Source organism: Pristiophorus japonicus, unplaced genomic scaffold (genome assembly GCF_044704955.1).
Source record: "Pristiophorus japonicus isolate sPriJap1 unplaced genomic scaffold, sPriJap1.hap1 HAP1_SCAFFOLD_45, whole genome shotgun sequence".
In the NCBI taxonomy this organism is placed as follows: domain Eukaryota; kingdom Metazoa; phylum Chordata; class Chondrichthyes; family Pristiophoridae; genus Pristiophorus; species Pristiophorus japonicus.
In genome coordinates, this window is record NW_027254352.1 from 2,852,600 (window position 1) to 2,924,688 (window position 72,089).

Below are 72,089 nucleotides of genomic sequence, written 5' to 3' on the forward strand. Positions count from 1 at the left end.
GACACCCTCAGAGCCACTTTGATAAAATGCAACATCCCCAGCAACACCAGAGAATTCCTGGCCAAAGACATCGAAACAAAGAAGCAGAGAAAATAGGTGCAGGAGCAGGCCATTTGACCCTTTGAGTCTGCAACGCCATTCAATATTATAATGGTTCATCATGCATCCTCTGTACCCCAACCCTGCCTTCTCTCCATATCGCCTGACTCCTTTAGCCGGAAGGGCAACATCTAACTCGCTTTTGCAAATGTCCAACGAACTGGACTGAACATCTTTCTGTGGGCGAGAATTACACTGGTTTCCAACTCTCTGGGTGAAAATGTTTCTCCTCATCTCGTCTTTTATGGCTTCCCCCTTATCCTTAGTTGCTATTCCTTGTTCTGCACTTACCCAACATCAGGCTTGTTTTTTCAAAACTTTGTCCATTTAGAATCATGTTGCAATGTGGCCATTTTTGATTTCTGCCCTTGATTTCTCTGGCCTCCACTCTTGATTTTCTCCTTCCTACCTTTTGCTTCTGTCACCTTTTTACTTCCCTCTGCCTCCCTGCATAGATTCTCATCCCCCTGCCATTATATTTTAACCTTCCCCAACTGCCCTAGCAAAGTCTCTGCCGAGGACATCGTTTCCGGTCCTCCCCAGGCGCAGACTGTGCGGTTTGTACTGATCCCACCAACCCCTGATCCGGTTCCAATGTCCCAGGAATTTAAATCCCTCCGCTTGCAACATTCCTCAATAACATATTCATCTGAGTTATCCAGCAATTCATACTCTGACTAGCACGTAGCACTGGTCAAATACTGAGATTACTACCTTTGAGTCCGAATTTTTAATTTAACTCCTAGCTCCCTAAAATCAGCTTGTAGCACCTCATCCCGTTGTTTACCTATATTGTTGGGACCTATGTGCAGCACGACAGCTGGCTGTTCACCCTCCCGCTCCAGACAGTGCTGCAGCCGCTCTGAATCATCCTTGACCCTTGCACCATGGAGGCAACATACCATCCTGGAGTCTCGTTTGCTGCCGCTGAAAAGCCTATCTATTTCCCTTACAATCGATTCCCCTATCAGCATAGTTATCCCACTCGTTTTGCTGCTCCTGTGCAGCAAAGCCACCCCTGGTGCCATCGACTTGGTTTCTACTGCCTTCCATGATGAGCCATCTCCCCCAACAGTACCTAAGATGGTGTATCTGTTTTGGAGGGAGATGCCCGCAGGGCAACCATGTACTACCTTTCTTCCACTGCTCTGCCTGATGGTAACACATTCCCTATCCAGCTGTGTCAACATTATCTGCGGTGTGACCAACTCACTAAACGTGACATTCCCGACATCCTCAGCATCGCGGATGCTCCACTGTGAATCCATCTGAGCCTCCAGTGCCGCAATGCGTATTGTCTAGAGCTGCAGTTGGATACACTTCCGGCACATGTAGTTGGCAGGGACACCTCCAGTGTCCCTGATGTCCCACATAGCACAGGAGGAGCATGACACGGGTCTGGTCTCTCCGGCCATAATTGAGCCTTAAATTAGCCTAATTGGTAACACGCCAAACGTTTCTTACTGTTAATAAAAGAAAAAGATAAAGAAAAGAGAAAAAAATAATCACCAATCGACAATCAAATAACATAACTGCTTGGCTGTGATGTCACACTCGTTTTTTTTCTACATCTTTTTTGCCTTTTGAACCTGAACATTTTCTCCCCCTGTTGAGCTGCTCTCTCGACTGCCGCCCTTTTATGGGCCTCACTCTCCCAACATTGAGCTGCTCTCCCGACTGCCGCCCTAGAACCATAGAATCATGGAGTGGTTTCAGCACGGAAATAGGACTTTCGGCCCGTCGAGCCGGTGCTGATTTTCCCAATGCCCCGCCTTTTACCAGTTGCCCTGCAATTCTTTTTTCTTCACTTTTATGGAACTCACTTATGAAAGAGACGATTAATTCTCCCTCCACCGCCATTTCAATCTGTGCTTTTCAGAACCTAACCCCTCGCTGCTAAATGACCTTTTCCTTTTATATGTTCATATGTGAAAAGTCTGGGAAACAATAGAGGCATTCCTGTCACTCAACACAGCCTTCCAAAATATTCTATTCTCGTGAAACAAGCTCCTGAATTGTCGGCCAGCTGTACAGGTTAAATCACTGGTATATTCCAAGCGGAACTTTAACCTCAGCGTTACTGTAGTGTAGTGGTTATCACGTTCTCCTAACTCATAAAAAGTCCCAGGTCCCAAACGGGGTGGAAACATTTCGAAAATGTGTTCATTTAAATATTAGAAAAAATTGAATACACATTAGTGGTTCAATATTAACAAGCTGAAATGTCTCACAACCTTGCTCTTTTTGATGATTTCTCTGTACGTTTCTGTACACACGCATACTCGAAACAGTGTCTCTTGCCACTCTTATTTCCAGCCTTGACAGTGCAGAAAGCCCCTCTCAAAGCTTCACGTTCCGGCTGCTTTCAGTTGAGTTGTGAAAGATTAATTTATGAATTTGCAGCGTTACCTCGCTTCAAATCAGCAGATGAAAGCCAGAAACATCTCATGAACTAATCGCCCTACCCCAGCTCTAGTGTGAGTGAGGCGGGACAAGCAGCAACATTGTTGCCCACACACACTCCAATCAGCTGCCGGCAGAAAGTGGTGAATGCAGCTTTAATCCGCGGGTGACTGAATGAGAGGGGACCTCATAGAAACATATACAATTATTTCCAGATTGTACAGGTTAGATGTAGGAAGAATATTCCCAAGGTTGGGGAAGTCCAGAACCAGGGGTCACAGTTTCAGAATAAGTGGTAGTCCCTTGTCCAAACTAGTAGTTACATCCACAAAAAATTCCAGAAGATTTGTCAACCGTGATTTCCCTTTCACAAATCCATGCTGACTTGGACTGACCCTGTCACTGCTTTCCAAATGCACATCTATTTCATCCATAATAATTGATTCCAACCCTTTCCCCACTACTGATGTCAGGCTAACAGGTCTATAATTACCCGTTTTATCTCTCCCTCCTTTTTTAAAAAGTGATGTTACATTAGCTACCCTTCAGTCCATTGGAACTGATCCAGAGCCATTATTGCGAGCGACACCTCCTTAAGTACTGTGCGATTCAGCCAATCAGCCCCCGTTTTTCGGTTTTCAATCCTATCAATTTCCCCAAAACAATTTGCCACCTGTGGAAAGGAAAGCGTGGGGGCGGGCGTGGGGGCGGGCGGGAGGGGGACGGTACAAGAGCTAAGGCGGGTAGATGAATGTTAGGTTCTGTAGAAGAGAGCTTTAGGGGTACAGAAGAGTGCTTTGATGGGGTAGAAGAGCCTTGGGGACGGTAGAAGAGCGCTGGAGGGCTTATAAGAGATCTTGAGGGGGGTGAGTGCTTGGGGTGGAGCAGAGCTTGGTGGAATAGAAAAGCTTGGGGGGTGTCGGAGAGCTTGGTGGGGTAGGAGAGTTTGGCAGGGTTGCAGAGCTTGTCGAGGTTAGCAGATATTGGGGGAGAAGGAGAGCTTGCGGGGGCAGGAGTGCTTAGCGGTGTAGGAGAGCTTGGGAGGATTGAAGAACTTTCAGATGTAGCAGAGCTTTTGCGTGCAGGAATGTTTGGGGGCGGGGGTTGGTGGTGGGAGAGCTTGGAGAGGTTAGGAGTGTTTGGGCGGTGTAACAAAGCTTGGGGGGGAGGCTAGGAATGCTTTGTTGGGTAGGAGAGCTTGTCGCTATAGGAGAGCATTGGGGTAGGAGAGCATGGGGTGTTGGAGTGATTGGGGGGTGGGTAAATGATCTTGGTGGGATGGTAGGAGCCTGGGGTGTAGGAGAGAACTTCGGGGTGGGTTAGAGAGCTTCAGGGATTAGGAAAGATTGGTGCGAAGGAGTGCTTGCGGGAGAGGGGTCGGAAAACTTGGGGAATCGGAGAGCTTGCGGGCGAGGAGTGCCTTTGGGGGTTGGATAGCTTGATGGAGTAAGGGAGCTTGTGGGGTTAGGAGAGCTTGGCGGGATAGCAGAGGTTGGTGGGATAGGAGAACTTGGGGGGATAGTAGAGTTTGGGCGGGAGGGTTGAAGAGCTTGGGCGGGAGGCTTGAAGAGCTCGGGGGGTAGGGGATTACTGTGCGGTGTTGGATTATGAGAGCTGGTCGGTGGGTGGGGGCGGTGAATAGAGCTAAGGCGAAGGTGGAGAAGAGTGCTTGGGTGGGTTGAAGAGAACATGGGGCGTGGTCGAAGGGAGCTTGCTGGTGTTAGAAGGGAACTGGGGAGGGGAGAGCTTGGGGATAGCTGAACATGGAAGATAGCAGAGCTTGTGGGGGGAGAAGAGATTGGGTGGATGGGTTGGAAATCTTGGGGGTGTAGGAACGCTGGGGGGGGAGTAGGAAAGTTTGGGGGGAAGAGAACTTGGGGGGGTAGGAGAGCTTGGATGGGTGGGAGAGCTTTTGTCGGGTAGGAGAGCTTGTGGCGGGCTGGGGAGGAGAGCTTGTGGGGCAGGGGAGGAGTGCGTCGTTCGGTAGCAGAGCTTTGCGGGGGAGGATCGATTGGAGTGTAGGAGAGTTTGTGGGTGTAGAAGAGCGTGGAGGGCTAGCGGAGCTAGGTAGGATAGGAGAGCTTGGGGTGGTGGGAGAGCTTTGGATATAGGAGAGAATGGGGGGGAAGGAGAGAATGGGGTGTAGGAGATAATGGGTGGTGGAGAGTTTGGGGGTAGGAGAGCTTCTGGGGGGTTAGGAGAGCTTGCCAGCGAATGAGTGCTTGGGGAGGTAGGAGAGCTTGTGTTGGTGGGAGAGCTTCGGGGGTAACATAGAAACATAGAAAATAGGTGCAGGAGTAGGCCATTCGGCCCTTCTAGCCTGCACCGCCATTCAATGAGTTCATGGCTGAACATGCAACTTCAGTACCCGATTCCTGCTTTCTCGCCATACCCCTTGATCCCCCTAGTATTAAGGACTTCATCTGACTCCTTTTTGAATATATTTAGTGAATTGGCCTCAACATCTTTCTGTGGTAGAGAATTCCACAGGTTCGCCACTCTCTGGGTGAAGAAGTTGCTCCTCATCTCGGTCCTAAATGGCTTACTCATTATCCTTAGACTGTGTCCCCTGGTTCTGGACTTCCCCAAAATTGGGAACATTATTCCTGCATCTAACCTGTCTAACTCCGTCAGAATTTTAAAAGTTTCTATGAGGTCACCTCCCATTCTTCTGAACTCCAGTGAATACAAGCCCAGTTGATCCACTCTTTCTTGATAGGTCAGTCCCGCCATCCCGGGAATCAGTCTGGTGAACCTGCGCTGCACTCCCTCAATAGCAAGAAGGTCCTTCCTCAGGTTTGGAGACCAAATTGTACACAATACTCCAGGTGTGGCCTCACCAATGCGCTGTACAACTGTAGCAATACCTCCCAGCCCCTGTACTCAAATCTCCTCGCTATGAAGGCCAACATGCCATTTGCTTTCTTAACGGCCTGCTGTACCTGCAATGCATGATGTACCATGACACCCAGGTCTCGTTGCACCTCCCCTTTTACTAAACTATCACCATTCAGATAATAGTCTGTCTCTCTGTTTTTACCACAAAAGTGGATAACCTCAGATTTATCCAAATTATACTTCATCTGCCATGCATTTGCCCACTCACCTAACCTATCCAAGTCGCTCTGCAGCCTCATAGCATCCTCCTCGCAGCTCACACTGCCACCCAACTTAATGTCATCCGCAAATTTGGAGCTACTACATTTAATCCCCTCGTCTAAATCATTAATGTACAATGTAAACAGCTGGGGCCCCATCATTCCACTCATCACTCCACACATCATTCCACACATCATTCCACACATCATTCCAACCCTCATTCCACACATCATTCCACACCTCATTCCACACATCATTCCGCACCTCATTCCACACCTCATTTCACACCTCATTCCACACAACATTCCTCACCTAATTCCACACATCATTCCAGACTTCATTACACAATCATTCCACACATCATTCCACACCTCATTCCACATCTCATTCCACACCTCATTCCACACCTCATTCCACGCATCATTCCACGCATCATTCCACATATCAATCCACACATCATTACAAACATCATTCCAAAGCTCATTCCAAACATCATTCCACACGTCATTCCACACATCATACCACATTTCATTCCACATATCATTCCACACCTCATTCCACATATCATTCCACAAACCATTCCACACATCATTCAACACCTCATTTCACACCTCATTCACCGCCTCAATTCACACGTCATTTCACACATCATTCCACATATAATTCCACACATCATTTCACATATCATTCCACACATCATTGCACAGCTCATTCCACACATCATTCCACACATCATTCCACACATCGTTCCACACATCATTCCACACCTCATTTCACACCTCATCCACACCTCAATTCACACCTCATTCCACACCTCAATTCACACCTAATTCCTCAACTCATCCCACACGAAATTTCACACATCATTCCACACAACATTCCTCACCTAATTCCACACATCATTCCAGACTTCATTACACAATCATTCCACACATCATTCCACACCTCATTCCACATCTCATTCTACACCTCATTCCACACCTCATTCCACGCATCATTCCACGCATCATTCCACATATCAATCCACACATCATTACAAACATCATTCCAAAGCTCATTCCAAACATCATTCCACACGTCATTCCACACATCATACCACATTTCATTCCACATATCATTCCACACCTCATTCCACACATCATTCCACAAACCATTCCACACATCATTCAACACCTCATTTCACACCTCATTCCCCGCCTCAATTCACACGTCATTTCACACATCATTCCACATATAATTCCACACATCATTTCACATATCATTCCACACATCATTGCACAGCTCATTCCACACATCATTCCACACATCATTCCACACATCGTTCCACACATCATTCCACACCTCATTTCACACCTCATTCCACACCTCAATTCACACCTCATTCCACACCTCAATTCACACCTAATTCCTCAACTCATCCCACACGAAATTTCACACATCATTCCACCCATCATTCCACACATCAATCCACACATCATTCTAAACCTCATTCCATGCATCATTCTACACATTATTCTACACATCATTCCACACCTCATTCCACACATCTTTCCACACCTCATTCCACACATCATTCGACACATCATTCCACGCATCATTCCACACATCATTCCACCCATGATTCCACACACCATTCCACACATCATTCCACTAATCATTCCACACATCATTCCACACATCATTCCACACTTCATCCCACACGACATTCCACACTTCATTCTGCGTAACATTCCACACCTCATTCCAAACATCAATCCACACATCATTCGACACATCATTCCACACGTCATTTCACACATCCTCCCTCACATCATTCCACAAATCATTCCACACACCATTCGATAGATCATTCCACACATCATTCCACACCACTTTCCACACCGCATTGCACACATCATTCCACACGTCATTCCAAATTCATTCCATACATCATTCGAAACCTCATTCCACACATCATTCCACACATCATTTCAAACATCATTCCACATCATTCCACCCATCAGTCCACACCTCATTCTACTCAGCTTTCTACACATCATTCCAAGCCTCATTCCACACATTATTCCACACATCATTCCAAACAGCATTTCACACATTATTCCAAACATCATTTCACACATCATTCCACACATCATTCCACACATCATTCCACACATTAATCCAAACCTCATTCCACACATCATTCCATGTATCATTTAACATATCATTCATCATTCCGCACATCATTCCAAACATCATTCCACAAATCATTGCAAACCTCATTCCACACATCATTCCACACATCATTCCACGCATCATTCCACAAATAATTGCAAACCTGATTCCACACATCATTCAACACATCATTCCACGCATCATTCCACGCATCATTCCACGCATCATTCCACACATCATTCCACACATCATTCCACACATCATTCCACACATCATTCCGCACATCATTCCACACCTCATTCCACAATCATTCCACACATTATTCCTCACATCATTCCACACATCATTCCATACATCATTCCACAACTCATTCCAAACTTCTTTCCACACATCATTCCAGACATCATTCCAAACCTCATTCCACACATCATTCCACACATCATTCCACACGTCATTCCAGACATCATTCCAGACATCATTCCACATATCATTCCACATATCATTTAACACATCATTCCACAAATCATTCCACACATCATTCCACACATTATTCCACACCTCATTCCACACATCATTCCAAACATCATTCACATCATTCCACACATCATTCCACGCATCATTCCACAACTCATTCCTCCCGTCATTCCACACTTCATTCCACACATTATTCCACACATCATTTCACACATCATTCCAAACACCATTCCACACATCATTCCACACCTCATTCCACACATCATTCCACACATCATGCCACAAATCATTCCACATCTCATTCCACACATCATTCCACATATCATTCCACATCTCATTCCACGCATCATTCCACACCTCATGCCACATCTCATTCCTCACATTATTCCACATATCATTCCACACCTCATTCCACACTTCATTCCAGATATCATTCCACAGCTCATTCTAAACTTTATTCCAAACATCATTCCACACATCATTCCACACATCATTCCACGCATCATTCCACATCACAATCCACCCGTCATTCCACACATCATTCCACACCTCATTCCAATCATCATTCCACACATCATTCCAAACCTCATTCCACACTTTATTCCACACATCATTGCACACATCATTGCACACATCATTCCACACATCATCCCACACATCATTCCACACCTCATTCTACATATCATTACACACATTATTCCACACATCATTCCAAACCTCATTCCACACATCATACCACACATCATTCCACGCATCATTCCATGCATCATTCCACACATCATTCCACACATCATACCAGACATCATTCCACGCATCATTCCATGCATCATTCCACACGTCATTCCACACGTCATTCCACACATCATACCACACATCATTCCATGCATCATTCCATGCATCATTCCGCACATCATTCCACGCATCATTCCACAACACAATCCACCCGTCATTCCACACATCATTCCACACCTCATTCCAATCACAATTGCACACATCATTCCAAACCTCATTCCACACTTTATTCCACACATCATTGCACACATCATTCCACACATCATTCCACACATCATCCCACACATCATTCCACACCTCATTCTACATATCATTCCACACATCATTCCACACATCATTCCAAACATCATTCCACACGTCATTCCACACATCAATCCACACACCATTCCACACAGCATCCCACACTTCATTCCACACCTCATTCCACATATCATTCCACAACTCATTCCACACGTCATTCCACACGTCATTTCACACATTATTCCACACATCATTCCAAAACTCATTCCACACATCATACCACACATCATTCCACGCATCATTCCATGCATCATTCCACACATCATTCCACACATCATACCAGACATCATTCCACGCATCATTCCATGCATCATTCCACACATCATTCCACACATCATTCCACACATCATTCCACACACCATTCCACACATCATTCCGCACATCATTCCACACATAATTCCACACATCATTCACACATCATTCCACACCTCATTCCATACATTATTCCGCAACTCAGTCCAAACGTCATTCCACACAACATTCCAGACATCATTCCAAACCTCATTCCACACATCATTCCACACATCATTCCACAGCTCATTCCAAACATCATTCCAAACATCATTCACATCATTCCACACATCATTCCACGCATCATTCCACAACTCATTCCACAAATTATTCCAAAACTCATTCCACACATCATTCCACACCTCATTCCACACATCATTCCAAACCTCATTCCATACATCATTCCACACATCATTTCACACGTCATTCCAAGCATCATTCCACACATCATTCCACACGTCATTCCACGTATCATTTAACATATCATTCATCATTCCACACATCATTCCAAACATAATTTCACAAATCATTGCAAACTTCATTCCAGACATCATTCCAAACCTCATTTCAGACATCGTTCCACACATCATTCCACACATCATTCCACGCATCATTCCACAACACAATCCACCCGTCATTCCACACATCATTGCACACATCATTCCACACATCATTCTACACATCATCCCACACATCATTCCACACCTCATTCTACATATCATTCCACACATCATTCCACACATCATTCCACACCTCATTCCACAGGTCATTCCACACATCAATCCACATTCTCAGGGCAGGTGAAGCACGGGGTTAGATACAGAGTAAAGTTACCTCTCCATTATCCCATCAACACTCTCAGGGCAGGTGCAGCACGGGTTAGATACAGAGTAAATCTCCTCTGCACTGTTTCGTCAAACACTCCCAGGGCAGGTACTGCATTGGTTAGACACTAAGGAAAGATCCCACTGCACTGTCAAATAAACACACATAGGACAGCTACAGCACAATTTAGACACAGTATAATTCTCACTCTAATCTCTCTCTCAATTGTGCACAGTTTTGGTCGCCTTATCTAAGGAAGGACATATCTGCCTTGCTTAGATAAAGAGTAAAGCTCCCTCAACACTGTCCCACCAGACATTCCAAGGGCCTGTACAACACAGGTTCGATACGGAGTATATCTCCCTCTATCCTGTCCCAATATTCCAGGGTAGATAATGCATTGGTTAGATACAGAATAAAGCTTCCTATACACTGTTGCATCAAATCACAGGGCAGGTACAGCATGGGGCAGATACAGAGTAAAACTCACTCTACACTGTCCCATCAAACACTCCCAGGGCAGGTACAGCAGGCGTAGATACAGAATAAAGTTCCATCTACACTGTCCCAACAAACTCTCCCAGGACAGGTACAGCACGGGTTAGATACAGAGTAAATGTCCCTCTACACTGTCCCGAATAACACTCCTAGGACAGGTACAGCACGGATTAGATACAAAGTAAAGCTCCCTCTACACTGTACCAACAAACACTCCCAGGGCAGGTACAGCACAGGTTAGACACCGGGTACAGCTCCTTCTACCCTGTCCCAACCATTCCAGGGCAGGTACAGCATGGTTTAAATACAGGCTAAATCTCCCTCTATACTATTCCACTGGACATTCCCAGGGCAGGTTCTGCATTGGTAAGATACTAAATGAAACTCCCCCAACACTGTGCAAATATAAACTCCAAGGGCAAGCACAGCATAATTTAGATACAGTGTCATTCTCTCTATAATCTCTCTACAGGGCTTTGATGAGACCACACCTGGATTACTGTGCACAGTTTTGGTCGCCTAATCCAAGGAATGATATACTTGCCTTTCTTAGATACAGAGTAAAGCTTCCTCATCAATGTCCCACCAGACATTCCAAGGGCTTGTACAACACTGGTTAGATACGGAGTATATCTCCCTCTACCCTGTCCCAAGCATTCCAAAGTAGATACTGCATTGGTTAGATACAGAGTAAAGTTACCTCTGCACTGTCCTATGAAACACTCCCAGGGCAGGTACGGCACGGATTCAATACAGAGTAAAGCTCCCTCTACACTCTACCATTACACACTCCCAGGACAACGACAGCATGGGTTAGATACAGAATAAAGCTCTCTCTGCATTGTGCCATCAAACACTCCCAGGGCAGGTACAGCACAGGGTAGATTATAATATAAGAAATAGGAGCAGGAGTAGGCCACTTGCCCCTCGAGACTCCTTTGCCATTTAATAAGATCATGGCTGATTGATCTTGGGCTCAGTTCCACTTCCCTGCCCGCTCCCCATACACTTTATTCGCTTATCGCTCAAAAATCTGTCTATCTCCGCCTTTAATATATTCAATGACCCAGCCTCCACAGCTCTCTGGGGTAGAAATTCCATAGATTTACAACCCTTGAGAGAAGAAATTCCTCTTCATCTCAGTTTTAAATGTGCAGCCTCTTATTCTGAGACTATGTCCCCTAGTTTTAGTTTCCTCTGAGTGCAAATATCCTCTCTGCATTCAACTTGTCGAGCCCCCTCATTACCTTATATGTTTCAATAAGATCACCTCTCATTCTTTTGAACTCCAATGTGTATAGACCCAACAAACTGATCCTATCTTCATAAGTCAACCCTCTCAGCTCCCGAATCAATCTAGTGAACCTTCTCTGAACAGCGTCCAATGCAAGTAAATCCTTCCTTAAATACAGGGACCAAAACTGTATGCAGTACTCCAGGTGTGGCTTCACCAATAACCTGTACAGTTGTAGCAGAAATTCTCTGCTTTTATACTCTATCTCCCTGGCAATAAAGGCCAACATTCCATTTGCCTCCGTGATTATTGTTGTACCTGCATACTAACTTTGTGTGTTTCATGCACAAGGACCCCCAGGTCCCACTGTACTCCAGCACTTTGCAATTTTTCTCCATTTAAATTATAATTTGCTGTTCTATTTTTTTCTGCCAAAGTTGATAACCTCACATTTTCCCACATTATACACCATCTGCCAAATTTTTGCCCAGTCACTTAGCCTGCCTAGGTCCCTTTGCTGATTTTTTGTGTCCTCTCCACAATTTGCTTTCCTGACCATCTTTGTGTCATCAGCAAATTGGCTGCATTACACTCTGTCCCTTCATCCAAGTCATTTAGATTGCAAATAGTTGAGGACAAATACCGATCCTTACGGCTTCCCTCGAGTCACTGTTTGCCAAACGGAAAATGACCCATTTATCCCGATTCAGATACAGAGTAAAGCTCGGTCTACACTGTCCCATGAAACACTCCCAGGGCAGGTACAGCAGGGCTTAGATACAGAGTAAAGTTCCCCCGAGACTGTCCCATCAAATGTTATTGAATGGGGAGCAGGCTCGGGGGTCCGGGTGGCCCACTCCTGCTCCGATTTCCCATGGACTTTTGTAACCAGCATGCCCCGCGGGGGAGAAAGTGTCGCACCCAGAATACTGGAGCTCAGTGCGCAGGCGCGGTGCGTGTAATGGCGGAGGAGACATGTTTTGGACAGGATCCTCGGAAGTGTCGTTTTAAGCGGGACGGAGCGGAGTAAGGGACCAGTGGGGAGCCGGGGAGGCTTCTTAAACAACCCGTGCCCGCCGCAAGCCCGGAATAATTAGCGGAATATCGGCGGTTGCAGCTTCGGAGCTTTCTTCCGGTCACAGGCCCAGGCTAACGGCGGCCACCTTGGTACAGGAAGGAATGATCAGCGCTCCGCCATCTTGATTCAGTGAGTAGCACGGAGCATGCGCGGCCATCTTAGTGCAGGAACAAAGTGAATAATGTCAGTGTCTGGAACTGAACCCAGCCAGAGTCAGTACCTTCAGGGGAGGGGAACCAGTGAGTGCAGAACTGAACCCAGACAGAGTCAGTACCTTCAGGGGAGGGGATCCAGTGAGTGTAGAACTGAACAATGCCAGAGTCAGCACCTTCAGGGGAGGGGAACCAGTGAGTGCAGAACTTAACCCAGACAGAGTCAGTACCTACAGGGGAGGGGAACCAGTGAATGTAGAACTGAACCCAGACAGAGTCAGCACCTTCAGGGGAGGGGAACCAGTGAGTGTAGAACTGAACCGAGCCAGAGTCAGTACCTTCAGGGGAGGGGAACCAGTGAGTGTAGAACTGAACCCAGCCAGAGTCAGTAACTTCAGGGGAGGGGAACCTGTGAATGTAGAACTGAACCCAGTCAGAGTCAGCACCTTCAGGGGAGGGGAACTCGTGAGTGTAGAACTGAACCCAGCCAGAGTCAGGACCTTCAGGGGAGGGGAACCAGTGAATGTAGAACTGAACCCAGACCGAGTCAGTACCTTCAGGGGAGGGGAACCAGTGAATGTCGAACTGAACCCAGCCAGAGTCAGTACATTCAGGGGAGGGGAACCAGTGAGTGTAGAACTGAACCCAGCCAGAGTCAGTACCTCCAGGGGAGGGGAAACAGTGAATGTAGAACTGAACCCAGACAGAGTCAGCACCTTCAGGGGAGGGGAACCAGTGATGGTGGGACTGAACCCAGCCAGAGTCAGTACCTTCATGGGAGGGGAACCAGTGAGTGTAGAACTGAACCCAGCCAGAGTCAGTAACTTCAGGGGAGGGGTACCAGTGAGTGTAGAACTGAACCCAGCCAGAGTCATTACCTTCGGGGGAGGGGAACCAGTGAGTGTAGAACTGAACCCAGCCAGAGTCAGTAACTTCAGGGGAGGGGTACCAGTGAGTGTAGAACTGAACCCAGCCAGAGTCATTACCTTCGGGGGAGGGGAACCAGTGAGTGTAGAACTGAACCCAGCCAGAGTCAGTACCTTCAGGGGAGGGGAACCAGTGAGTGTAGAACTGAACCCAGCCAGAGTCAGTACATTTAGGGGAGGGGAACCAGTGACTGTCGAACTGAACCCAGCCAGAGTCAGCACCTTCAGGGGAAGGGAACCATTGAGTGTAGAACTGAACCCAACCAGAGTCAGCACCTTCAGGGGAGGGGAACCAGTGAGTGTAGAACTGAACCCAGCCAGAGTCAGTACCTTCAGGGGAGGGGAACCAGTGAATGTAGAACTGAACCCAGCCAGAGTCAGTACCTTCAGGGGAGGGGAACCAGTGAGTGTAGAACTGAACCCAGCCAGAGTCAGTACCTTCAGGGGAGGGGAACCAGTGAATGTAGAACTGAACCCAGCCAGAGTCAGTACCTTCAGGGGAGGGGAACCAGTGAATGTAGAACTGAACCCAGCCAGAGTCAGCACCTTCAGGGGAGGGGAACCAGTGAGTGTAGAACTGAACACAGCCAGTGTCAGTATCTTCAGGGGAGGGGAACCAGTGAGTGTGGAACTGAACCCAGCCAGAGTCAGCACCTTCAGGGGAGGGGAACCAGTGAGTGTAGAACTGAACCCAGCCAGAGTCAGCACCTTCAGAGGAGGGGAAGCAGTGAGTGTAGAACTGAACCCAGCCAGAGTCAGTAACTTCAGGGGAGGGGAACCAGTGAGTGTAGAACTGAACCCAGCCAGAGTCATTACCTTCAGGGGAGGGGAACCAGTGAGTGTAGAACTGAACCCAGCCAGAGTCACTACCTTCAGCGGGGGGGAACCAGTGACTGTCGAACTGAACCCAGCCAGAGTCAGCATTTTCAGGGGAAGGGAACCAGTGAGTGTAGAACTGAACCCAGCCAGAGTCAGTACCTTCAGGGGCGGGGAACCAGTGAATGTAGAACTGAACCCAGCCAGAGTCAGCACCTTCAGGGGTGGGGAACCAGTGAGTGTAGAACTGAACCCAGCCAGAGTCAGTACCTTCAGGGGAGGGGAACCAGTGAGTGTAGAACTGAACCCAGCCAGAGTCAGTACCTTCAGGGGAGGGGAACCAGTGAATATGGAACTGAACCCAGCCAGAGTCAGCACCTTCAGTGGAGGGGAACCAGTGAGTGTAGAACTGACCCCAGCCAGAGTCAGTACCTTCAGGGGAGGGGAACCAGTGAGTGCAGAACTGAACCCAGCCAGAGTCAGTACCTTCAGGGGAGGGGAACCAGTGAGTGTAGAACTGAACACAGCCAGAGTCAGTACCTCCAGGGAAGGGGAACCAGTGAGTGTAGAACTGAACACAGCCAGAGTCAGTACCGACAGGGGAGGGGAACCAGTGAGTGTAGAACTGAACCCAGCCAGAGTCAGTACCTTCAGGGGAGGGGAACCAGTGAGTGTAGAACTGAACCCAGCCAGAGTCAGTACCTTCAGGGGAGGGGAACCAATGAGTGCAGAACTGAACCCAGCCAGAGTCAGTACCTTCAGGGGAGGGGAACCAGTGAGTGTAGAACTGAACCCTGCCAGAGACAGCACCTTCAGGGGAGGGGAACCAATGAGTGTAGAACTGAACCCAGCCAGAGTCAGTACCTTCAGGGAAGGGGAACCAGTGAGTGTAGAACTGAACCCAGCCAGAGACAGCACCTTCAGGGGAGGGGAACCAGTGAGTGTAGAACTGAACCCAGCCAGGGTACATTCAGGGGAGTGGAACCAGTGAGTGTAGAACTGAACCCAGCCAGAGTCAGTACCATCAGGGGAGGGGAACCAGTGAGTGTAGAACTGAACCCAGCCAGAGTCAGTACCTTCAGGGGAGGGGAACCAGTGAGTGTAGAATTGAACCCAGCCAGAGTCAGTACCTTCAGGGGAGGGGAAGTAGTGAGTGTAGAACTGAACCCAGACAGAGTCAGTACCTTCAGGGGAGGGGAACCAGTGAGTGTAGAACTGAACCCAGACAGAGTCAGTACCTTCAGGGGAGGGGATCCATTGAGTGCAGAACTGAACCCAGACAGAGTCAGTAACATCAGGGGAGGGGAACCAGTGAATGTAGAACTGAACCCAGACAGAGTCAGCACCTTCAGGGGAGGGGAACCAGTGAGTGTGGAACTGAACCCAGCCAGAGTCAGTAGCTTCAGGGGAGGGGAACCAGTGAGTGTAGAACTGAACCCAGACAGAGTCAGTACCTTCAGGGGAGGGGAACCAATGAGTGTAGAACTGAACCCAGCGTGAGTCAGTAACTTCACGGGAGGGGAACCAGTGAGTGCAGAATGAACCCAGACAGATTCAGCACCTTCAGGAGAGGGGAACCAGTGAGTATAGAACTGAACCCAGCCAGAGTCAGTAACTTCAGGGGAGGGGAACCAGTGAGTGTAGAACTGAACCCAGCCAGAGTCAGTAACTTCAGGGGAGGGGAACCTGTGAGTGCAGAACTGAACCCAGACAGAGTCAGTAACTCCAGGGAAGGGGAACCAGTGAGTGTAGAACTGAACCCAGCCAGAGTCAGTAACTTCAGGGAAGGGGAACCAGTGAATGTCGAACTGAACCCAGACAGAGTCAGCACCTTCAGGGAGGGGAACCAGTGAGTATAGAACTGAACCCAGCCAGAGTCAGTAACTTCAGGGGAGAGGAACCAGTGAATGTAGAACTGAACCCAGACAGAGTCAGCACCTTCAGGGGAGGGGAACCAGTGAGTGTAGAACTGAACCCAGCTAGAGTCAGTAACTTCAGGGGAGGGGAGCCAGTGAATGTAGAACTGAACCCAGACAGAGTCAGCACCTTCAGGGGAGGGGAACCAGTGAGTGTAGAACTGAACCCAGACAGAGTCAGCACCTTCAGGGGAGGGGAACCAGTGAGTGTCGAACTGAACCCAGCCAGAGTTAGTATCTTCTGGGGAGGGGAACCAGTGAGTGTAGAACTGAACCCAGACAGAGTCAGCACCTTCAGGGAAGGGGAACCAGTGAGTGTAGAACTGAACCCAGCCAGAGACAGCACCTTCAGGGGAGGGGAACCAGTGAGTGTAGAACTGAACCCAGCCAGGGTACATTCAGGGGAGTGGAACCAGTGAGTGTAGAACTGAACCCAGCCAGAGTCAGTACCATCAGGGGAGGGGAACCAGTGAGTGTAGAACTGAACCCAGCCAGAGTCAGTACCTTCAGGGGAGGGGAACCAGTGAGTGTAGAATTGAACCCAGCCAGAGTCAGTACCTTCAGGGGAGGGGAACCAGTGAGTGTAGAACTGAACCCAGACAGAGTCAGCACCTTCAGGGGAGGGGAACCAGTGAGTGTAGAACTGAACCCAGCCAGGGTACATTCAGGGGAGTGGAACCAGTGAGTGTAGAACTGAACCCAGCCAGAGTCAGTACCATCAGAGGAGGGGAACCAGTGAGTGTAGAACTGAACCCAGCCAGAGTCAGTACCTTCAGGGGAGGGGAACCAGTGAGTGTAGAATTGAACCCAGCCAGAGTCAGTACCTTCAGGGGAGGGGAACCAGTGAGTGTAGAACTGAACCCAGACAGAGTCAGTACCTTCAGGGGAGGGGAACCAGTGAGTGTAGAACTAAACCCAGACAGAGTCAGTACCTTCAGGGGAGGGGATCCATTGAGTGCAGAACTGAACCCAGACAGAGTCAGTAACATCAGGGGAGGGGAACCAGTGAGTGTAGAACTGAACCCAGCCAGAGTCATTACCTTCAGAGGTGGGGAACCAGTGAGTGTAGAACTGAACCCAGCCAGAGTCAGTACCTTCAGGGGAGGGGAACCAGTGAGTGTAGAACTGAACCCAGCCAGAGTCAGTACCTTCAGGGGAGGGGAACCAGTGAATATGGAACTGAACCCAGCCAGAGTCAGCACCTTCAGTGGAGGGGAACCAGTGAGTGTAGAACTGACCCCAGCCAGAGTCAGTACCTTCAGGGGAGGGGAACCAGTGAGTGCAGAACTGAACCCAGCCAGAGTCAGTACCTTCAGGGGAGGGGAACCAGTGAGTGTAGAACTGAACACAGCCAGAGTCAGTACCTCCAGGGAAGGGGAACCAGTGAGTGTAGAACTGAACACAGCCAGAGTCAGTACCGACAGGGGAGGGGAACCAGTGAGTGTAGAACTGAACCCAGCCAGAGTCAGTACCTTCAGGGGAGGGGAACCAGTGAGTGTAGAACTGAACCCAGCCAGAGTCAGTACCTTCAGGGGAGGGGAACCAATGAGTGCAGAACTGAACCCAGCCAGAGTCAGTACCTTCAGGGGAGGGGAACCAGTGAGTGTAGAACTGAACCCTGCCAGAGACAGCACCTTCAGGGGAGGGGAACCAATGAGTGTAGAACTGAACCCAGCCAGAGTCAGTACCTTCAGGGAAGGGGAACCAGTGAGTGTAGAACTGAACCCAGCCAGAGACAGCACCTTCAGGGGAGGGGAACCAGTGAGTGTAGAACTGAACCCAGCCAGGGTACATTCAGGGGAGTGGAACCAGTGAGTGTAGAACTGAACCCAGCCAGAGTCAGTACCATCAGGGGAGGGGAACCAGTGAGTGTAGAACTGAACCCAGCCAGAGTCAGTACCTTCAGGGGAGGGGAACCAGTGAGTGTAGAATTGAACCCAGCCAGAGTCAGTACCTTCAGGGGAGGGGAACCAGTGAGTGTAGAACTGAACCCAGACAGAGTCAGTACCTTCAGGGGAGGGGAACCAGTGAGTGTAGAACTGAACCCAGACAGAGTCAGTACCTTCAGGGGAGGGGATCCATTGAGTGCAGAACTGAACCCAGACAGAGTCAGTAACATCAGGGGAGGGGAACCAGTGAATGTAGAACTGAACCCAGACAGAGTCAGCACCTTCAGGGGAGGGGAACCAGTGAGTGTGGAACTGAACCCAGCCAGAGTCAGTAGCTTCAGGGGAGGGGAACCAGTGAGTGTAGAACTGAACCCAGACAGAGTCAGTACCTTCAGGGGAGGGGAACCAATGAGTGTAGAACTGAACCCAGCGTGAGTCAGTAACTTCACGGGAGGGGAACCAGTGAGTGCAGAATGAACCCAGACAGATTCAGCACCTTCAGGAGAGGGGAACCAGTGAGTATAGAACTGAACCCAGCCAGAGTCAGTAACTTCAGGGGAGGGGAACCAGTGAGTGTAGAACTGAACCCAGCCAGAGTCAGTAACTTCAGGGGAGGGGAACCTGTGAGTGCAGAACTGAACCCAGACAGAGTCAGTAACTCCAGGGAAGGGGAACCAGTGAGTGTAGAACTGAACCCAGCCAGAGTCAGTAACTTCAGGGAAGGGGAACCAGTGAATGTCGAACTGAACCCAGACAGAGTCAGCACCTTCAGGGAGGGGAACCAGTGAGTATAGAACTGAACCCAGCCAGAGTCAGTAACTTCAGGGGAGAGGAACCAGTGAATGTAGAACTGAACCCAGACAGAGTCAGCACCTTCAGGGGAGGGGAACCAGTGAGTGTAGAACTGAACCCAGCTAGAGTCAGTAACTTCAGGGGAGGGGAGCCAGTGAATGTAGAACTGAACCCAGACAGAGTCAGCACCTTCAGGGGAGGGGAACCAGTGAGTGTAGAACTGAACCCAGACAGAGTCAGCACCTTCAGGGGAGGGGAACCAGTGAGTGTCGAACTGAACCCAGCCAGAGTTTGTATCTTCTGGGGAGGGGAACCAGTGAGTGTAGAACTGAACCCAGACAGAGTCAGCACCTTCAGGGGAGGGGAACCAGTGAGTGTAGAACTGAACCCAGCCAGAGTCAGTACCTTCAGGGGAGGGGAACCAGTGAGTGTAGAATTGAACCCAGCCAGAGTCAGTACCTTCAGGAGAGGGGAACCAGTGAGTGTGGAACTGAACCCAGCCAGAGTCAGCACCTTCACGGGAGGGGAACCAGTGAGTGTAGAACTGAACCCAGCCAGAATCAGTAACTTCAGGGGAGGGGAGCCAGTGAATGTAGCACGTAAGCCAGCCAGAGTCAGTACCTTCAGGGACCATTGATTGGCGCGGAGCAGCGCTTTTGGTGGGCTGGTGACAAGAATACATGAGAACACCAGAAATAGGAGATGCGTCGGCCCTTTGGCCCCTCGAGCCTGCCGCCATTCAATAAGATGATGGCTGCATCATCTGCGGTGTTTCTCCTTGGAGCAGTGAAGGTGCAGGACAGGTTTAACAGAGGTGCTCACAATCAGGAAGGCTTTAGATTGAGTCAAGGAACAGAGTGGTTCTGCTCACACAATCAGAGAATAGTTACAGCACGGAAGGCCGTTCGGCCCATCGAGCCCTTGCCGGCTCCCAGCTAGTCCCACTGCCCCGCCCTTTCCCCCGGCCCTGCAAATGTTTTCTTTCAAATATTTATCCAACTTATTTTTGAAAGCTGTGAGTGAGTCTGCCTCCACCACCCTTTCAGGCCGTGCTTTCCGGATCCTAACCACTCGCTGCATAAAATAGATTTTTTTGATGTCACCTTTGGTTCTTCTGCCAATCACCTTAAATCCGTCTCCTCTGGTTCTCGACCCCTCCACCAATGGGAACAGTATCTCTCTATCTACTCTGTCCGGACCCCTCATGATTTTGAACACTTCGATCAATTCTCCTCTCAACCTTCTCTGCTCCAAAGAGAACAACCCCAGCTTCTCCAGTCAATCCACGTAACTGAAGTCCCTCATCTCGTGAATCATTGTTGTCAATCTTTTCTACACCCTCTCTCAGGCCATCACATCCTAATGTGTGGTGCCCAGAATTGGACACAATGCTCCAGTTGAGACCGAACCAGTGTTTTATAAAGTTCATCATAACCTCCTTGCTTTTGTACTCTGTGATGCCCAGGATCCTGTGAGTTTTTTTAACTGCTTTCTCAACCTGTCCTGCCACCTTCAGTGATTTGTGCACATATACCCGCAGGTCTCACTATTCATGTACCCCCTTTAGGATTGTACCGTTTAGTTTATATTGTCTCTCCTCGTTCATTAAACATGCTTTTCTAATTTTATTTCTTCACTCAGGTTACGGTCTATTTTTATTTCTTCCTCAACTTAATCTGCCAGCGTAATGTTGGCGAGTGGTGATTGATTGCCCTGGGAACCAACAGGAAGAGAGGTCAGAGGCCGGAGGGCCCACGGAGCAGTGTGTTCTGCAACCAATCACGGTGCTTGAGGAATGGATCCTGATTCAGCCTATCAGGTAAGTATGTGTCAACCCCTGTTAAACAATTTATCTTTTAAAAGTTAAATCGAGTTTAACATTTGTCAGTATTTTGTTTTCCTGGAGTTCCTATTATGAGTTTCAGACACTTCAGTGCCAAGTGCACCAGGTGTTTAAAGGTCATTCATTTCCCCTTTTCCATGTCGCTGTAAGTTAAAGGGACAGAGATTGATTTCCCCGCATTATGCATTTGTGGTAGTTAAAGTAACATCCTTCCTGTTGGTAGTGAGTTACATTCTGTGCTGGGTGAGATGGCTGGTGGTATCAGCCTTTAAAATACGCATTCTCTTGTTCAAATCTCTCCAGGATCTCACCCTTCCCATTCTCTGTAACCTCCTCCAGCCCACCAACCCTCTTCATAGTTTGTTTTCTTTGGAACAGAGGAGGCTGAGGGGAGACCTTAATGAGGTGTATAACATTATGAGGGGGTCTAAATAGAGTGGAGAGGAAGGACCTATTTCCCTTCACAGAGGGGTCAGCAACCAGCTGAACTTTTTAGCCAGTACGTAGCAAGCCGAACAAGAGAGGGGGTAGTTCTGGACTTAGTATTAGGGGCTGAAGCTGGGCAGATGGAAGGGGTATCAGTGGGACAGCATTATGGTGCGAATGATTATAATTCAGTTAGATTTCGGGTAGTTATGGAAAAGGACAAAGATAGACTCGGAATAAAAGTTCTCAATTGAGGAAAAGTCAATTTTACTAAGCTGAGATGTGGTTTAGCCAAAGAGGACTGGAAACAGCTACTTGAAATGGTGAAAGATTGGGAAATGTTGTTGTTCAGAGGGACCTTGGTGTCCTTGTACACGAATCACTGAAAGTTAATATGCAGGTAGAGCAAGAATGAAGAAATCAAATTGTATGTTGGCCTTTATTACAAGAGGAGTTGAGTACAAGAGTAAAGACGTCTTACTGTAATTATATAGGGCCCTGGTGAGACTACACCTGGAGTATTGTGTACAGTTTTAGCTGCTTACCTAAGGAAGGATGTACTTATCATTGAAGATGGCAACGAAGGTTCACCAAACTGAATTCCTGGGATGGAAGGATTGTCCTCTGAGGAGAAATTGAGTAGACTAGACATGTATTCTCCAGAGTTTAGAAGAATGAGAGATGATCTCATTGAAACATACAAAATGCTTACAGGGCTTGACAGGATAGGTGCAGGGAGAATGTTTCCTCTGGTGAAGAGTCTAGAACCAGGGGTCACAGTCTCAAAATAAGGGGTTGGCCATTTGGGACTGATGAGCAGAAACTTAATCACTCATTAATCTTTGTAATTTTCTACCCCAGAGGGCTGTGGAGGCTCTGTCTTTGAGTATATTTAAGACAGTTATCGACAGATTTTTGTACATTAAGGGAATCAAGGGATATGGAATAGTGCAGGAAAGTGGAGTTGAGGTAGAAGATCAGCCATGATCTCATTGAATGGCAGAGCAGGCTCAAGGGGCCGAATGGCATACTCCTGCTCTGAAATCTTATGTTCTTATGTTGAAGTTAAATCAGTCTCAGAGCAGTGGGAGGTATTCAAGGAGGAGATAATGAGGAATCAGAGGAAGTATGTTACCTTAAAGAAAAAGGGTGGGACTAATAAATCTAGAGTCCCCTGGATGTCAACTTATGAAATAGGAGCAGGAGTCGGCCTTAAAATCCCTCGAGCCTGCTCCGCCATTCAATGAGATCATGGCTGATCATCGCCCTCAACTCCACTTTCCTGCCTGATCTCCATATTCCTTGATTCACCTAGAATCCAAAAATCTATCTATCTCAACCTTGAATAGACTGAGCGTCCACAGCCCGCTGCGGGAGAGAATGCCAAAGATTCACAACCCTCTGAGTGAAGAAATTAAACCTCATCTCTGTCTTAAATGGTCTACCCCGTATCCTGAGACTGTGCCCCTAGTTTTAGACAGTCCAGCCAGGGGAATCAACCTGTCAGCATCTAATCTGTCTGTCCCCTTCAGAAACTTGTATGTTTCAATGAGATCACACCTCATTATTCTAAACTCGAGAGTATATAGACCCATTCTACACACTATCTCATCATAAGACAGTCCTCTCATCCCAGGAATCAATCTTGTGAACCTTTGTTGCACCTTCTCGAAGGCAAGTGTTTCCGTCCTTAGATAAGGAGAACAAAACTGTGCCCAATACTCCAGGTGTGGTCTCACCAAGGCCCTGTACAATTGTAGCAAGACCTCCTTACTCTTATACTCCAACCCTCTTGCAATAAAGGACAAACCATTTGCCTTCCTTATTGCTTGCGTACCTGCATGCTCACTTTCTGTGTGTCTTGCACGAGAACACCCCAAATCTCTGAGAACTCCGATGTTTAAAAGTTCCTCATCATTTAAAAGATATTCTGCTTTTTTAAATTATTCCGACCAAAGTGAATATCCTCACATTTCCCTACATTATACTCCAGATTCCACCTTACTGCCCACCCACATCGTCTATTTATATATATATCTTGCAGACTCTTGTGTTCTCACAGCTTACTGTCCCACCTAGTTTTGTATCATCAGCAAATTTGGATACATTACACTCGGTCCCTTCATCTAGGTCATAAATCATAAAATCATCGGAATTTACAGCATGGCAGGAGGCCATTTCAGCCCACCGTTTCCGAAGCGGGCAACAAACAGCTATCCAGCCTAATCCCACTCTCCAGCTCTTGGTCTGTAGCCCTGTAGGTGATGGCACTTTAAGTGCACATCCAAGTATTTTTTAAATGTGGTGAGGTTTTCAGCCTCTACCATCCTTTCAGGCAGTGAGTTCCAGACCCCCACAAACCTCTGGGTGAAGAAATTTCCCTTCGTATCTCCTCCAAACCAATTACTTTAAATCTGTGCCCCCTTATTGTTGACCCCTCTGCCAAGGGAAACGGATCCTTCCTAACCACTCTATCCAGGCCCCTCATAATTTAATACACTTCCATCAGGTCTCCCCTCAGTGTCCTCTGTTCCAAAGAAAATAGACCTAGCATCTCCAATCTTTCCTCAAAGCCAAAATTCTCCAGTCCAGGTAACATTCTTGTAAATCTCCTCTGTACCCTTTCCAGTACAATCACAACTTTCCTGTAATGTGGTGACCAGAACTGCACACAGTATTCCAACTGCGGAATAACCAGTTCAAGCATAAACTCCCAGCTCTTGTATTCCATGCCTCGACTAATAAAGGCGAGTATTGCATATGCCTTCTTAACCACCTTATCGACCTGGCCTGCCACTTTCTGGGATCTGTGGACCTACACTCCAAGGTCCCTTTGATCCTCTACAATTTTCAGTGTTGTACCATTCAATGTGTAATCCCTTGCCTTGTTAGACCTCCCCAAATGCATTACCTCACACTTATCTGGATTGAATTCCATTTGCCACTTTACGGCCCCCTGACCAGTACATTGATATCTTCCTGCAGTCCTCAGCTTTCTTCTTAATTCTCAACCACACAGCCTATTTTAGTGTCCCCTTCAAACTTCTTAATCATATTCCCAACATTCAAGTCCAAGTCATTGTTATAAACCACAAAAAACAAGGGATCAAGCACTGAGCCCTGCAGAACCCCACTGGAAACAGCCTTCCAGTCACAAAAACACCCATCTACCATTATCTTTTGCTTCCAGCCTGAGCCAAGTTTGGATCCAACTTGTCACTTAGCCCTGGATCCCATGGGCTTTTACTTTTGTGACCAGTCTGCCATGTGGGACTTTATCAAAAGCATTGCTGAAATCCATATACAATCCATCATACATACTACCCTCATCGACCCTCACGGTTACCTCCTCTCAAAATTCAATCAAGTTAGTCAGACCCGACCTTCCCTTCACAAATCCATGCTGACTGTCCTTAATTAATCCATGTCTTTCCAAATGAAGATTTATCCTGTCCCTCAGGATTTGTTTGCAATAATTTTCCCACCACAGGTTCCGGGGTGATGTCAGGAAGCACTTCCTCACACAAATGGTGAGAATCTGTTTCTCTTGGCTCGAGAGTCTAGAACTAAGGGTTATTGTCTCAGGATACGGGCTCGGACATTTAGGACTGAGCTGATGAGAAATTTCTGCATTCAGAGGGTCGTGAATCTTTAGTATTCTCTCCCCCAGAGGACTGTGGATGCTGAGTCATTGAGTATATTCAGAGCTGAGATAGAAAGCTGTTTGGACACTAAAGGAATCGAGGGATATGGGGATAGTGCGGGAAAGTGGAGCTGAAGTACAAGATCATCCTGGATCTTATTGAATGGTGCAGCAGGCTCGAGGCGCCGTATGGCCTACTCCTGCTCCTGTTTCTTATGTTCTCAAAGGTTGTGGAAATCTGGAACTCTGTTCTCCATAAAACTGAGGCTGGGGCCCAATTGAAAATTCCAAAACTGTGATTGATAGATTCTTCTTGGGCAAGGGTATTAAGAGTGATGGAACCAAGGCAGGGAGACGGAGATAAGATACTGATCAGTCACGATCTAATTGAATGGTGGAACTATGACTCAGTCACACTGGGTGGTGCCTGTGAGAGATTCGGTAAACTATCACCAACTGTTCTTGACTTCAGGATTTATAAGAACAAAATACACTCGGCACAGGGTTTTGGCTCAACCTTAAACTTGTATGTTTATAGAACTTGTGTTATTCCCCAGTACACAACCTCCCAGAGATTCCGACCGGAATAACACCGAACCCACAATACAAACCACCTGCACAAGGTTACCTGAAACCTAACAGGAAATATCTCAGTTTAACATCCTTCCGCGATTCGACTGTGATTATAAAACGACTCGGACAAATTCCCCGATGGTTTGACTGAAACTTATAATCACACACACAGCTGGTGGTTGTGGTGTGGATTGTAGGCCAGGACCAGGTGACACCCTGCATCCTCCTTCACTGCACTGCCCTCGCCCCGAAGTGGTCCTCTTTTTATGGGGCTTCATAATCACAGCATCAAACATATTTCCTGCTATTCCCCTGTCGACTCTTCCGATGGTCAATAATCTCCTGATCATCAGTGTATTCCACTCCCTGGCCCAGACAGGGACACGATCAGCTCTCCTGCTGTGTAGTACAATGCAAACCTTCCTTAGGAACAGGTCTGGCTCCACAGTTGAGGAATGTGTGAATGTCCCTCTTCCTTCTTGACAGGGACCAGGGCCCATTGAAGGTGTGCATGGCCGGCGTCTGGTGCTATTGCCTGTGTTGATTAGATCGATGGCAGGTATCCTGTATCATTGTCTCTGAGGATGTCCTTCCGGTCTCTCAATGATTCATCGTTTTGCTGCAATGTTTGAATGAACCCCTTACTGTATAGCCCACCCTCTGGGTGTTTTTACTGAGGTTTGTTTTTTATTCAGCCCTCCCACTGTCTGTAGCTTTTATATTCCATTCGACAGTCCATTTTACAGTTCGGGTGAAGCGGGGTGGGGAACAGATACTACATGCCTTTATCCACTGAACCATTGGGAGGAGGGTCCGGTGGCCCTGCTGGAAAATGCACGTGTGAGGCCTCAGGTGAGGACAGTGGAATAGCCAGTCGACACTCACTGTCGAGGTTCACACATGGAGTTTGGGCACATGGGTCACATATTGGAGAGAAACTGGTGAGTGTAGAACTGAACCCAGCCAGAGTCAGTACCTTCAGGGGAGGGGAACCTGTGAGTGTAGAACTGAACCCAGCCAGAGTCAGTAACTTCAGGGGAAGGGAATCTGTGAGTGTAGAACTGAACCCAGCCAGAGTCAGTTACTTAAGGGGAGGGGAACCAGTGAGTGTCGAACTGAACCCAGCCAGAGTCAGTACCTTCAGGGGAGGGGAACCAGTGAGTGTAGAACTGAACCCAGCCAGAGTCAGTACCTTCAGGGGAGGGCAACCAATGAGTGCAGAACTGAACCCAGCCAGAGTCAGTACCTTCAGGGGAGGGGAACCAGTGAGTGTAGAACTGAACCCAGCCAGAGTCAGTACCTTCAGGGGAGGGGAACCAGTGAGTGTACAACTGAACACAGCCAGAGTCAGTACCTTCAGGGGACGGGAACCAGTGAGTGTAGAACTGAACCCAGCCTGAGTCAGTACCTTCAGGGGAGGGGGACCAGTGAGTGTAGAACTGAACACAGCCAGAGTCAGTACCTTCAGGGGACGGGAACCAGTGAGTGTAGAACTGAACCCAGCCAGAGTCAGTACTTTCAGGGGAGGGGAACCAGTGAGTGTAGAACTGAACCCAGCCAGAGTCAGCACCTTCAGGGGAGAGGAACCAGTGAGTGTAGAACTGAACCCAGCCAGAATCAGTAACTTCAGAGGAGGGGAACCAGTGAGTGTAGAACTGAACCCAGACAGAGTGAACACCTTCAGGGGAGGGGAACCAGTGAGTGTAGAACTGAATCCAGCCAGAGTCAGTACCTTCAGGGGATGGGAACCAGTGAGTGTAGAACTGAACCCAGACAGAGTCAGTACCTTCAGGGGAGGGGAACCAGTGAGTATAGAACTGAACCCAGCCAGAGTCAGTACCTTCAGGGGAGGGGAACCAGTGAGTGTCGAACTGAACCCAGCAGCTTCAGGGGAGAGGAACCAGTGAGTGTAGAACTGAACCCAGCATAGAATATTAAGGGAATAAAGGGATATGAGGATAGTGGAGGAAAGTGGAGTTGTGGTAGAAAATCAACCGTGATCTTATTGAATGGCGGAGCAGGCTCGAGTTGCCGAATGACCGACTCCTGCTCCTAGTTTTTATGTATGTTCTTGTGTTGATTCGCGACTGGATGTGGCAGGACTGCAGAGCTTTGATCTGATTCATTGATTGTGGGATTGCTTAGCCCTGTTTATACCATGCTGCTCCCACTGCTTAGTATGCATGTAGTCCTGTGTTGCAGCTTCCCCAGGCTGGTACCTCCTTTCTCGGTACGCCTGGTACTGCTCCTGACATGCTCTTCTGCACTCCTAATTGAACCAGGCTTGATGGTAATGTTACAGTGAGGGATATGCCGGACCATGAGGTTACAGATTGTGGTGGAATACAATGCTGCTGCTGCTGATGGCCCACAGTACCCTGAGGATGCCCCGTTTTCAGCTGCTAGATCTGTTCTGCATCTATCCCGTTTAGCACGGTGATGGTGCCACACAACACATTTGAGAGTGTGTTCGGTGTGACTTTGTCTCCACAATGACTGTGTGCGGTGGTCACTGCTACCAATGCTGTCATAGACAGAGGCAGCTCCATGTGGGACAGGCTCGATGTACCCGCTGGTCTTTGCCTGTCCGTCATTGTTCGTATCTGTGACAGGTAGATTGGTGAGGACCAGGTCAAGTAGGTTTTTTCCTCGTGTTGGTTCCCTCACCATCTGCTGCAGGCCCAATCTGGCAGATATGTCCTTCAGGCCTCAGCCAGCTCAGTCAGTAGTGGTACTCCCGAGTCACTCTTGGTGATGGACATTGAAGTTCCCCACCCAGAGTACATTCTGTGCCCTTGCTACCCTCAGTGCTTCTTCCAAGCTTAAACCAGTGTGAGTAATAGAATAGATTAGATTATAATGTGAGATGTTTATACCTACAATTGTGAAACTATAAGAATTAACAGGAAGCATGGGAGTTTATGGATAATGAGAAAATTACTGAAGAAAAGTAACATCTGGGAACCAGGGAAAGTGTCCTTGTAAATCACAGATTAGAGAAATTCCAACTGTCTTTTCCTCATCACATTACAGAAAAGAGAGGGTATAGAAGAGATTTACCAGGATGTTGCCTGGACTGGAGAATTTTAGGAATGACGAAAGATTGGATAGGCTGGGGTTGTTTTCTTTGGAACAGAGGAGGCTGAGGGGAGACCTTATTGAGGTTTAGAAAATGATGTGGAGCCTAGATGGAGTGGATAGGAGGGACCTATTCCCCTTAGCAGAGGGGTCAATAAATGGGGCATAGATATAAAGTAATTGGTAGAAACGTAGAAATTTATAGCGCAGGAGGCCATTTCGGCCATCGTGTCCACGGCGACCGATAAAGAGCCGCACGGCCCTCGGTCAGCAGCCCTGAAGGTTACATATAAACCTATGAGCAATGAACAATGGCGGAAAGGTGAAGAGCACCCGGGCCAACCAGTCCGCCTCACACAACTGCGACACCCCTTACACTGGAACATTCCACACTCCACCCCAACTGGAGCCATGTGATCTCCTGGGAGTGGCAAAAACCAGATAAAAACTCAGGCCAATTGGGGGAAAAAAAATCTGGGAAAATTCCTCTCTGACCCATCCAGGCGATCCAAACTAGTCCAGGAGATCACCCTGGCCATATTCGATTTGCTGCAGTACTTACCATCGTATCTGCGCCAGCCAACAGGAGGTTATCCAGTCTAATCCCAATTACCAGCTCGAGGGCCGTAACCCTGCAGATTACGGCACTTAAAGTGCCCATCCAAGCACCTTTTAAATGTGGTGAGCGTTTCTGCATCCACCACCCTTCCAGGCAGTGAGTTCCAGACCCACACAACCCTCTGCGTGAAGAAGCATCCCCTCTGAGCCATCCACCAACCACCTTAAAACTGTGCCCCCCTCGTAATTGACCCCTCCACCAAGGGAAATAGACCCTTGCTATCCACTATATCCAGGCCTCTCAAAATGTTGTCACCTCAATAAGGTCTCCTCTCAGCCTCCACTGTTCCAATGAGAGCAAACCCAGCCTATCCAATCTGTTCTCACAGCTAAGATGCTGCATTCCAGGCAGCATCCTAGTAAATCTCTGCACCCTCTCTGGTACAATCACATCCTTCCTATAATACACAACCAGAACTCCAGCTGTGGTCTAACCAGAGTATTATACAATTGAAGCATAACCTCCCTGCTCTTGTATTCTGTGCTTTGGTCAATAAAGGCAAGTATTCAGTCTGTCTTCTTAACCACCTTATGCACCCGGCCTGCTACTTTCAGGGATCTGTGGACTAATGGTGGAGCTTTGGAGGCGTGGCCTGATCATTTGGAGCCTGGCGCAGTGAGAGAAGGATCTCCCTGCTGTTGCTCCTGCCTGGAAGACCTGGAATGAGCCCTGTGAAACAGCCCAGGGAGAGGAGGAAGGGGCTTACTACAATTCCAATTCATCCAGAGGGAGAGGAGGAGAGCAGAAATTTCAACATCGTTATTACTTTTACAAAGAGTTGGAGAGAGGGGGAAAAGAATAACCTGAGAAAACACCATCCAGTGTGGAAGGAGGGAGAGCCATTTCTACAATCTTCGACAGGTGGGTGTGTTTTGGTGCATTCCCCGAAAGACTTTGTTGTATCGGTGGGGGGAGGAAATAAGACCATCTCGAGGGCTGGAACATCGCGGGGGGTGTGTGTGTGTGTGGAAGTGTGTGTGGAGGTCTTGCTTACAGCTGGACCCCCACACACCACTGAAGCACCCCTCCCCCATGCGTAGCCTGGGATAGCTGGAACTACCTGGCTGAAGTATTACTAATCACCCCATTAAACATCGTTGGGAGTGTGTGCCCAGGTGGGTCCAGCTGCCCCAAGTGAAGACGACATCTCCCCCCACCCGAAGACCATCTCCAAGGACTGTGTCTTGTTTTTTTTTCCATTATCTGGGGAGTGCACCGCAGAAAAACGTCCACACATCACTGTGAGGGGAGACCTGCCCTCGCAGCTTCCCTCTTTCCCACCCCACCCTCCCTCCCTCTCTCTGTCATTCTCTCTGTCTCTCCCCTCTCTCTCTGAAAGCCCCTTTCCTCCTTAAATTAAAGTTAATTAAGACAACTGAGCAGAGGGAGCAAGGCCCCTCCCCATTCGTTAACTAGGGGAGAGGTGTGCCCTATTGAGAGCTCCCTCTGCTCATAAATTCAAACGAGGCCAATTAAAGACCATTAAGGCCTGTGACTTTGGGGTGGGTGTGGCCCTTAAAGGGACCACGTGATGGCGACTCCATCCATGCCGGTGGCAGGCCCAGCTCGGACATATGCGCAGGTGGCGTCCACATCCACGGTGCCTCCTGCTGCCCTGCCACCATTCAGACTAATTACTAAGAAAAACGGGGTCAAGAGCTACACTCAGCCCACAATGAGCATCGAGGAGTGCGTGCAGGCGACGGCTGGGGTAGTCGGCCTCTCGGCCATTGTCGCAGCCTCCAAGATGTCTGGGAAGGCCGTGTTCTTCCTGGGGTCAGAGCGGGCGGTGTCCCTGGCCCTCGAAAAGGGGCTCACGGTGGGCGGGACGTTCCTGCCGGTGGACCCTCTCGAGGCCACCGCGCATAGAGTCATCATGTCGAACGTCCCGCCCTTTGTTCCCGCTGAGCTCCTCCTCCCTCACCTACAACAACTGGGGGAGGTAAGGTCGGGGATCAACCCCATACCGCTCGGCCTCAGGGAGAGCAGCCTGCGCCACGTGTTCTCCTTCCGCCGCCAGCTCTTTGTCCGGCTGGCGCGGGAGGAGACGACGGAGGGCATTTTAATGTGGTGCACGAGGGGACTGCCTACCGCGTCTTCTGGACGTCGGACGGCGTGCGGTGCCATGCCTGTAGGGAGGTGGGGCACATTCGCAAGAACTGCCCCGCCTCCAAAGCCGCCAAACCACCGACGGCGGCCAAGGCTGGCGCCGCAGCCACCCCTCCCCCGAGTGGCGTCCGCGTACCGGGAGCTGTCGGTGTGCGGGCATCGTCGGGGGCCTTTGTTTTCACGACCTCCGACGGGGGGGGAGGGAGAGCGTCCGATCAGAAAGAAGGCGCGGAAGAAGGCGAAACATCTCGAGGCTGGTCCCCTCAGGGCGCCAGAAAGTTTGACCACCGCGCTCAGCCCAACCCTGCCACCGGCGAGCGCGGGGTGCCCTGAGCCCGTGCCTGAGCCCTTGACCAATATCACAGAGGGGCGCGGGCAAGACAAGTAAAAGGGGGTGGCGGAGCGGGAGGCCTCGGCAGACATGGAGGTCTCCCTGCCTCCGCGCACCCCCAGGAACAAAAGGAGACACCGCTCCAATGAAGCGAAGGGGGAACAACATCCCTCTGCGGAGGAGTCGGTGCCCGTCGCGTGTCCCGCGTCCCCCACCAGCGCCCACAAGCAGCGCCGCAGACGGGAGGAATCTGTCCCCGGGGAGGGTGAGACAGTCGAGGCTGCCCAGCCACTGCCTCCCGGGGATGGCGTGGAAGATCTGCCTGTCGTGGGGGGCGTGGGGCCAGCGGAAGAATGCGTAGCCGCCGGGTCGAGCGTCCCGGGGACTGAAGCGGGCGGGGCCGAAAAGGCCGAACCTGAGCCCGCCCAGACAATACCCAACTTCCCCCGGGATTTGCTCGACTCGGCAGAAACTGAAAACATGATTAATTCCACAGAACATCTACACGCTGGGCCGGGGGGTGGCGGCGGGGAGGGAGAAGAACAACAACCCTCGCCCCCTACTGTGGAGCTGGGGGAATTGGAGGACCTGGAACATTACTTTGGCCGGGTCTCTCCGTGTTCCCCGGTTCCTGGGGCGGAGGAGGAACCCCTTCCGCTGTCGCTTCCTGACCCAGCACTGATTTTAAAAGAGCCCAGTGGGGACTCCTCTGCTGACGATCCTGGGGATGGGATCGGGGCAGAGCCAGGGCCGGATGGAGCGGCCGGGCCGTTTGCCGTACCTCGTGCGGTCAACGGGCCGGCTGCTAGCGGCGACCTCCCGGAGGGGGACGGGGACTTGGTGGAGGACGCGGGAGAAGATCTCGAGTCCATCGCCAGTGAGGCGGTGGATCTGCTCGCGTCCGCCGCTGAGACCCTCCCCATTCCCATAGAGGAACTCTGGGACTTTTTGGTCCAGTGCTGGGGTCGCCGCGACCGAGCCCGTCTGGCCCTGGAAAGATGGTCCGAGCCGGGGCTGCTCATCGCGTGCGTCCGTCCGCGCCGCCACTAAATCCATGGCCGCGGGCGGGCCCTTATCAAAGGCTCAAGGCCTTGAGATGCGCCGGCTCAAAAAGTTCCTCGCTGGGCTGCTGAAGGAGTGGAGGGCAACAAACGACTCCACATTCCCCCCCACAATAACTTAGGTAGAGGTTGCACTATGCTCTTGTCATGAAGATAACCATAGCCAGCCTCAACATCAACGGCAGCAGAGAGGCACACCGTAGATTTAACAGTTTTTCGCTCCTGCGGGAGGGGAAATATGCTGTGTGCTTCCTGCGAGAAACCCACACCGTTCCGGGAGACGAAGCCACGTGGCTCCTGGAATGGCAAGGAGAGGTCCGCATGAGCCACCTCACCGCCACTTCTAGTGGTGTGGCCATCTTGCTGGCCCCGCATTTTCAGCCTTGATCTTGGGGGTCGAGGAGCCCGTGCCAGGCCACTTGCTGCACGTAACGGTTCGCCTGGGGGACGTGCCGCTCCATCTCGTGAACGTGTACGCCCCTCAGACCGGCCCACAGCAAACGCGCTTCTTCGAAGAGGTGTCCGCTCTTCTTGGCTCCGTCGACGTCGGCGACTGTATTGTCCTCGGGGGGGGGGGGATTTTAACTGCACCCTCGAGGCGAGGGACCGCTCCGGTGTCCCACAGAGCATGACGGCGATGGAGAAGTTGAGGGACCTGGTCGGGCCCTTCGAATTGGTGGACGTCTGGCGAAATCTCCATCCCGACTCCAGCACCTTTACTTGGGTGAGGCCTGGAGTAGGATGGTCCAGAGTCGACCGCCTTGACTTGTCTCGGGCGTACGTTTCCTGCATCCCGGCGGCCTCCATGCGGCCAGTGCCGTGTTCGGACCACCACCTGGTGTGGGCGGAGCTCGCTTCGCTCCGCGCGAGGACGTGGTCCGCGTACTGGCACTTTAACAACTGGCTGCTGGAGGACGTGTGGTTCCAGGACTCATTCCGTCGATTGTGGTCCGACTGGAGAAGGAAGCAGTGGGGCTTCCCCTTCTTGAGGCTATAGTGGGACGTGGGCAAGGCTCACATCCGCGTCTTCTGTCAAGAGTACGCGAGGGGGTCGACCAAGAGGCGGGCGGCCAGGGTCGGGCGCCTAGAAAAAGAGGTGCTCGACCTGGAGTCCCGTCTTGGTCAAGTCGTCGGGGACCCGGCCCTGCGGACAGTGTTCAAAGCGAAGAAGGCCGCACTGAAGGACCTGCAGCTCGTCGGGTCCTGAGGCGCGTTCGTGAGGTCGCGGATCCGGATCCTGCGAGATCTGGACCACGGCTCCCCCTTCTACTCGCTGGAAAAAAGACAGGGTGTCCGTAAGCAGCTCTTGACGCTGCTGGCCGACGACGGCTCTCTCGTCTCGGATCCGGAGGGCGTCAACAACAGGGCCCGTGAATATTACGGGGCTCTGTTCTCTCTGGAGTCGTCCAGCGAGGAAGCGCGTAGAGTTTTGTGGGAGGACCTGCCGAAGGTCAGCCCGGAGGGCGCCGAAAATCTGGAAGCTCCGCAAAGCCTGGCGGAGCTGACCGGCGCCATCGACCGGCTATCGAGGGGAAAAGCCCCGGGGCTGGACGGCTGACCGTGGAGTTCCACAGGGCTTTCTGGGACGTCCTGGGGTGCGACTACCCGCGGGTCCTGGGGGAAAGTCTGGCGACCGGGGAGATGCCCCTCTCTTGGCGCAGGGCAGTCATCGTCCTGCTGCCTAAGAAGGGCGATCTCCGCCTCAAGTACTGGTGCCCGGTCTCCCTCCTCAGCACGGACTACAAAATCTTCGCCAGGGCGATGTCTGCTCGCCTTGGCACCGTGCTGGACCACATGATCCACCCCGACCAGTCCTACACGGTCCCGGGCCGAACAATCCACGATAATCCATCTGGTCCGGGACCTCATCCATTGTTCCCAGGAGGCTGGTCTGTCGGTCGCCTTCCTATCCGTCGACCAAGAGAAGGTGTTCAACAGGGTGGATCATGACTATCTGCTCGGAACTCTGCGCGCTTTCGGGTTCGGGACATATTTTGTCGCCTGGATCCGACTTTTGTACGCCGCCGCGGAGTGTCTGATTAAGATTAACGGGTCCTTGGCGGCGCCCCTTCGCTTTAGGAGAGGGGTGCGCCAGGGATGCCCCATGTCCGGCCAGTTATATGCCGTTTGCGTGGAGCCTTTCCTGCGCCTCTTGCGGACGAGGTTGACGGGACTGGCTCTGCAAGGGCCGGGCGTGGAGGTCGTCCTCTCGGCTTACGCCGATGACGTGCTCCTCGCGGTAGAGGATCCCGCTGACCTGCGGAGGATGTGTGAGTGCCAGGAAATTTACTCGGCCGCGTCCTCCACCAGGATCAACTGGGACAAATGTTCCGGTCTCCTGGTAGGTCAGTGGCGGGTGGACTCCCTGCCGGAGGAGCTCAGGCCTTTTGCCTGGAGCACGACCCATCTCCTCTATCTGGGAGTCTACCTTAGCCCCGACGAGGAAGCCTGGCCGGCGAACTGGCAGGAGCTGGAGGCCAAGGTCGCCGCTCACCTTGGGCGCTGGACAGGACTGCTCCGAGTGCTGTCCTACAGGGGTCGAGCGCTAGTCATAAACAAGTTGGTGGCCGCAATGTTGTGGTACCGGCTGGTCACTTTGACCCCTCACCCTGCGTTTGTCGCCAAGATACAGAAGAAGCTGGTGGACTTCTTCTGGAACAACAGGAAGCACTGGGTCTCTGCCGCGGTCTTGAATCTCCCGCTTGAGGAGGGCGGTCAGTCGTTTTTGTGCATCAGCGCCCAGCTCGCGACTTTCCGTCTTCAGACCCTGCAGAGATACCTTTACGTCGAGCCCCCTCCTAGGTGGTGTGCTCTGGCGACGTATTTCTTCCGCCAGCAGCACGACCTCAATTACGACACGCAGCTCCTGTCTGTGAACTTGGGGGTTGTCAGAACCGCCCTCCGGGAGCTGCCTGTCTTTTACAAGGAACTCATCAGGGTCTGGAACAAAGTCTCCACCAAGCGCAGCTCTCCGCCGGCTGGAGTGGCGGCTGTCCTGCAGGAGCTGCTGCTCAGGAATCTGTACCTCCACGACCGAGGTTTCAGGTGGCGGTCGGAAGAGAGGGCTGTGGCTGGTGAGGTGACCAGGGTCAGGGACCTGCTCGATGGCGGAGGAGCGGGCTGGATGGCGCCAGGCACGCTGGCGCGGCGCCTAAATTCAGCCGACGTCCGCCGCGCGGCCGAAGCCATCGAGTCGCTAAAAAGAGCTCTGGGCCCCGACTCCATTAGGTGCATCGAGGAGGCTCAAGCACGTGGGGAGATCCCGTCAAAACTGACCCCGGTCCGGACGGAATTCCTCATTGGCGCCAAACCATGGAACCTCCCTCGTGGGCCGGCGCCTTACAACTTGAGCCGCCTCAAGGAAATCCCCTCCGTGCCTTTCAGTTCCGCGTGGAGGGGTTTCCTGTACGGGCTGCTCCTGCACACTCTCAACTTTGCCATCCTCGCCGGCCGTCCGGACACGCCATGGCGTAACATCTTGCTGTCCGGATCTGGTGGGGGTCCCCGATGAAGGGCACTCTATGCGGGAGTCCTCCCACTATTCATTGGGGACTTGGCCTGGAGGGTGATGCATGGAGCAGTGCCGTGCAACAAATTTTTAAGCCGTTTCACGGACTCCCAGGAAGCCTGCAATTTCTGCGGTCTGGAGGAGTCCGTGTTCCATGTTTTTATTGAGTGCACGAGGTTGCAGCCCCTGTTTCATTATCTAAAGGGGCTGCTCCTGAAATTCTGGCTGCACTTCAGTCCCACTCTCCTGATCTTTGGGCACCCTATGTGGAGGGGAGCGTGTAGGTCCGAGGGCCTCCTCGTAGGACTGCTCCTGGGCACGGCCAAGGGTGCCATCAGCCGGTCCAGGCAGCGGGCGGTCAAGGGGGTCGTTCAACCTGACTGCCTGCCTCTCTTCCGCTCTTACATCCGGTCCAGGGTGTCCTTGGAGATGGAGCACGCGGTGTCCACTGGTACGCTCGCGGCCTTCCGCGAGAGGTGGGCACCGGAGGGACTGGAGTGCATCGTCACCCCCGGCAACCAAACTTTAATTTGATTTTACGTTTTAATTGCCGGTGCTTTTAGTGTCCCCCTCCCCTTTTATAGGGGGCACTGGAGGAAAAAAAGTGATTTAGTGCCCAAAAAAAAACCCGAAAAAAAAAAAAGAGGGCCTTGTAAATGTCTGGTGTGTCATCCAGGGCGGGTGGCACCGATTAATGTTTTAGTTTTGCAGATAAACTCCAAAAAGGGTTTCATGCACAAGAACCCCCAGGTCCCTCTGCACCGCAGCATGTTGCAATTTCTCCCCATTCAACTAATATTTCCTTTTACTGTTTTTTTTCCAAGGCGGATGACCTCACACTTTCCGACATTGTATTCCATCTGCCAAACCTTAGCCGAAGCGCTTCACCTATCTAAATCTCTTTGCAGCCTCTCTGTGTCCTCTACACAACCCGTCTACATAATCCGCTTTCCCACTAATCTTTGTGTCATATGCAAATTTTGTTACACTACACACTGCCCCCTCTTCCAGGTCATCTATGTATATTGTAAACAGTTGTGGTCCCAGCACCGATCCCTGTGGCACACTACTAACCACCGATTTCCAACCCGAAAAGGACCCATTTATCCCGACTCTGCTTTCTGTTTGCCAGCCAATTCTCTATCCATGCTAATACATTTCCTCTCACTCCGCGTATCTTTATCTTCTGCAGTAACCTTTTGTGTGGAACCTTATCGAATGCCTTTTGGAAATCTAAATACTCCACATCCATCGGTACACCTCTATCCACCATGCTCGTTATATCCTCAAAGAATTCCAGTAAATTAGTTAAACATGATTTCCCCTTCATGAATCCATGCTGCGTCTGCTTGATTGCACTATTCCTATCTAGATGTCCCGCTATTTCTTACTTTATAATAGTTTCAAGAATATTCCCCACTACAGATGTTAAACTAACCGGCCTATAGTTACCTGCCTTTTGTCTGCCCCCCTTTTTAAACAGAGGCATTACATTCGCTGCTTTCCAATCCACTGATACCTGCCCAGAGTCCAGAGAATTTTGGTAGATTATAACGAATGCCTCTGCTATAACTTCCGCCATCTCTTTTAATACCGTGGGATGCATTTCATCAGGACCAGGGGACTTGTCTACCTTGAGTCCCATTAGCCTGTCCAGCATTACCCCCCTAGTGATAGTGATTGTCTCAAGGTCCTCCCTTCCCACATTCCTGTGACCAGCAATTTTTGGCATGGTTTTTGTGTCTTCCACTGTGAAGACCGAAGCAAAATAATTGTTTAAGGCCTCAGCCATTTCTACATTTCCCATTATTAAATCCCCCTTCTCATCTTCTAAGGGACCAACATTTACTTTAGTCATTCTTTTCCGTTTTATGTATCTCTCAAAGCTTTTACTATCTCTTTTTATGTTTTACTTTCGTAATCTATCTTTCCTTTCTTTATTGCTTTCTTAGTCATTCTTGATTGAGGTGAGGAAGTAGTGTCTCAAGCGAGCATACTATGCTTAAACAAAGGGGACTACAGTGGGCTGAGGGCAGAGTTGGCTGAAGTAGACTGGAAACACAGACTAAACGGTGTCGTTTAAAATTTTCCCAATCTTCTAGTTTCCCACTAACCTTGGCCACCTTATACGCATTGTATTTTAATTTGATACTCTCCTTTATTTCCTTGGTTATCCACGGCTGGTTATCCCTTCTCTTACCGCCCTTTTTCACTGGAATATATTTTCGTTGAGCACTTTGAAAGGGCTCCTTAAAAGTCCTCCACTGTTCCTCAATTGTGCCACCGTTTAGTCTGTGTTCCCAATCTACTTTAGCCAACTCTGCCCTCATCCCACTGTAGTCCCCTTTGTTTAAGCATAGTACTTTCATTTGAGATACTACTTCCTCACCCTCAATCTGTATTACAAATTCAACCATACTGTGATCACTCATTCCGAGAGGATCTTTTACTAGGAGATCGTTTATTATTTTTGTCTCACTACACAGGACCAGATCTAAGATAGCTTGCTCCCTTGTAGGTTCTGTAACATACTGTTCTAAGAAACAATCCCGTATGCATTTTATGAATTCCTCCTCAACGCTACCCCGTGCGATTTGATTTGACCAATCGATATGTAGGTTAAAATCCCGCATGATTACTACCGTTCCTTTTTCACATGCCTCCATTATTCCCTTGATTATTGCCCGCCCCACCGAGAAGTTATTATTTGGGGTCCTATAACCTACGCCCACCAGTGACTTTTTCCCCTTACTATCTCTAATCTCGACCCACAATGATTCAACATTTTGTTCATTAGAGCTAATATCATCTCTCACAACTGCCCTGACATCTTCCTTTGTTAACAGAGCTAGCCCAGCTCCTTTCCCTTCTTGTCTATCTTTCCGAATCGTCAGATACCCCTGTATGTTTAATTCCCAGTCTTCGCCACCCTGCAACCACGTTTCTGTAATGACCACCAGATCATACCCATTTGTCATGATTTGTGCAATCAACTCATTTACTTTATTTCGAATGCTGTGTGCGTTTAGCTAGAGTGTTTTAATACTAGTTTTTAAACCATGATTTTTAGTTTTGATCCCTCCTGCAGCCCCTTTATATTCATACATATTGTCCCTTCCTATCATCTTGTGGTTTACACTTATCCCAGTGCTACTCTGCTCTGTTGCTTCCTGCCTTTTGCATTCTTTCTTGGGATCCTGTTCATCTGCGCTCTCACCCATTTGAACTAGCTCAGAGCCCTCTCCTGTGTTCCAAATACTCCTTGCATTGAGGCACCGAGCTTTCATGCTTGCCTTTTTATTACACTTAGATCCTTTAGAATTTTGCTGTACAGTGGCCCTTTTTGTTTTTTGCATTGGGTTTCTCTGCCCTCCACTTTTACTCATCTCCTTTCTGTCTTTTGCTTTTGTCTCCTTTTTGTTTTCCTCTGTCTCCCTGCATTGGTTCCCATCCCCCTGCCATATTAGTTTAACTCCTCCCCAACAGCACTCGCAAACACTCCCCCTAGGACATTGGTTCCGGTCCTGCCCAGGTGCAGACCGTCCGGTTTGTACTGGTCCCACGTCCCCCAGAACCGGTTCTAGTGCCCCAGGAATTTGAATCCCTTCCTGCTGCACCACTGCTCAAGCCACGTATTCATCTGAGCTATCCTGCGATTCCTACTCTGACTAGCACGTGGCACTGGTAGCAGTCCCGAGATTACTACTTTTTAGGTCCTATATTTTAACTCAGCTCCTAGCTCCTTAAATTCGTCTTGTAGGACCTCATCCCTGTTTTTTACCGATGTCTTTGGTACCAATGTGCACCACGACAACTGGCTGTTCACCCTCCCTTTTCAGAATGTCCTGCACCCGCTCCGAGACATCCTTGACCCTTGCACCAGGGAGGCAACATACCATCCTGGAGTCTCGGTTGCTGCCGCAGAAACGCCTATCTGTTCCCCTTACAATTGAATCCCCTATCACTATCGCTCTCCCACTCTTTTTCCTGCCCTCCTGTGCAGCAGAGCCAGCCATGGTTCCATGAACTTGGCTGCTGCTGCCCTCCCCTGATGAGTCATTCCCCTCAACAGTACTCAAAACGGTGCATCTGTTTTGCAGGGGGATGACCGCAGGGGACCCCTGCACTCCCTTCCTTGCACTGCTCTTCCTGCTGGAAGGTGGAGATAGGCAGATTTTTGAGCAATATGGGAGTAAAGATTTATGGGGAATGGGAGGGAAGTGGAGCTGAGTCCATGATCAGATCAGCCATAATCTTATTGAATGATGGAGCAGGCTCGAGGGGCCAAATTGTCTACTCCCGCTCTTATTTCTTATGTTCGTATGTTCTCCTTAGAGCAGGGAAGATTGAGAGGAGATTTGATAGAGGTGTTCAAAATTAAGAGGGGTCTTGCCAGAGTAGATAGAGAGATACTGTTCCCATTGGCAGAAGGGTCAAGAACCAGAGGACACAGATTAAGGAGATTGGCAAAAGAACCAAAGGCAACACAAGTATAAAGCCTTTTGCGTAGTGAATGGTTAATATCTAGAATGCACGGTCTGAAAGGGTGGTGGAGGCAGACTCAATCACAGCTTTCAAAAGGGAGTTGGATAAGTTCCTCAAAGAAAAACATTTGCAGGGCTGTGGGGTAAGGGCGGGGTAGTGGGACTAGCTGAGGTGCTCTTGCAGAGAACTGACATGCGCTCGATGGGCCGAATGGTCTTCCGCGCTGTAACCATTCTCTGATTCTGTGGTTCTAACTACCAGCATAAGCCTCTATTTCCTTCTCCCTCATATACTGATCTGAAGTGCATCGATACTGGAAACAGAGCGACCAGTCCAGAGTCGCTCTGTATCAGTGTGGGCATTGGATGCGGAAGTTGCTGCCTGGCCTCCTGTGTGGGTCTGTTTGTTGCATCAGTTTGAGCTGGAGTGGAGAGGGGGGGAGAAGCTGCTGGGTTTAACCCCCAGTACCTCTGAGCCCAGTCGGGCCCAACAATTTCCGATGAGAGACTGTCAACGGCGGTGGATTCTAGGGGAGATTAGGTTGTGAAACACACACTGCCTGCACAATGTAGAAGAGTATTGTGTTAGGATCAAGTATTTCTGTAGAGGCGTTCAATGTACAGATTTGTTTTAACCCATTCTTGGGATGTGGGTGTCGCTGGTAAGGCCAGAATATATTTCCAATTTCCATTTGCCCCTTGACAAGGTGATGGTGAGCCTTCTCGAACCGCTGAAGTCCGTGTGGTAAAGGTCCTCCCACAATGCTGTTAGGTGAGGAGTTCCAGGATTTTCACCCAGTGACGATGTAGGAATGGTGATATATGCCCAAGTCAGGATGGTGTGAGACTTGGAGGGGAACTTGGAGGTGATGGATTTCCCATGCACCTGTGCCCTGGTCCATCTAGGTGGGAGAGGTTGTGGGTTTGGGAGATTCTGTCAAAGTTCTGGTTGACCTGCAGATGTATAAAGTCCCTCACCTTCGCCCCGCCCACCTCTCCCTCCTCCCATAGAGGCCAGAGTCTTGTGTAGGCCCAGGCCAGGTGGTGGGTTCCCATCCCTGAAGGACATTAGTGACCAGTTGGGTTATTACCACAATCCGTCAGCTTTCATGCTCACTTTTTTTCTGCTGACGGCTGCACAAATAGCCAGGTTCATTCACCTCAATTTCACAACCTGCCTTTGTGTTTTTGTGGGTTCTCTCTCATCCAACCTTTTTCCTATTTGAAATTCACTTTACAGGGTATTAAACGGAGAGGATTTGTTGACCAGTGGCTCAAACCAAACATCTGACTGAGTCATTCAATTCATCGGGACCTGAATATCACCGGTCTTTGACCATGGAAGCAAAAAGCACTGTTCACAGCGGTGAGAAACTGCACACGTGCTCTGTGTGTGGACAAGGCTTCTGCCGATCATCCAACCTGGAGAGACACAAGTGCAGTCACACTGGGAAAAAACTGTGTAAACGTTTCAACTACCCGTCCCAGCTGGAAACACACCAGCGAGTTCACACTGGGGAGAGGCCGTTCACCTGCTCCGATTGTGGGAAGAGATTCACTTGGTCAGCCGACCTGCTGAGACACCAGCAAATTCACACTGGGGAGAGGCCGTTCACCTGCTCTGAGTGTGGGAAGGGATTCAGTCAGTCTTCCCACCTGCTGAGACACCAGCAAATTCACACTGAGGAGAGACCGTTCACCTGCTCTGATTGTGGGAAGGGATTCAATCAATCATCCCACCTGCTGAGACACCAGCAAATTCACACTGGGGAGAGGCCGTTCACCTGCTCCGAGTGTGGGAAGGGATTCACTCGATCATCCAACCTGCTGACACACCAGCGAGTTCACACTGGGGAGAAGCCATTCACCTGCTCTGATTGTGGGAAGGGATTCAATCAGTCTTCCCACCTGCTGAGACACCAGCAAATTCACACAAGGGAGAGGCCGTTCACCTGCTCCGAGTGTGGGGAAGGATTCACTCAGTCATCCAACCTGCTGACACACCAGCGAGTTCACACTGAGGTGAGGCCGTTCACCTGCTCTGATTGTGGGAAGGGATTCAATCATTTATCCCACCTGCTGAGACACCAGCAAATTCACACTGGAGAGAGGCCGTTCACCTGCTCGGAGTGTGGGAAGGGATTCACTCGATCATCCAACCTGCTGACACACCAGCGAGTTCACAAGTGATTGCAGGGTTTGGAATCTGCTCTTATTGCTGCTGTTAATCACATCCCGACTGAATCGTGTTCATTCTGACAGTTGGGGTTTGTTTCTGCTGATGTTAATAACTCCTGTAACTGGACTGGAGTTTCATATTTGGGATATATACAAATAAATTAGTGTTACTTTCAACACATTGCTGTGGATTTTTGTCTTTCCCACCGGAGTGTTTAGCATTAGCTGGCTGAAGCTCAGAGAGGACAATCTGTGGGGAGGATCGTATGGGGGGAGCCTGGACGCAGTCCTTCAGGGTCACACTGAGAGGGGCAAATGGCACTTTGGTCTTTCTCATCTCTCTTCACTGACAGCAAAGTCGCCGTGCGGGTTAATCTTGATGCGTGTAAGATGCGGATGATAGCCACACAAGGGTGTTTAAAGAGATGGGAAAGGTGCTCTGTCAGCCCCTTGCCCATATCTCCAACAGCTCAGTAGAGTCAGGGATTGTTCTGAGATTGGAAGGCAGCACGTGTAGTTCCCATTTTCCAAATTGGGCACAAGTCAGAACTCGTGAACTAAAGGCCCATCAACGTGACCTCGATTATGGGAAGGTGCTTGAAGGGAGCCTGAGAGATGCCGTTTTCGATCATGGGGAAAGGGAAGGGGCCATTAGAGGTACTGAACACGGATTCTGGTAAACATGGTCATGTCTTACAAACTAGTTTCAGTTTGTAAAGAAGTCGTTGGTTGGTGGATGGGGAATCCAGTTGACATTGTCTACCTCAGGGTGTCAAACTCATTTTCTATGGTGGGCCTTATCCAATATCCTGGCACTTGGCATGGACCACATTCAGCAAAATCTATTAATATAGGAATAAATGAAGATAAACTACATCAGAATTTACATTTAGCTTTTATTTACTGCCGCTGCTCCCCATCCCTGGCACCTCTTGCCTTGAGCATTCATGAACTGACTTTGCTCAAACCAGAACCACAAGGATATCGGTGCATGGTTCTGCCTGCGACCACAAGGCTGTGTCACTGTCATACACAGATAGCGTTTCCTTGCTTCACATCTCCATACAAAAACCATTACTTCACACATCCCCTTTCTACACAATTGCAGCAGACATGAGCAAGAACGTGAGGCTTATTAAAAGACACATTTCATTACAGCAAATGTTACACTGGGAGTAATGTTCAGTTATGTTCCATTACAGGCAAAATACCGGGCAAATCAGCTGCACACTGGCACCTGAACAGTGCCTCATTGGCCTACAGGCTTTTCTTAAATAGATTTGCTGCCTGGATATAAACTTAAACCAGCTTTGCAGGTGTGATGCTCTATTCACACATTGAAGGAGAGAGAGAGGCTGTGGGGTACACGCTAAGTCCAGTAGCTGGAAGTAATTAACAGACTGGGTTTTGTGTTCAGTGATCCCGGGCTTGTTACCAATACCAGCAAAGATGAAGCCATGGAATTAAAGGGACAGTGGATACTGTCTCACTGTGAGCGAGTCAGAATGAGAAGCTTCAACAGCAGCCGATGTTTCACAAAGGGAGACCTCACCAGACCAAAGGACATTGGTCGCGTTTAATGGGCTGTTTGTGTCACTGGGCTACAGGAGGCTATCTGTGACAGAAGGAAAGCTGGTCACAACAAAGAAACAGTTTACCGGCCTGTCCAGGGCCCACTCTGACCTCACCTTCTCTCTCTCACTATTGATGGACACTGCTGCAGTAATTCTCCTCTGACCTTTCCTCTCTTGTCCCTCCTACACCCCGAATACACGGTCCGACATAATCTCCCTCCCCCTACATCCTCACTGTGCTGGAATCCACACCAGTCTCCCCATCTGCTCCTTGTTCTCTCCCTGGATCCTGAAACTACAGAACTCACTCTTCCCCTCCTGCAATCTACAGGCTCCAAAACTGAAACGTCGTGGCCCTCAGTCCCGACTCCTTGATTTACCTCCCCTTCCCCCGTGGGTTGTGTTCCACACTCTGGGCCTTGGGCCTTCCCCAGGAATTCTCGGTAAGAACAGGGGGATGTGTGTTGAGACAGGATCTCCCAGCTCTCCACCTTTAAAGGGGCATGGAATGGCCCTGCTTTATGACATTACTGCAGTGCATAACAACCATCCTCCCTTAGCCCTGCTCATTATGGGCTGGGTTGAGCTCATTGCTGTTACAGGAAGGGAAACAGGAGCAGGATTCCACCCGTGTGGATCCCAGGATTAATGGGAAGAGGTAAAGGATCAATTTATATCTTATTGAGTGAGAAATGTCATTGTCCCGGACACTCCCTGTCCCTCAGTACCTGTGTCAGGGAGCGACCGATGGGTTCACTCCATATCTAACCCGTACTGTGCCCGATTGAAGCGTGTTTGATGCTAGGCATAAGGTGCTCAACTCGATGAGCACAACATTTAGCCCAAAGATGATCATATAAACCCATCAGCTTCTCCCTTGGACACAGGTCCTGAGGACAGGGAGTGTCTCTAATAATTTGGCTGGTGTCCTTGATCAAATTTAAACACTTCACTCATCTCTTTTTAAAATTAGTTCATGGGATGTGGGCATTGCCTCTCATTAAATGCAAGAGAATATAGGCCTAGTCTACTCAATCTCTCATAGGACAATCCCCCCATCCCAGCAATCAGTCTGGTGAACCTTCGTTGCACTCCCTCTATAGCAAGTTTATCTTTCCTTAGTTAAGGAGACCAAAACTGTGCACAATACTCCAGGTGTGATCTCACCAGGGCCCTGTATAATTGCAGCAAGACATCTTTACTCTCATACTTAAATGCTCTTGTAATAAAGTCCAATATACCATTTGTTTTCTTAATTGCTTGCTTTACCTGCATATTAACTTTTAGCAATTTGTGTCCCAGGTCCCTCTGAACACAAACATTTCCCGATCTCTCACCATTTAAAAAAAATATTTTGCCTTTCTATTTTTACTATCAGTGTATAACTTAACATTTCTTCACATGATATTCCATTTGCCATATTCTTACCCACTCACTGAGCCTGAATATATCCCCTTGAAACATCTTTTTATCCTCCTCACAAATTACATTCCCAACTAGCTTAGCATGCTTGCAGCACCCCACCAGTGACAGCCTACCAACCCAGAATGACCCGTTTATTCCTACTCTCTGTTTTCTGTCCGTTAACCAATCCTTAATCCTTGCTAGTATGTTACATCCTATCCCATGAGCCCTAATTTTGTTTAATAAAGTCTTGTATGGCACCTCATCGAATGCCTTCTGTAAGTTTAAACACACCACATCCAGTGCTTCCACCTTATCTATCATGCTAGTTACAACCTCAAAAAACACTACCTGTTTTGTCAAGTACAATTTCCCTTTCATAAATCCGTGTTGATTCTGCCCAATCCTGTTATTACTTCCGAAGTGTACTGTTATCATGTGCTTAATGAGAGATTCTAGCGTTTTCCCTACTACTGATGTCAGGACTACCAGTACTGCATGGTTAGGTACAGAGCAAGACTCATTCCATCCTGTCCCAAACAGTACCAGGGTTGATGCAGAGTAAATCTGTCGACAATACCCCAAACACTCCCAGGGCAGGTACAGGGGGTTAGATACAGAGTAAAGCTCCCTCTACACTGTCCCATCAAACTCTCCCAGGGAAGGTACAGCACGGGTCAGGTACAGAGTAAAACTCACTCTACACTGTCCCATCAAACACTCCCAGGGCAGGTATAGGGGGTTAGATACAGAGTAAAGCTCCCTCGACACTGTCTCATCAAACACTCGCAGGGCAGGAACAGCACTGGTTAGATACAGAGTAATGCTCCCTCTACACTGCCCCATCAAATACTCCGAGGACAAGTACAGCACGGGTTGTGTACTGCATAAAGCTCTTTCTACATTATCCCATCAAATATTCCCAGCGCAGGTACAGCAGGAATTAGATACAGAGTAAAGCTCACTCTACACTGTCCCAAAAAACACTTCCAGGGCAGGTACTGCATTGGTTAGGTACTAAGTAAAGCACCCTCTACACTTTCCAAATAAACATATTAAGGCAGGTACAGCAGAATTTAGATAAAGGGTAACCCTATCAAACCTCGCTCTACAATTGTACAGTGCCTTGGTGAGGCTACACCTGGAGTATTGTACACAGTTTTGTTCTCCTTATCTAAGGAAGGATATACTTGCCTTACTTAGATGCAAAGTAAAGCTTCCTCAATACTGTCCCAATAGACAGTCCAAGGGCAGATACAACACAGGTTAGATACAGAGAATATCGCCATCTACACTGTCCCAAGCATTCCAGAGTAGATACTGCATTGGTTAGATACAGAATAAAGCACCCTCTGCACTGTCCCATCAAACACTGCCAGGGCAAGTACTGCACGGGGTTAGATAATAAGTAAAGCTCACTCTGCACTGTCACATCAAACACTTCCAGGGCAGATACAGCACAGGATAGATACAGAGTAAAGGTCCATCCACTCTGCTGCATCACTCTCGCGTGAAGTACAGCACGGTTTAAACACAGAGTAAATGTCTTTCTACACTGTCCCATTAAACAGTCCAAGGGCAGGACAGCATATATTAAAAACATAGCAAGGATCCCTCTGCACTGTCCCACGAGACATTCCAAGCGCATGCACAGCACAGGTTAGATATAGAGTAAAGCCCCCTCAACATTGACCCATCAATCACTGCCAGGATCGGTACAGTACAGATTGGACATGGAGTCTATCTCCCCCAAACACTCCAGGGCAGGAACAGCACGGGATAAATGCAGATTCATTTCTCCCTCTACACTGTTCCATCAAACGCTCCCAGGGCAGGTACAGCACAGGTTAGATACAGAGTAAAGCTCCCTCTGCACTGTCCCATCAACTATTCCCAGGGAAGGTGCAACACAGGTTAGATGCAGAGTAAAGCTCCATATGCACTGTCCCATCAACTATTCCGAGGGAAGGTGCAACACAGATTAGATGCAGAGTAAAAGTCTCTCTTCGCTGTCTCACCAGACATTACCAGGGCAGGTACAGCATGGGTTACATAAAGATTAAATCTCCCTCCAGCCTGTCCCAAACACTCCCAGGTTAGGTACTGCATTGGTTAGATACAGACTTAATCTCCCTGCACACTGTCCCATCAAACACTGCAGAACAAGTACAGCACGGGTTAGCAAGAGTAAACCTGCCCCTAGACTGTCCCATCAAATCTTATTGAACGGGGAGAAGGCTTGCGGGATCATATGGCCCACTGCTGCTCCTATTTCTCATGGTCTTATGTAGCCAGCATGCCCCGCGGTGGAGAATGCACCGCACCCAGACTGTAGGAGCTCAGTGCGCAGGCGCGGGTCCTGGCTGTGTTTGGAGCATTCGCGGCGTGTGTAATGGCGGTTTGAGAGGCACCACAGAAGTGTCATTTTCAGCGGGACGGAGCGAAGTAATGGACCAGCGGGGAGCCGGGGAGGATTCATAAACAACCGGTGCTGCCGCAAGCCCGGAATAATAACCGGAATATCAGCGGTTGCAGCTTCTCCCGGTCACAGAGGACTTTTAAGGAGCTCTTTCATCGTGCACAACAAAAATATATTCCAGTGAAAAAGAAGGGCGGCAAGAGAAGGCATAACCAGCTATGGATAACCAAGGAAATAAAGGAGAGTATCAAATCAAAGACCAATGCGTATAAGGTGGCCAAGGTTAGTGGGAAAATAGAGGATTGGGAAAATTTTAAACAACAGCAAACAATGACTAATAAAGCAATAAAGAAAGGAAAGATAGATTACGAAGGTAAACTTGTGCAAAACATAAAAACAGATAGTAAAAGCTTTTACAGATATATAAAATAGGAAATGAGTGACTAAAGTAAATGTTGGTCACTTAGAAGATGAAAAGGGGGATTTAATAATGGGAAATGTGGAAATGGCTGAGACCTTAAACAATTATTTTGCTTCCGTCTTCACAGTGGAAGACACAAAAACAATGCCAAAATTTGCAGGCCACAGGAATGCGGGAAGGGAGGACCTTGAGACAATCACTATCACTCAGGGGGTCGTGCTGGACAGGCTAATGGGACTCAAGGTAGACAAGTCCCCTGGTCCTGATGAAATGCATCCCAGGGTATTAAAAGAGATGGCTGAAGTTATAGCAGATACATTCGTTAAATCTACCAAAATTCTCTGGACTCTGGGGAGGTACCAACGGATTGGAGAGCAGCTAAAGTAACGCCTCTGTTTAAAAAAGAGGGCAGGCAAAAGGCAGGTAACTATAGGCCGGTTAGTTTAACATCTGTAGTGGGGAAAATGCTTGAAACTATCATTAAGGATGAAATTTCGGGGTATCTGGATAGGAATAGTGCAATCAAGCAGACGCAGCATGGATTCATGATGGGGAAATCATGTTTAACTAACTTACTGGAATTCTTTGAGGATATAACGAGCATGGTGGAGAGAGGTGTATCGATGGATGTGGTGTATTTAGATTTCCAAAAGGCTTTCGATAAGGTACCACACAAAAAGTTACTGCAGAAGATAAAGGTACGCGGAGTCATAGGAAAGATATTAGCATGAATAGAGAATTGGCTGGCGAACAGAAAGCAGAGAGTTGGGATAAATGGGTCCTTTTGCGGTTGGAAATCGGTGGTTAGTGGTGTGCCACAGGGATCAGTGCTGGGACCACAACTGTTTACAATATACATAGATGACCTAGAAGAGGGGACAGAGTGTAGTGCAACAAAATTTGCAGATGACACTAAGATTAGTGGGAAAGCGGGTTGTGTAGAGGACACAGAGAGGCTGCAAGGAGATTTGGATAGGCTAAGCGAATGGGCTAAGGTTTGGCAGATGGAATACAATGTCGGAAAGTGTGAGGTCATCAACCTTGGGAAAAAAAACAGTAAAAGTGAATATTATTTGAATGGGGAGACATTACAACATGCTGCGGTGCAGAGGGACCTGGGGGTCCTTGCGCATGAAATTATTTTTGGAGTTTATCTGTAAAACAAAAAACATTAAACCGTGCCAGACCTGGATGACACACCAGACATTTACAAGGCCCTCTTTTTTTTTCTTTTTTTTGTTTATTTTTTATCATTAAATCACTTTTTTTTTCCAGTGTCCCCTATAAAAGGGGAGGGGGACACTAAAAGCACCGTCAATTAAAAAAAATTAAACTTTAAAACGTAAAATCAAATGAAATTTGGTTGCCGGGCGTGATGATGCACTCCAGTCCCTCCGGTGCCCACCTCTCGCGGAAGGCCGCGAGCGTACCGGTGGACACCGCGTGCTCCATCTCCAAGGACACCCTGGACCGGCTGTAAGAGCGGAAGAGAGGCAGGCAGTCAGGTTGAATGACCCCCTCGACCGCCTGCTGCCTGGACCGGCTTATGGCACCGTTGGCCGTGCCCAGGAGCAGTCCTACGAGGAGGCCCTCGGACCTACCCGCTCTCCTCCGCAAAGGGTGCCAAAAGATCAGGAGAGTGGGACTGAAGTGCAGCCAGAATTTCAGCAGCAGCCCCTTCAAATAATGGAACAGGGGCTGCAACCTCGTGCACTCAATAAAAACATGGAACACGGACTCCTCCAGACCGCAGAAATTGCAGGCGGCCTGGGAGTCCGTGAACCAGCTTAAAAATTTGTTGCACGGCAATGCTCCATGCACCACCCTCCAGGCCAAGTCCCCGACAAATAGTGGGAGGACCCCTGCGTAGAGTGCCCTCCATCGGGGACCCCCGCCTCCTCCGGACGGCAAGATGGTACGCCATGGCGTGTCCGGACGGCCGGCGAGGATGGCAATGTTGAGAGTGTGCAGGAGCAGCCCGTACACGAAACCCATCCGCGCGGAACTGAAAGGCACGGAGGGGATTTCCTTGAGGCGGCTCAAGTTGTGAGGCGCCGGCCCACGAGGGAGGTTCCATGGTTTGGCGCCAATGAGGAATTCCTTCCGGACGGGGGTCAGTTCGGACGGGATCTCCCCACGTGCTTGAGCCTCCTCGATGCACCTAATGGAGTCGGGGCCCAGGGCTCTGTTTAACGACTCGATGGCTTCGGCCGCGCGGCGGACGTCGGCTGAATTTAGGCGCCGCGCCAGCGTGCCTGGCGCCATCCAGCCCGCTCCTCCGCCATCGAGCAGGTCCCTGACCCTGGTCACCTCACCAGACACAGCCCTCTCTTCCGACCGCCAAAAAAACCTCGGTCGTGGAGGTACGGATTCCCGAGCAGCGGCTCCTGCAGGACAGCCGACACTCCAGCCGGGGGAGAGCTGCGCTTGGTGGAGATTTTATTCCAGACCCTGACGAGTTCCTTGTAAAAGACAGGCAGCTCCCGGAGGGCGGTCCTGACACCCCCCAAGTTCACAAACAGGAGCTGCGTGTCGTAATTGAGGTCGCACTGCTGGCGGAAGAAATACGTCGCCAGAGCACACCACCTAGGATGGAGCTCGATGTAAAGGTATCTCTGCAGGGTCTGAAGACGGAAAGTCCCGAGCTTGGCGCTGATGCACACCAACGACTGACCGCCCTCCTCAAGCGGGAGACTCAAGACCACGGCAGAGGCCCAATGCTTCCTGTTGTTCCAGAAGAAGTCCACCAGCTTCTTCTGTATCTTGGCGACAAACGCAGGGGGAGGGGTCAAAGTTACCAGCCGGTACCACAACATTGCGGCCACCAGTTGATTTATGGCTAGCGCTCGACGCCTGTAGGACAGCACTCGGAGCAGTCCTGTCCAGCGCCCTAGGCGAGCGGCGACCTTGGCCTCCAGCTCCTGCCAGTTCTATGGCCAGGTTTCCTCGTCGGGGCTAAGGTAGACTTCCAGATAGAGGAGATGGGTCGTGCTCCAGACAAAAGGCCTGAGCTCCTCCGGCAGGGAGTCCACCCGCCACTGACCCACCAGGAGTCCGGAACATTTCTCCCAGTTGATCCTGTCGGAGGATGTGGCCGTGTAAATCTCCTGGCACTCACGCATTCTCTGCAGGTCAGCGGGATCCTTTACCACGAGGAGCACGTCATCGGCGTAAGCCGAGAGGACGACCTCCACGCCCGGCCCTTGCAGAGCCAGTCCCGTCAACCTCATCCACAGGAGGCGCAGGAAAGGCTCCACGCAGACGGCGTATAACTGGCCGGACATGGGGCATCCCTGGCGCACCCCTCTCCTAAAGCGAAGGGGCGCCGTCAATGACCCGTTAACCTTAATCAGACACTCCGCGGCGGCGTACAAAAGTCGGATCCGGGCGACGAAATGCGTCCCGAACCCGAAAGCGCACAGAGTTCCGAGCAGATAGTCGTGATCCACCCTGTCGAACGCCTTCTCTTGGTCGAGAGTTAGGAAGGCGACCGACAGACCAGCCTCCTGGGAATGATGGATGAGGTCCCGGACCAGATGGATGTTGTCGTGGATTGTCCGGCCCGGGACCGTGTAGGACTGGTCGGGGTGGATCATGTGGTCCAGCACGGCACCAAGGCGAGCAGACATCGCCCTGGCGAAGATTTTGTAGTCCGTGCTGAGGAGGGAGACCGGGCGCCAGTTCTTAAGGAGGCGGAGATCGCCCTTCTTAGGCAGCAGGACGATGACTGCCCTGCGCCAAGAGAGGGGCATCTCCCCGGTCGCCAGACTTTCCCCCAGGACCCGTGTGTAGTGGGCCCCCAGGACGTCCCAGAACGCCCTGTGGAACTCCACGGTCAGCCCGTCCAGCCCCGGGGATTTTCCCCTCGAGAGCCAGTCGATGGCACCGGTCAGCTCCGCCAGGCTTAGCGGAGCTTCCAGATTTTCGGCGCCCTCCGGGCTGACCTTCGGCAGGTCCTCCCACAAAAGCCTACGCGCTTCCTCGCTGGACGGATCCAGAGAGAACAGAGCCCCGTAATATTCACGGGCCCTGTTGTTGACGCCCTCCGGATCCGAGACGAGAGAGCCGTCGTCGGCCAGCAGCGTCAAGAGCTGCTTACGGACACTCTGCCTTTTTTCCAGCGAGTAGAAGAAGGGGGAGCCGCGGTCCAGATCCCGCAGGAACCAGATCCGCAACCTCACGAACGCGCCTCAGGACCCGACGAGCTGCAGGTCCTTCAGCGCAGCCTTCTTCGCTTCGTACACCGTCTGCAGAGCCGGGTCCTCGACGACTTGACGAGACGGGACTCCAGGTCGAGCACCTCTTTTTCTAGGCGCCCGACCCTTGCCGCCCGCCTCTTGGTCGACCCCCTCGCGTACTCTTGACATAAGACGTAGATGTGAGCCTTGCCCACGTCCCACTATAGCCTCAAGGATGGGAAGCCCCCCTGCTTCCTTCTCCAGTCGGACCAGAATCGACGGAACGAGTCCTGGAACCGCACGTCCTCCAGCAGCCGGTTGTTAAAGTGCCAGTACGCGGACCCCGTCCTCTGCAGTATTGGTCAAGGGCTCGGGCACGGGCTCAGGGCACCCCGCGCTCGCCGGTGACTGGGTTGGGTTGAGTGCGATGTTTAAGCTGTCTGGCGCACTGAGGGGACCAGCCTCGAGATGTTTCGCCCTCTCCCGCGCCTTCTTTCCGATCGGACTCTCTCCCACACCCGCCATAAACCGTGAAAACTAAGGCCCCCGACGATGCCCGCGCACCTACGGCTCCCGGCACGCGGACGCTACTAGGGGGAGGGATGGCGGTGGTGCCAGCCTTGGCCACCTTCGGTGGTTTGGCGGCCTTGGAGGTGGGGCAGTTCTTCCGAACGTGCTGCACCTCCCTACAGGCATGGCACCGCACGCCGTCCGACGTCCAGAAGACGTGGTAGGCAGTCCCCTCGTGCACCACATTAAAATTCCCCTCCGTCGTCTCCTCCCGCGCCAGCTGGACAAAGAGCTGGTGGCAGAAGGAGAACATGTGGCGCAGGCTGTTCTCCCTGAGGCCAAGCGGTATGGGGTTGATCCCCGACCTTACCTCCCCCAGTTGGTGTAGGTGAGGGAGGAGGAGCTCAGCGGGAACAAAGGGCGGGACGTTCGAAACGTTGGCCCTCTGCGCGGTGGCCTCGAGAGGGTCCACCGGCAGGAACGTCCCGCCCACCGTGAGCCCCTTTTCGAGGGCCAGGGACCCCAGGAAGAACACGGCCTTCTCAGACATCTTGGAGGCCGCGACAATGGCCGACTACACCAGCCATCGCCCACTCGCACTCCTCAATGCTCATTGTGGGGTGAGTGTAGCTCTTGACCCCGTGTTTCTTAGTTATGAGTCTGAATGGTGGCAGGGTAGCAGGTGGCGCAGTAGGTGCCATGGATGTGGACACCGCCTGCACATATGACGTTGCTGGCCCTGCCACCGGCGTGGTTGGGGTCGCCATCACGGGGTCCCTTTAAGGGCCACACCCACCCCAATGTCACAGGCCTTAATGGTCTTTATTGGCCTCGTTTGTGTTTTGAGCAGAGGGAGCTCTGAAAGAGGCACACCTCTCCTCTAGTTAACGATTGGGGAGGGGCCTTGTTCCCTCTGCTCAGTGTCTTCATTGTTTTGTTTTTTTAAAATTAGGAGGAAGGGCTCTCAGAGAGAGAGGGGAGAGACAGAGAGAGAGAGATAGAGGAAGGGGAAGTGGGAAAGAGGGAGGCTGCGAGGGCAGGTCTCCCCTCACAGCAATGGGTGGGTGCACTCCCCAGATGGCAAAAAAACAAAGCACAGTCTTTGGGGTGGTCTTCGGGTGAGGGGAGAATATGTCTTCACCTCGGGTAGCTGGAGCCACCCAGGCACACACTCCCAACGATGTTCAATAGGGTGATTAAAGCTTCTTCAGCCAGGTAGCTCCAGCTATCCCAGGCTAGGCAATGGGGGAGGGGTGTTTCAATTGTGTGTGGGGCCTAGCTGTAGGCAAGACCCCCACACACACTTCCACACACACACACTCCCAGCGATGTTCCGGCCCTCAGTGGTCTTCTTTCCTCCCCCCACCGATACAACAAAGTCTATTGGGGAATGCACCAAAACACACCCACCTGTCGAAGATGTAGAAATGACTCTCCCTCCTTCCACACTGGATGGTGTTTCCTCAGGTTGTTCTTTCCCCCTCTCTCCAACTCTCTGTAGTTGTAATAAATGATAATTGTTCAGCTCTCCACCTCTCCCTCCGGATGTTGTATTGGTAGCAAGCTAGCACTTTCCTCCTCTTTCTGGGCTTTTCTCAGGGCTCTCAAGGCCTTCCAAGGCAGGAGCAAAAGTTGATAGCTCCTTCTCTCACTTTTCACTCAGCCAACTGAGCAGGACACGCCTCCACTGCTCCACCATTTGTGAATGAATCCCAAAAGGTTAGTTTTCAGGTGCAGCAGGTAATCAGGAAGGTGAATGGAATGTTGGCCTTCATTGCGAAAGGGATGGAGTACAAAAGCAGGGAGGTGTTGCTGCAACTCTATAGGGTATTGGTAAGGCCGCACCTGGAGTACTGCGTGCAGTTTTGGTCCCCTTACTTAAGGAAGGATATACTAGCTTTGGAAGGCGTACAGATACGATTCACTAGATTGATTCCAGAAATGAGGGGGTTACCTTATGATGATAGATTGAGTAGACTGGGTCTTTACTCCTTGGAGTTCAGAAGCATGAGGGATGATCTTATAGAAACATTTAAAATCATGAAAGGGATAGACAAGATAAAGGCAGAGTGGTTGTTTCCATTGGTGCGGGAGACTGGAACTAGGGGGCACAGCCTCAAAATACGGAGGAGACAATTTAAAACCGAGTTGTGAAAAAATGTATTCTCCCAGAGGGTTGTGAATCTGTGGAATTCTCTGCCTAAGGAAGCAGTTAAGGCTAGCTCATTGAATGTTTTCAAGTCAAAGATAGATAGATTTTTAACCAATAAGGGAATTAAGGGTTACGGGGAGAGGATGGTTAAGTGGAGCTGAGTCCACGACCAGATCAGCCATCATCTTATTGAATGGCGGAGCAGGCTCGAGGGGCTACATGGCCTACTCCTTTTCCTAATTCTTATTTTCTTATGTTCTTTCAGGCACAGGTAAACGGCGGCCATCTTCGTGCAGGAAGGCAGGTTCAACGGTCCGCCATTTTGATTCAGTGAATCGTACAGCGCATGCGCGGCCATCTTGGTGCAGGAACAAAGTGAATGATGTCAGTGTGTGGAACTGAACCCAGCCAGAGTCAGCACCTTCAGGATAGTGGAACCAGTGAGTGCAGAACTGAACCCAGACAGAGTCAGTACCTTCAGGGAAGGGGAACCAGTGAATGTGGAACTGAACCCAGCCAGAGTCAGCAGAAGAACTTGGAGCAGGAGTAGGCCGTATGGCCCCTCGAGCCTGCTCCACCATTCAATAAGATCATGGCTGATCGATTGATGGACTCAGGTCCACTTCCCTGCCTGCTCACTATAATCCCCTACTGCCTTATTGGTTAAAAAACTGTCTATTTATGTCTTAAATTTATTCAATGTCCCAGCTTCCACAGCTCTCTGAGGCAGCGAATTCCACAGATTTACAACCCTCAGAGAAGAAATTCCTCCTCATCTCAGTTTTAAATAGGCGGCTCTTTATTCTAAGAGTATGCCCCCTAGTTCTAGTCTCCCCCATCAGTGGAAACATCCTCTCTGCATCCACCTTGTCAAGAAGTGAACCTTCTCTGAACTGCCTCCAAAGCAAATACATATTTTCTTAAATATGGAAACCAAAACTGCACGCAGTATTCCAGGTGATGCCTCGCTAATATCCTGTATAACTGTAGTTAGACTTCCCTGCTTTTATACTCCATCCCCTTTGCAATAAAGGCCAATATCTCATTGGTCTTCCTGATCACCTGCTGTGCCTGTATATTAACCGTTTGTATTTAATGGACCAGGAACCCCGAGGTCCCGCTGTACTGCAGCACGTTGCATTCTTTCTCCATTTAAATAATAACTTGCTCCTCGATTTTTTTGTTTCAATCGAAGTGCATAACCTCACTTTCCAACATTATACTCCATCTCCTAAATTTTCCCTACTCACTTAGCCTGTTTGAGCTTTTGCAGGTTTTTTGTTTCCATCTCACACGTTGCTTTCCCTCCCATCTTTGTATCATCAGCAAACTTGGCTACTTACACTTGGTCCCTTCATCCAAGTCGTTAATATAGATTGTAAATAGTTGGGGTCCCAGCACTGATTCCTGCGGCACCCCACTAGTTACTGGTTTCCAACCAGAGAATGAACCATTTATCCCAACTCTCTGTTTTCTGTTAGTTAGCCAATATTCTATTCATGCAAATATATTACCCCCAACCCCGTGAACTTGTATCTTGTGAGGTAATCTTTTATGTGGCACCTTGTCAAATGCCTTCTGAAAGTCCAAATATACCACATCCACTGGTTCCCCTTTATCCACCCTGTTCAGCACATTCTTAAAGAACTCCAGAAAATTTGTAAAACATGGCTTCCCCTTCACAAATCCATATTGACTCTGCCTGACTGAATTATGCTTTTCCAAATGCCCTGCTACTGTTTCTTTAATAATGGACTCCAACATTTTTCCAACCACAGATGTTAGGCTAACTGGTCTATAGTTTCCTGCTTTTTGGCTGCTTCCTTTTTTAAAATAGAGGCGTTACATTTGCAGTTTTCCAATCTGCTGGAACATTCCCAGAATCTAGGGAATTTTGGTAAATTACAACCAATGCATCCACTATCCCTGCCGCTACTTCTCTTAAGACCCTAGGATCCAAGCCACGAGGTCCAGAGGATTTATTCGCCTTTAGTCCCATTATCTTACTGAGTCGCACCTCCGTTGTGATTGTGGTAAGTTCCTCCGCCGCTCCATAATCCCTTGACTATCCACCGACATTCTTTGCTAGCTTTTAAAAGCTTCCCAATCTTCTGTCCCTCCAGTAGTTTTGACCACTTTGTATGTCCTTGTTTTTAATTGGATACCATCCTTTATTTCTTTAGTTCAACACAGATGGCTATCTTTTTTTTACACCCTTTCCTCCTCACTGGAAATATTTGACTTGAGAGTTATGAACTATCTCCAAAATATACGCCACAGTTCATCAAACGTCTTACACTTCAATCTATTTTCCCAGTCCACTTTAACCAACTCTGCCGTCATACCTTTGTAGTCTCCTTTATTTAAGCTCAGTACGCTGGTTTGAGATGCAATTTTCTCACCCTCTATCTGAATTTGAAATTCAACCATGCTATGATCACTAATTCCAAGGGGATCCTTTATTAGCAGATTGTTTATTAATTCTGTCTCATTACACAGGACCAGATCTGACATAGACTGCACCTTCAGAGGAGGCGAGGGAGAGAAACCAGTCATTTACAGTAGAAACGGGAGAATTTGTAATGGGGAACAAGGAAATGGCAGAACAATTAAATCAATACTTTGGTTCTGTCTTCACACAAGAGGACACAAATAATGTCCCAGAAATGCGAGGGAACCAAGGGTCCAGTGCGCAAGAGGAATTAAAGGAAATGATTATTAGTAAGAAAATAGTGCTGGAGAAACTAATGGGACTGAAGGTAGATAAATCCCCAGGACCTGATGATCTGCATCCCAGACTACTAATAGAGGTAGCCATGGAAATAGTAGATGCATTGGTTGTCATCTTACAAAATTCTATAGATTATGGAACATAATTAAAGCACATGGGATTGGGGGTGATGTACTGACAGAGATTGAAAATTGATTAACTGAGAGGAAACAGAGAGTAGGAATAAACGGGTATTTTTCGGGGTAACGGGCAGTGACTAGTGGGGTACCACAGGGATCAGTGCTTGCGGCCCAGCTATTCACAATAGAAATGATTTGGATGAGGGAACCAAATGTAATATTTCCAAGTTTGTTGACGATACAAAACTAGGTGGGGTTGTGAGTTGTGAGGAGGATGCAAAGATGCTGCAAGGCAATTTAGATTGGCTAGAATTCTTTGAGGATGTAATGAACAGGGTGGATAAAGGGGAACCAGGGAATGTAGTGTATTTGGACTTCCAGAAGGCATTTGACAAGGTGCTCGAATAGACTGGCGAATAATACTTAAAGGGTTGACGGTGGATAGGTAATGGCAAACATTTAAAGATCACATGGATGAACTTCAACAATTGTACATCCCTGTCTGGAATAAAAATAAAATGGGGAATGGTGGCTCAACCGTGGCCAACAAGGGAACTTAAGGATAGTGTTAAATCCAAGTAAGAGGCATATAAATTGGCCAGAAAAATCAGCAAACCTGAGGACTGGGCAAAATTTTGAATTCAGCACAGGAGGACAAAGGGTTTAATTAGGAGGGGGGAAATAGAGCATGAGAGGAAGCTTGCTGGGAACATAAAAGCTGACTACAAAAGCTTATTTAGATACGTGAAGAGAAAAAGAGTAGTGAAGACAAACGTAGGTCCCTTGCAGTCATATTCACGTGAATTTATAATGGGGAACAAAGAAATGGCAGATGAGTTGAACAAATACTTTGGTTCTGTCTTCACGGAGGAAGACACAAATAACCTTCCGGAAATACAAGTGGACCGAGGGTCCAGTGAGAAGGAGGAACTGAAGGAAATCCTAATTAGGCAGGAAATTGTCTTAGTGAAATTAATGGGATTGAACGCCATTAAATCCCCGGGGCCTGATACTCTACATCCCAGAGTACTTAAGGAAGTGGCCCTCGAAATAGTGGATGCATTGGTGATCATTTTCCAACAGTACCTGGACTCTGGATCAGTTCCTATAGACTGGAGGGTAGCTAATGTAACACCACTTTTTAAAAAAGGAGGGAAAGAGAAAACGGGTAATTATAGACTGGTTGCCCTGACATCAGTAGTGGGGAAAATGTTGGACTCAATTATTAAAGATGAAATAGCAGCACATTTGGAAAGCAGTGACAGGATCGGTCCAAGTCAGCATGGATTTATGAAGGGGAAATTATGCTTGACAAATCTTCTAGAATTGTTTGAGTATGTAACTAGTAGAGTGGACAAGGGAGGACCAGTGGATGTGGTGTATTTGGACATTCAAATGGCATTTGACAAGGTCCCACACAAGAGACTGGTGTGCAAAATTAAAGCACATGGTATTGGGCGTAATGTACTGACGTGGATAGAGAACTGGTTTGCAGACAGGAAGCAGAGAGTCGGGATAAACGGGTCCTTTTCAGAATGGCAGGCAGTGACTAGTAGGGTGCTGCAGGGCTCAGTGCTGGGACCCCAACTATTTACAATATACATTAATTTAGATGAAGGATTTGAGTGTAATTTCTCCAAGTTTGCAGATGACACTAAGCTGGGTAGTGGTGTGAGCTATGAGGAGGACGATAAGAGGCTGCAGGGTGACTTGGACAGGTTAGGTGAATGGGCAAATGCATGGCAGATGCAGTACAATGTGGATAAATGTGATGTTATCCACTTTGGTGGCAAAAACACGAAGGCGGAATATTATCTGAATGACGGCAGATTAGGAAAAGTGGAGGTACAACGAGACCTGGGTACATCAGTCATTGAAAGTTGGCATGCAGGAACAGCAGGCGGTGAAGAAGGCAAATGGTATGTTGGTCTTCATAGCTAGGGGATTTGAGTTTTGGAGCAGGGAGGTCTTACTGCAGTTGTGCAGGGCCTTGGTGAGGCCTCACCAGGAATATTGTGTTCAGTTTGGTCTCCTAATCTGAGGAAGGACGTTCTTGCTATTGAGCGAGTGCAGTGAAAGTTCACCAGAGTCATTCCCGGGATGGCTGGACTGACATATGAGCAGAGACTGGATCAAGTGGGCCTGTATTCACTGGAGTTCAGAAGGATGAGAGGGGATCTCATAGAAACATATAAAATTCTGATGGGACTGGACAGGTTAGATGCAGGAAGAATGTTCCCAATGTTGAGGATGGCCAGAACCAGGGAACACAGTCTAAGGGGTAAGCCATTTAGGACTTAGATGAGGAGAAACTTCTTCATTCAGAGAGCTGTTAACCTGTGAAATTTTCTACAGCAGAGAGTTGTTGATGCCAGTTCGTTGGATATATTCAAGAGGAAGTTAGATATGACCCTTACCGCTAAAGGGATCAAGGGGTATGGAGAGAAAGCAGGAGAGGGGTACTGAGGTGAATGATCAGCCATGATCTTATTGAATGGTGGTGCAGTGTCGAAGGGCCGAATGGCCTACTCCTGCATCTATTTTCTATGTTTCTATGTGCCACATAACAGGTTACTGCACAAGATAAAAATTTACGGGGTTGGGGGATAATATATTAGCATGGATAGAGGATTGGCTTACGAATAGAAAACAGAGTAGGGATGCATGGTTCATTCTCGGTTTGGCAATCAGTAACCAATGGGATGCTGCAGGGATCAGTGCTCGGACCTCAACTATTTACAATCTATATTAACGACTTGGAGGCAGGGACTGAGTGTAACGTAGCCAAGTTTGCCAATGATACAAAGATGGGAGGAAAAGCAATGTGAGGAGGATACACAAAATCTGCAAAAAGACATAGCATGCTAAGTGAGTGGAGATAGAGTATAATGTTGGAAAGTGTGAGGTCATGCACTTTGGCAAAACAAATCAAAGATTGAAGAACAAGTTATTATTTAAATGGAGAAAAATTGCAAAGTGCTGCAGCACAGCGGGACCTGGGGTACTTGTGCATGAACATAAAAGGTTAGTATGCAGGTACAGTAAGTGATCAGGAATACCAATGGAATCTTGGCCTTTATTGCAAATGGACGAAGTATAAAAACAGGGAAGTCTTGCTACAGTTGTACACGGTATTGGTGAGGGCAGACCTGGAATACTGCGTGCAGTGTTGGTTTCCATATTTACGAAAGGATATACTTGCTTAGGAGGCAGTTCAGAGAAGGTTCACTACGTTGATTCCGGAGATGAGGGGGTTGACTTATGAGGAAAGGTTGAGTAGGTTGGGCCTCTACTCACTGGAATTCAGAAGAATGAGAGGTGATCTTATCGAAATGTATAAGAATATGAGGGGGCTTGACAAGGTGGATGCAGAGAGGATGTTTCCACTGATAGGGGAGACTAGAACTAGAGGGCATAATCTTAGAATAAGGGGCCGCCCATTTAAAACTGAGATGAGGAGGAATTTCTTCTCAAAGCGTTGTGGATCTGTGGAATTCTCTGCCTCATAGAGCTGTGGAAGCTGGGACATTGAATAATTTTAAGACAGAAATAGACAATTTCTTAAATGACAAGGAAATAAGATGTTTATGGGGAGTGGGCAGGGAAGTGGACCTGAGTCCATAGTCGGATCAGCCATGATCGTATTAAATGGCGGAGCAGGCTGGAGGGGCTGTATGGCCTTCTCCTGCTTCTATTTCTTATGTTCTTAGGTTGAGTGAGTGGACAAACACATGGCAGATGCAGTACAACGTGGATAAATGTGAAATTATCCACTTTGTTAGGAAAAACATATGGACAAAATATTATTTAAAAGATGATGGCTTGGGAAGTGTCGATGTACAGAGGGACCTGGGTGTCCTTGTACACCAGTCATGGAAAGCAAACATGCAGGTGCAGCAAGCAGTTAGGAAATCAAATGGTATGTTGGCCTTCATTGCAAGAGGATTTGAGTGCAGGAGCAAGCATGTACTCCTACAGTTATAGGGGGCCTTGGTGAGACCGCACCTGGAGTACTGTGTACAGTTTGGTCTCCTTACCCAAGAAAGGATATACTTGCCATAGAGGGAGTGCAGTGAATGTTCACCAGACTGATTCTTGGGATGGCAGGACTGTTGTATGAGGAGAGATTGGGTCGACTAGGCCTGTATTCTCTCGAGTTTAGAAGAATGAGAGGGGATCTCATTGCAACGTATAAAGTTCTGACTGGGTTGGATAGACTGGATGCTGGGAGTATGTTTCACCTGGGCTGGGAAGTCTAGAACAAGGGATCAGAATCTCATGATACGGGGTAGGAAATTTAGGGCCGAGATGAGGAGAATTTCTTTCACTTAGAGGGTGGTGAACCTGTGGAATTCTCTACCACAGAAGGCAGTGGAGGGCAAGTCACTGAATATATTTAAGGGGGAGATAGATAGATTTCTAGAAACAAAAGGCATCAATGGGTATGGGGAAAAAGCTGGAATATGGTGTTGAGATAGAGGGTCAGCCATGATCTTATTGAATGGCGGTGCAGACTCGAAGGGCCGAATGGCCTACTACTGCTCCTATTTGGCCTGTCGAGCCCTTGCCGGTTCCCAGCGAGTCCCACTGCCCCACCCTTTCCCTGAGCCCTGCAAATGTTTTCTTTCAGATACTTATCCAACTCCCTTTTGAAAGCTGTGATTCAGTCTGCCTCCACCACCCTTTCAGGCCGTGCATTCTGGATCCCAACCACTCGCTGCATAAAATAGATTTTTCTTAGGTCGCCTTTGGTTATTTTGCCAATCAACTTAAATCCGTCTCCTCTGGTTCTCGACCCATCCACCAGTGGGAAAAGTATCTCTCCTTCTACTCTGTCCGGATCCCTCATGATTTTGAACAACTCTATCAATTCTCCTCTCAACCTTCTCTGCTCCAAGGAGAACAACCCCAGCTTCTCCATTCTATCCACGTAACTGAAGTCCCTCATCTCGTGAATTATTGTTGTCAATCTTTTCTGCACCCTCTCTAAGGCTTTCACATCCTAATGTGCGGTGCCCAGAATTGGACACAATGCTCCAGTTGAGGCCGAACCAGTGTTTTACAAAGGTTTATCATAACCTCCTTGCTTTTGTACTCTGTGATGCCCAGGATCCTGTAAGCTTTTTTAACTGCTTTCCCAACCTGTCCTGCCACCTTCAGCGATTTGTGCGCATATAGAAAGATAGAAAATAGGTGCAGGAGTAGGACATTCGGCCCTTCGAGCCTGCACATCCATTCAATGAGGTCATGGTTGAACATGCAACTTCAGTACCCCATTCCTGCTTTCTCGCCATACCCCTTGATCCCCCTAGTAGTAAGGACTACATCTAACTCCTTTTTGAATATATTTAGTGAATTGGCCTCAACAACTTCCTGTGGTAGAGGATTCCACAGGTTCACCACTCTCTGGGTGAAGAAGTTTCTCCTCATCTTGATCCTAAATGGCTTACCCCTTATCCTTAGATGTGACCCCTGGTTCTGGACTTCCCCAACATTGGGAACATTCTTCCTGCATCTAACCTGTCTAAACCCGTCAGAATTTTAAACGTTTCTATGAGATCCCCTCTCATTCTTCTGAACTCCAGTGAATACAAGCCCAGTTGATCCAATCTTTCTTGATATGTCAGTCCCGCCATCCCGGGAATCAGTCTGGTGAACCTTCGGTGAATTCCCTCAACAGCAAGAACGTCATTCCTTAAGTTAGGAGATCAAAACTGTACACAATACTCCAGGTGTGGCCTTACCAAGTCACTGTACAACTGTAGTAACACCTCCCTGCTCCTGTACTCAAATCCCCTAGCTATGAAGGCCAACAAGCCATTTTCTTTCTTAACCGCCTGCTGTACCTGTATGCCAACCTTCAATGACTGATGTACCATGACACAGGTCTCGTTGCACCTCCCCTTTTCCGAATCTGTCACCATTCCGCAGGTCTCATTGTTCATGCAGCCGCTTTAGGATTGTACCCTTTAATTTATATTGCCTCTCCTCATTCATTTAATTATGCTTCTCTAATTTTATTTCTTAACTCAGATTCACGGCTTCATTTTATTTCTTCCTCTGAGCCCATCAACTTAATCTGGCAGCGTAATGTTGGCGAGTGATGATTGATTGCCCGGGAACCAACAGGAAGAGAGCTCAGAGGTCGGAGGGCCCAGGGAGCAGCGTGTTCTGCAACCAATCGTGGTGCTTGAGGGGTGGATCCTGAGTCGGCCTGTCAGGTGAGTCAGTGTACACCCCTGTTAAACTATTCATCTTTTGAAAGTTAAATCGAGATTTCTTTTTTCAGCAAAACAGTTTAACATCTGTCAATATTTTATTTCCCTGGAGTTCCTATTATGAGTTTCAGACACTTCAGTGTCAAGTGGACCAGGTGTTTAAAGGTCATTCAATTTCCACTTTCCATTTCGTTATTAGTTAAAGATATAGAGATTAATTTCCCCTCATTATGCATTCGTAGTAGTTAAGTAACATACTTCCTGTTGGTAGTGAATCACATTCTGTGCTGGGCAAGATGACTGGTAGCTTCAGCCTTTAAGATACGCATCCTCTCGTTCAAATCTCTCCAGGGCCTCGCCCCTCCTGATCTCTGTAACCTCCTCCAGCCCACCAACCCTCTTAATAGTTTGTTTTCTTTGGAACAGAGGAGTCTGAGGGGAAACCTTAAAGAGGCGTATAAGTTTATGAGGGGCCTAGGTAGAGTGGATAGGAAGGACCTATTTCCCTTCACAGAGGGGTCAGCAACCAGCAGAACATTTTAACCAGTAAGTAATAAGACAAGCAAGAGATGTGGAAGTTCTGGACTTAGTATTAGGAACTGAAGCTGGGCAGGTGGAAGGGTATCAGTGGGAAAGCATTTTGGTGCTAGTGATCATAATTCAGTTAGATTTAGGGCAGTTATGAAAAAAGGACAAAGATAGACCAGGAATAACAATTTTCAATTGGGGAAAAGCCAATTTTACTAAACTGAGATATGATTTAGCCAAAGTGGACTAGAAACAGCGACTGAAATAGTGAGAGATTGGGAAATGTTGGTGTTCAGAGGGACCTTGATGTCGTTGCACACGAATCATTGAAAGTTAGTATGCAGGTACAGCATGCAATTAAGAAGCAAATGGTACTGTGGCCTTTATTACAAGAGGATTTGAAGATAAGAGTAAAGATGTCCTACTGCAATTATATTGGACCCCGGTGAGACCACACCTGGAGAATTGTGTACAGTTTTGACTGTGACCTAAGGAAGGATGTATTTGCCATTGAGGGTGGCAACGAAGGTTCATGAGACTGATTCCTGGGATGGGGGGATTGTCCTCTGGACTTGGCCTATATTCTCTAGAGTTTAGAAGAATGAGAGGTGATCTCATTGAAACATATACAATTCTTACCTGGCTTGACAGGGTCGATGAGGGGCTTCGAACATACGGCCCACGGGACGGACAGAGCCCCCAGGTCACTTCCACTGGCCCACCACATGATTTAATTTTTACGCCCCCGCCCTTTTGCTGACTTAAACACAACCTGAATTCGTCGGCCGTCACAGAACAGGAGGAGGGTGGTGGAGGCACAGGGAAGGTCAGTCGGTGTCCAGGGGAGCAATTCTGGGACAATGAAGGCCCTCACACGGACTGTCAATGGGAGATAAGCTTTGAGTGAGGCAGTGAGTTGATATATACCGACAGAGAGGGGGAGGAGTGTCGCTGGAACTCCAGGTGATTTAACAGATCATGGGGGTTAGTGCAGGGTTAGGTAGTGTGGGGGTTGTGTTCCTGCCCTGGTCCCACCCTCGGCCCTAGCGAGGTGCTGAGTTTAAAATTCTCAGCCTCGTGTTCAAATCCCTCGATCTCCCCTCCCCTCGTCAATGCACACCTTCCTATCTCTGTCACCTCTGCCAGACCCTATACCTTTCCCTATTTCTGTAACATCCTCCAGTCCCTACACCCCACCCTCTCTGTGTAATCTCCTCCTACCCTATGCACCCCCGATCACGATAACCTCCTCCAGTCCTTACACATCTCTGTAATTTCCAACCGTCCCGACACCCGGCCCTACTTCTCTAACCTCCTCCAGCCATAACATCCCTCCTGATCTCTGTTACTTACTACAGCCCTTACATCCCTCCCTATCTCAGAAGCCTCCAGCCCCTACACCCCTCCCCTAGCTATGTAGCCTCCACCAGCCCCTCAATCCCTTCTTATCTCTAAACTCCTACAGCCCTACACCCTTCCCTATCTCTGTAACCTCCTCCCACCACACGCACCACCTATCTCTGTAACCTCCTCTAGCCCAGACAAACGGCCCGATCTCTGTAACCTCCTCCAGCCCAGACAAACGGCCCGATCTCTGTAATCTCCTCTAGCCCAGACAAACGGCCCGATCTCTGTAACCTCCTCTAGCCCAGACAAACTGCCCGATCTCTGTAATCTCCTCCGGCCCAGACTCCCCTCCCTATCTCTAACCTCATCCAGTGCCTGCACCCCTCCCTATGTCTGTAACGTACTCCTGCTCCTGCACCCCTTCCGACCTCTAATGTTCTGCAGCCCTACACCCCTCTCTATCTTTGTAACCTCATCCCACCCTACGCACCCGCTATCTCCGTATCCTCCTACAGTGCTATACCCCACCATATCTCTATAACCTCCTCCAGAAGCTACCCCCCTCTCTATCTCTGTAACCTCCTCCAGCCTCTACACCCCTCCATATCTCTGTAACCTCCTCCAGCCTCTACACCCCTCCCTATCTCTGTAACCTCCGCCCACTCTAGGCAACCCCTATCTCTGTAACCTCCTCCAGCACTACACCCCTCTCTATCTCTGTTACCACTAACCATCCCTACACCCGGTCCTACTTCTCGAACCTGCTCCAGCCATAACACTGCTCCCTATCTGTTACTTCCTACAGCCCTTACATCCCTCCCTATCTCAGTAACCTCCAGCCCCTACACCCCTCCCTTTCTCTGTGACCTACAGCCTTACATGCCTCCCTATCTCTGTAACTTCCTCCAGCGCCTGCACCGCTCCCTATCTCTGTAACCTCCTCCATCCCCTACACCACTCCCCATCTCTGTAACCTCCTCCATCCCGTACACCCCTCCCCATCTCTGTAACCCCCTCCAGCCCCTACACCCCTCCCCATTTCTGGAAAACCCCTCCATCCCCTACACCCCTCCCTATCTCGGTAACCTCCAGCTCCTACACCCCTCCCAAGGTCTGTAACGTCCTCCAGCTCCTATACCCCTTCCTATCTCTGTAATGACCTACAGCCCTACACCCATCTCTATCTTTGTGACCTACTCCCATCCTACACACTCCCTATCTCCGTCTACTGCTCCTGCGCTACATCCCACCATAGCTCTATAACCTCCTTCAGCCCCGACATCCCTCCCTATCTCTGTAACCTCCAGCCCCTACATCACTCCCTATCTCTGTAACCTCCAGCCCCAAAAGCTCCAGACCTACAGACCTCCCTATCTCTGTAACATTCTCCCGCCCTACATCCCTCCCTATATCTGTAACCGTCTCCCGCCCTCCATCCCTACCCATCTCTGTAATCTCCTCCAGCCCTACACCCATTCCTGACTCTCTCGCCACCTCCAGCCCCTACACCGCTCCCTATATCTGTAACCTCCTCCCACCCTATGCAACCCCCTATCTCCATACCCTCCAACACCACTCCCTATCTCTTTAATCATCTCCAACCCTACATCCCTCACTGTCTCTCCAAACACCTCCAGCCCCTACACCACTCTGTAACCTCCTCCCACCATAAGCACATCCTATCACTGTAACCTCATCCAGCACCACACCCTTACCTATCTCTGTAACTGCCTCCAGCCCCTACAACTCTCCCTATTCCTGACAGCTCTTCTAGCCCCTACACCCCTCCCTATCTCTAATCTCCTCCAGTCCTACACCCCTCACTGTCTCTCTAACCTCCTGCAGCCCCTACATCCCTCCCTATCTCTGTAAACTCCTCCAGCCCCTACATCCCTCCCTATCTTTGTAAACCTCCTCCAGCCCTACACCCCTCCCTATCTCTGTAACCTCCTCCAGCCCTACACCCCTCCCTGTCTCTCTAACCTCCAGCAGCCCCTACATCCCTCCCTATCTCTGTAACCTCCTCTAGCCCCTACGTCCCTCCCGATCTTTGTAACCTCCTGCAGCCCTACACCTCTCCCTATCTCTGTAGCCTCCGCCAGCCCTGACACCCTTACCTGTCTCTCTAACCTCCTCCATCCCCTACACCACTCTGTAACCTCCTCCCACAATACGCACCTCCTATCACTGTAACCTCCTCCAGCACTACACCCCTCCCTATCTCTAATCTACTCCGGCCCCTACAACTCTCCCTATCTCTGTAACTTCCTCCAGCTCTGACAGCCCTCCCCATTTCAGTTACCTCCTCCATCTCCTACACCCCTCCCTATCTCTGTAATCTCCTACAGCCCTACACCCCTCCCTATCTCGGTGACCTCCAGCCCCTACACCCATTCCTACCTCTGTAACGTCCTCCAGCCCCTACACTCCTCCCCTATCTCTAAACTCCTCCAGCCCCAACACCCCTTCCTATCTCTGTAAACTCCTACAGCCCTACACCCCTCCCTATCTCTGTAACATCCTCCAGTCCTTACACACCTCTATCTCTGTAACCTCTAACCGTCCCTACACCCGGCCCTACTTCTCTAACCTCCAGCCACAACACCCCTCCCTATCTGTTACTTCCTAATGCCCTAACATCCCTCCCTATCTCAGTAACCTCAAGCCTCTACGCCCCTCCCTATCTCTGTGACCTCACCCTACATGCCTCCCTATCTCTAAGCTCCTCAATTCCCAACACCGCTCCCTATCTAGGTAACCTCCAGCCCGTACAACCCTCCCAATGTCTGTAACGTCCTCCAGCCCCTACAATGCTCCCTATCTCAAAACTCCTCCAGCCACTACACCCTCCCCATCTCTAAATTCCTCAAGCCACTACACCCCTCCCTATCTCTGTAACCTCCTCCAGTGCCTACACCCCTCCCCGTCTCTGTAACCCCCTCCTGCCCCTACACCACTCCCTATCTCTAACCTCCTCCAGTGCCTATACCCCTCCCTATGTCTGTACCGTCCTCCTGCTCCTGCACCCCTTCCGACCTCTAGTGTCCTACAGCCCTACACCCCTCTCTATCTTTGTAACCTCCTCCCACCCTACGCACCCTCTATCTCCATATCCTCCTACAGCGCTACACCCCACCATATCTCTACAACCTCCTCCAGAAGCTACACCCCTCCCTATCTCGCTAACGTCCTCCAGCCCCGACACACCTCCCTGTCTCTCTCGCCTCCTCCAGCCCCGACACCCCTCCCCATTTCTGTAACATCCTCCAGCCTCAACACCCCTTCCTATCTCTGTAATCTCCGCCCAGCTTAGGCAACTCCTATCTCTATAACCTCCACCAGCGCTACACCCCTCTCTATCTCTGTAACCTCCTCCCACCACATGCACCACCTATCTCTGTAACCTCCTCCAGCCCAGACAAACGGCCCTATCTCTGTAATCTCCTCCGGCCCAGACTCCCCTCCCTATCTCTAGCCTCCTCCAGTGCCTACACCCCTCCCTATGTCTGTAACGTCCTCCTGCTCCTGCACCCCTTCCGACCTCTAATGTCCTACAGCCCCTACACCCCTCTCTATCTTTGTAACCTCCTCCAGCCCCTGCACCTCTCCCTATCTCTGTAACCTCCTCCATCCCCTACACCCCTCCCCATCTCTGTAACCTCCACCATCCCCTACACCCCTCCCCATCTCTGTAACCTGCTCCATCCCCTACACCCCTCCCCATCTCTGTAACCTCCTCCATCCCCTACACCCCTCCACATCTCTGGAACCTCCTACAGCCCCTACACTCCACCCCATCTCGGTAACCTCCAGCTTCTACACTCCTCCCAATGTCTGTAACGTCCTCTTGCCCCTGCACCACTCTGTAACCTCCTCCCACCATAAGCACATCCTATCACTGTAACCTCCTCCAGCACTACACCCTTACCTATCTCTGTAACTGCCTCCAGCCCCTACAACTCTCCCTATTTCTGACAGCTCTTCCAGCCCCGACACCCCTCCCTATCTCTAATCTCCTCCAGTCCTACACCCCTCAATGTCTATCTAACTTCCTGCAGCCCCTACATCCCTCCCTATCTCTGTAAACTCCTCCAGCCCCTACATCCTTCCCTATCTTTGTAACCTCCTCCAGCCCTACACCCCTCCCTATCTCTGTAACCTCCTCCAGCCCTGCACCCCTCCCTATCTCTCTAACCTCCAGCAGCCCCTACATCCCTCCCTATCTCTGTAACCTCCTCCAGCCCCTACGTCCCTCCCGATCTTTGTAACCTCCTGCAGCCCTACACCTCTCCCTATCTCTGTAGCCTCCGCCAGCCCTGACACCCTTCCCTGTCTCTCTAACCTCCTCCATCCCCTACACCACTCTGTAACCTCCTCCCACGATACGCACCTCCTATCACTGTAACCTCCTCCAGCACTACACCCCTCCCTATCTCTAATCTACTCCGGCCCCTACAACTCTCCCTATCTCTGTAACTTCCTCCAGCCCCGACAGCCCTCCCCATTTCAGTTACCTCCTCCATCTCCTACACCCCTCCCTATCTCTGTAATCTCCTACAGCCCTACACCCCTCCCTATCTCGGTGACCTCCAGCCCCTACACCCATTCCTACCTCTGTAACGTCCTCCAGCCCCTACACTCCTCCCCTATCTCTAAACTCCTCCAGCCCCAACACCCCTTCCTATCTCTGTAAACTCCTACAGCCCTACACCCCTCCCTATCTCTGTAACATCCTCCAGTCCTTACACACCTCTATCTCTGTAACCTCTAACCGTCCCTACACCCGGCCCTACTTCTCTAACCTCCAGCCACAACACCCCTCCCTATCTGTTACTTCCTAATGCCCTAACATCCCTCCCTATCTCAGTAACCTCCAGCCTCTACGCCCCTCCCTATT

The 72,089-nt window shown here is 49.6% G+C and overlaps 1 protein-coding gene across 2 annotated transcripts; it reads left to right on the plus strand.

Moving 5' to 3' along the window:
• Positions 1 to 13,123: 13,123 nt before the first annotated feature.
• On the plus strand, positions 13,124 to 43,747 carry LOC139251838 (zinc finger protein 623-like). Of its 2 annotated transcripts, XM_070873316.1 has the most exons (4): positions 13,124 to 13,376; positions 21,380 to 21,557; positions 30,475 to 30,781; positions 42,654 to 43,747. In XM_070873316.1, exon 4 carries the CDS (start codon positions 42,752 to 42,754, stop codon positions 43,601 to 43,603), a length of 852 nt encoding a protein of 283 aa, XP_070729417.1. In that variant the 5' UTR covers positions 13,124 to 13,376; positions 21,380 to 21,557; positions 30,475 to 30,781; positions 42,654 to 42,751; the 3' UTR covers positions 43,604 to 43,747. The 2 variants fall into 2 exon arrangements, with proteins under 2 accessions (XP_070729417.1, XP_070729418.1); XM_070873317.1 differs by lacking the exon at positions 30,475 to 30,781.
• Positions 43,748 to 72,089: the final 28,342 nt, after the last annotated feature.

Coding starts and splice junctions, on each gene's coding strand:
- LOC139251838 (XM_070873316.1), top strand. CDS start 42,752: ATGGAAGCAAAAAGCACTGTTCACAGCGGTGAGAAACTGCACACGTGC.